The sequence below is a fragment of the Cyprinus carpio genome, unplaced genomic scaffold (genome assembly GCF_018340385.1).
Source record: "Cyprinus carpio isolate SPL01 unplaced genomic scaffold, ASM1834038v1 S000006638, whole genome shotgun sequence".
Lineage (NCBI taxonomy): Eukaryota > Metazoa > Chordata > Actinopteri > Cypriniformes > Cyprinidae > Cyprinus > Cyprinus carpio.
Genome location: NW_024879267.1, coordinates 42,093 through 103,799, shown reverse-complemented (window position 1 = coordinate 103,799; position 61,707 = coordinate 42,093). Strand labels below are relative to the sequence as shown.

The following is a 61,707-nucleotide window of genomic DNA, read 5'->3' as shown; positions in this document are numbered from 1 at the left end:
CTAATGTGCTTTCATTATTAATTTCTAATGTGAATTCATTATTAATTTCTAAATGTGCATTCATTATTAATTTCTAATGTGCAGTGTCATTATTATTTTCTAATGTGCATTCATTATTATTTTCTAATATGTGCATTTATTATTAATTTCTAATGTGCATTCATTATTAATTCTTTAATAGCGAAGAAAGCACACAAGCAGTTTCACATTCACATGTAGGTTTTGAACGGAAGCTTTCTTGTTTAAAGTGCAAAAGCAACAATTATCTGTCCATTGCATCCAGATCTTATAGGTGAATTATGACGCAGATACTGTCCTTTCATTCACCTGATAAACAGTATTTATATGGAAGGCAAGGAAACCTAAAGTGGCACATAATAAAAACAACAGCCCTCATATCCGACTGAACAAGTGTCTACAGTACAACTCGCACTATTGTCAAAAACAAAACCCACTAAAAATAGTCTTAAGTACACTGACAGGATGTTTCCAGCTCGTGCAGATATGTGCACTTGACAGTAAAGATTTGACCCGTGACGTTTCTAAGAAGTGTGCAAACTTATAACCTTAAAAAATTAACAGAGTCATAACCAGAGCTTTGACGTTCATGTTAACTATTAATCTTATAAAACGGGTTTGTCTTTGATAATGGCTTCATAGGAATATTAGCAGGGGACTGAAATAGACCGTTCTGAGAATTCAGATTGATATTATAGTTTAATAAAAACTGAATTCTTAGAATAAAGTCACCTATTCTAATCAAATGACAGCAAACACACAACCTGAGGCCTCCGTACGCTCAGACTAACACGTGATGGAGCACTAGCTGTGATATTTGTTCTGCTATTAAAGAAGTGTTGACCACATCTGGCACATTTTAAGTGTGAAATAGCTTGAATTTAGTGTACTCTTTATCATCAAAACAAGACTAGCAACTGTCTGGGACCCAAAGTTGTCTGAAGGTCATAACCACCAACCTGCTTAAGTTATATAATATCCTCAAGCAGTAGCTGCCCTCAGTTAATTTGTTCTCATGCAGAGATTTTTAAGAATCTGTCTCTAGTTCGCAGACGTTTGTGGGGTCAGACATGCAAATGAAGTTCTTGGAATGGAGAAAATCTGTTATAAATCTCTATAAAATCTACTGTATCATGTTTGATAGGCTTTTAAATGATCAACATGTTGCTGCATCTGCTACACTGATAGTTTAGACCTTTTAGTTATTTGCATACACATGCTATACATAAATGTTCAGACACAGAGTCACACGACCGAGGCGACGTCTGCCCTTCACTGTGTGATTGTGATGCTGCTGTCCATTGAGGGCTCTTGCCTCATCTTTACACTTCACTGGCAGCACTTTGTGTTTCATTTTTACGGTCATGACACACTGAACACTTCCAGACTCTTCAAAAGCAAAACAAGTGAACAGAAAGTTCAAGCACACAAGGATCTCATAAAGCTTCCATGCCTATTATTGTTTCTATTGTGCAATCTGAATATGAATTTATGATGTTCTTTATCGCAGTAAAAATGTACACATGTAATTTAAACTTGTGAATGAAAAAAAACACTACCGTGCACACGTTTTGGACTTTTCTTTTTTTTTTTCTTGTCAAGGATGCATTAAATTGATTAAAAGTGACACTAAAGACATTTATTATGTTACAGATTTCTATTTCAAATAAATGCTGATATTTTGAACTTTCTATTCATCAATGAATCCTGAAAAACAAAATGTATCACGCTTTCCACAAAATATTTGTTTTTCAACACTGATAACAATCAGAAATGTTTCTTGAACAGTAAATCAGCATATTAGAATGATTTCTGAAGATCATGTGACACTGAAGGCTGCTGAAAAGTCTGCTTTGATCACAGGAATAAATTACATTTGACAATATATTCACATAGAAAAGGGTTGTTTAAATTTAAATAATATTTCATATTTGTACTGTTGTTTACTGTATTTTTAATCAAATAAATGCAGACTTGGTGTGCAAAAGACTCTTCTATCGAAAACATTTAAAAAAATCCTATTGACCACAAACTTTCTAACTATTTGTATAGTATATAATTGTGAGAATTTAGCTTTTTTGTACGTTTTATTATTGAAAAAAATCTTGAATTTTGTTTAGTAAAACAGATCTGTGATATCAGGTAACTCAACAAAAGCCTGTATCCAGCATTTCTTAAACTGCACTTTTCTCCTGTTTTTATTGACAAGAGAATCTCGTTCAGAATCTCAGCAGTATCTTTATCGACAGGTTCTTGATCCAGTGTCCTCTTACTGAGAGACAAACAGTGACTGTGAAGCCGTTAATTGCACGTAAAATCTGAGACAGTGCATTCTGTTTTCACCCGTCAATCTGACCTCCAGATAAAGTTTATCGGCCGCGTTTCAGTGGATCAGCCATCAGAACGTAATCAGACCGAGATCCTAACAAACACATGACCTTGTGTCTGTACTGTGGTTAATATACACCTTTAATAGCTCCTGCACCAGAGATCGGGTCTTTGAGATTGAATGTATGGAGTCTTTATGAATGGGCCGTTTATCTTCATGTACAGGAGGAATTTGTACGTGGACATAAAAACCAATGAAATGGTTCAGACCTGGGCCTTATCATTATATACTGTAAACGTACTGCAATCCATTGAACCAGAAAGCTGATTTCTCAATATTACCTGAAAAACAACCCATTATGGACCCCATATACTTGAATAATTATACTTCATTATTATACTTTTTGGGTCATTTGTAGAGGAACAAAATATTTGTGCATTTACTTAATTATTTTCTAAAGGGAAAATTATATTTAGACCTTAAAATACTTGAAATAAAATAAATTTTAATACATTTCCTAAAACGTTAAATCAATTGTAAAATGGAAACAGAAAAGATAAAAATAAAAACAAATTCAAAATGTTAGTCAAAAATATAGTAATGATACTAAAATAACACAGCTTCAGTCTCACCACAACATAAAAACCATATACAAATTGTAACTTTATTAATATAAATAAATGTGGACACTTTTTTAATTTTACTCAAGTGCAACTTAGACATTGTGTCCACACCCAAGATACACTGTAAGAAAATGAAAAATGTTTTAAATAAAACAAGATAAGTGATACGATTTACAGGAAAATACTTTTTTCTACTTCCAAATAGTTTTCTACTACTTCAAGATTTCACTTTTAAATGTCATTAATTTGTGAAATTTACTAGCAATTTGTGATGAAATAGTTACTAAATCACACCAAATTGTTTTTAGTGTAAGAAGAAAACCTAGAGATACTGAAAATGTGGCAACCTTTATTTGCTGTTTCATGCATGCACTGAAGGTCTTGAATTAATGAAATATCACAGGTTGTCATTTTCACAGTTGTCTTTCTCTGCACCGAACATCCCTGCTGGATGAAATCAGAGCTCTATCCCGACTCCCAAAGCCTGCGTCTCTCCCCTTCCATGTGTTTAGTGATCCCTAATGTGTGACTCGGCTAAAATTAGTTTTTAGAGAGCACTGGAGTCAAATTCAATCATAAGGCCATGTTGCATACAGTACATGAGTGCACTGCTTCTCTCCAGCTGCACTGGGTTGTGTTACAAAGCTGCTGATGCATAAGAAATGTCCTATTTTGGGAACTGTAATACTCACACCGAAGTTCACTAATTACTTCATCATATGACACTGTACTCTTTTGGCAGGGCAGTTATACATGAACATAATTTGTATTGACGAATGAAAAGATCTCTGAATTCCTTTTAATTTGCTGAAAATGTACTAATCTCCAGGTCATCTAAGATATAAATGAGTTTGTTTCTTCATCAGGTTTGGAGAAATGTAACATTGCATCAGTGTCTCAGCAATTGATGCTCTGCAGTGAATGGGTGAACCCGTCAGAATGAGAGTCCAAACAGCTGATAAAAACATCAGAATAATCCACACCACTCAAGTCTTATCAGTTGACATCTTGAGAAATGAAAAAGCTACGTGTTTTATGAAGAAACAAATCCATCATTAAGACATTCAAACCATTGCTTCTGGTCAAAATATGAGTCCATAATCCATAATGATGCTTCCCAAAAAGCCTTCTTGTCTAAATCAGGAGAGAAAAACTGCACAGATTGAGCACCATTTACGAGCCAAAACAGCTCTAAACATATATGTGGCTGGAGGTTTTCACTGAAGGAAGCGTTATTATGGACTCATATATTTTAGTTTAATCCAGTCGACTGGGTTGCTTAGTTAAAAATGCCTCAATAATGGATTTGTTTTTTACAGACATGCAGCTTTTGGTTTCACAATATGTTAGCTGATGAACTGGAGTGCTGTGGATTATTGTGACGTTTTTATCAGCTGTTTGGACTCTCATTCTGACGGCACCCATTCACTGCAGAGCATCCATTGCTGAGACACTGATGCAGTGCTACATTTCTCCAAATCTGATGAAGAAACAAACTCATCTACATCCAATATAGTGTGAGCACATATTCATCAGACATTCATTGTTGTATGAACTAGTCTGGGCTTTTCCCTCGCTGCGTGTGAATCATGTCCAGTATTCAGGCTACAGATGGTGAAGGTTGGTGTCCCCCTCTGCACAGATACCATATAAATCTCTCTGGAGTTAGTCTTGGCACGGACGCTTAACTTCCACCAGACTCTGACGTAATATTGCAACCGGAGCAGACGGCTTTGCTGCAGGATTATGCCACACAAAGTTCAGCGTCGCCGTTTATATTTGGGCCTAACATTAATTGCTGCTGCTAACCAAGAAAATGCCCCTCACTGACCTGCTGATATCTTTACCTCCAAATAGTAATATTTAGGCTTCAAGCTTCAGTGTTATTTAAAATATTTAACCTATCACAGAAAAGTTTTCCATATGCATTGGGGTTAATTCCTATAATCACAATAAACATATTCATATTAAAGCAGAGTAGTGAAGACATCTCATGAAAGTAAGTGTAGTTATTGTTTTCATTTTATTTGATTTTGACATTTTATAGCCTATTATCCTTTCGTATGCAACCACATAGACTTTTTTTGTTCACTTTTAAGTAAATTACCATTAGAAATAATAGCTGCACTAAAATACACTGAGAAGTCAGGTACAATTGCACAAAAATAAGTTTAAACTCAGCAATGAAAAACAATTCAAAATGTGTTATTTTACTAATCACTGATATACAATTATATTTCTATTAATATTTTGAATTAGTTTTTATATTTTGGGCGTTCATTTAAAATTTTAGTTAGCCTAAATATTTATCATTTTTTTTTGTTTATGGTTTTATTTATATTTATTTAAGTTTTAGTTTTATTATTTTAATACATATATTAAACTAAAGGAAAATATGACATGGTGCCTTGGAAACTAGCTGAAATAAAGTTAGTTATATGTGTGTGTGTGTGTGTGTGTGTTGTATATATATATTATTTCAAGTACAAAAAAGTTTTATGACCTTTGGTTTTACCTAATTTTGTTTAACCTGCCCTTGAGGCATGTTAACTAGCTTTAGGTAGACCAATAACTTTTTTTAATGAATCTGTATTTTTAGTTTTCAGTACACAAACATGTTGCTGTAGGTCTGTACCGGTTTCTGTGTTGTGAGAGGAGTTACCCTTGAGAAAATGTGAAATTCTATGAGTCATTTATTGGAAATTTCACAGCGTGTCACATGTCTGTTCTGGCCGCCCCGGAGTGTTGTAAAAAGAGGCAGGTCTCATTTATATACGGCCGCAATGGATTTCACCTCTGATTGGACGATTAGCCTCTGACGTGCAATGACGCCGTACAAATGTACAAATGCGTAAAAGCGCGCTGACCAATCAGAGTCCGCCGCCCTCACTCAGTGGGCGTGTCCAAGGAGATTTCTCGAAGTGATCACGCGCTTTACCGGCATTTCAGCGCTTAACCGTCAGCGGGCGAGAGTGTCCTCGCGTTATTTATTTATTTATTGTCGAAGGCTTTTATTATTTCCAAGATGCTGTGCCTGTGCCTTTATGTGCCTGTCCATAATTCAGATCAAGTCGAGGTGGAATATTTTGAATCTAACGGATTACCGTCCGAGCTGAAGTCGCTGAAGTCTCTCAGTGTGCTTCTACCTTCGCAGGAGTTCTCCACATACCGAAAATGGAGGAAGGTAAGACTATATACAGATCTGTATATCATTCATTGTGATGTAAAGTCGTTAAACCGATTAAACTAAACAGCAGTTTACTTATTTATTTCATTTTTTTAACGAAACTACACATTTTTGAAGCATGACGTTTCCGGTGCTCGTTCATGTTTCCTGCGCGCGCGCGCTTCCGTTCAGGTGACCATATATGGAGTTTCCCAGAACTAAACATAAAAGCGCTCGTTTTTATTGCTGTCGACTAATTAAAGTGCGTCAGTAATGTGTATTATTGTTTAATCACATCAATACCATGGTACTGTAACTCATGCATTATACTTATAAGTCGCTGTCTTTGAACTGAAGCCTATATGGCGCCCCTAGCGGTGCAGTTTCACTGAGACAATACACACTATTGGAATTGACAGGTTTGATAATTTATCGATTATTATTATGTGTCTGAGCTGCTGCAATCATCTGGATGAGTGTCCAAGTATGATTATAATCTCATAAACAGATGTTTTAGTGAATGCATTCAGTAATTACAGTCAAAGTTATTAGTCAATGTTCTTATCAGTGTCAGTGATTAATAATAATATGTGAAGTTTGTTTTTAATTGTAATCATATTGACTCCCGTAGCTCATCTGATCTGCACGGTTTCTCTCGTTCTGTCTGTTCTAGTTTGCACACATTCACTTTTACTGATTGTGCAATCATTTACAGCTGCAGTGCATTGGATATTCTCACACATTTGCATGCATCTTTCTTTTCTCCTCACAGAAAACCATGAAAACTGAAGAGAAAGAGCATGACGGACAGCTGGACTTTGAAGAGTTTGTTCACTACCTCCAAGACCACGAGAAAGACCTGAAGCTGGTCTTTAAGAGCCTGGATAGAAAGATTGCTGGTATTATACCTTAATGCAATGCTTTACTTACACATTTGCAGCTTGGTGATTTTAAAATCGCTGACCTTTGATTATTTGTTCCGTATCAGGTCAAGTGAACCCCAATGACGTTATGAACTCACTGCGAGATCTTGGCGTGCATATTTCCCTCCAGCAAGCGGAGAGAGTCCTTCAAAGGTGAAATATTGTTTGAGAATGCTGCAATGATGTTTTCTGGTGGTTTACAGGCTCTGAATGATCTTCTTTCTGTCCCGTTTCCCATTTTCTTAACGCAGCATGGACAAAAACGGCACGATGACTATTGACTGGAACGAATGGAAGAAGTATCCCTCATTACAGCCTGCCGAAAACATTCCCGAAATCATCCTGTACTGGAAGCACTCGACTGTAAGCACTTCCTCTCACACAAACCCTGAACTCAGTCCAAATTCTTAAAAACAACCGACGAAGCTTCGTTAGTAAAAGCTGCTTTATTCACGTGGCATTACTATATGATCTGATTAACATGTGTACTTGGAATGATTCGGATTCCTTAAAATGTGCATTAATTAGGCTGGTTTGGGTTTTGGGATGGGTTCAGAGCGTAGGCATGGTATGTGGTTGATGACAGTCCTAATGTGACTTCCTAAAATATCTCCAGTCCCACTGGAACACCGTGATCTAGGACGGGATCCAATTTAATGGGTATAGCCTTGCAGCTACTAAATCTCAACTAGTCTGTCTCCAGAGCATCCTTCTATTAATACAGCCGCAAGAGTTTGTGCATAAATCCATCCATTAAACATGCAAATCAAATGTCAGAGCACTCAGATTAAACCAGGACTGATAGTGCAACACCTTATGCAACAATTCTTGTTGACACTTTGCAATCAGATGATTTTGAGACTTTCATGTAGTTCAATATTAGTGGCCTACTTTAGATTCTTATTGTACTGCGGTTTAAACCGGACTGCAGCCTTTGTTCTCGTGAGGCAGAGTTCAGCCCACAGCGACACAGACTTTGAAATCTGATGCAATGTGCACAAGTTTGCAATCAGTTTTGCAGAGTTGTAGAGTCCACAATGGAGTTTTTTTGGATGAAATGGCACAATAGTGCCCTAGAAAACACGCAGACTTGTTCCAGGTTTTTGGCAGCGTCACTGATCGGATCAGACGACTCTGACGCACACACCGTTGCAGCCAAGGCCATTGCACTTTAGTTCTCTTGCAGCTGACGGTTGAACTTCTGCGAAATACTACACTGCAAAAAAGAAATGGTGTAGAAATTTAGATCCAGAAATTGCTAGTAAATTTCACAAATGATTACAAAGACATGGCAAGTAACATACTGAAGTAAAAGTGAAATTTTGAAGTAAAGGAAATAATTAGTTTTTGGACAAATGTGCTTATTTTTATTTATTTATTTATTTTCATTTAGAAATATTTTTTATGTTTTCACTCAATTTTTTTGAAACTTTCACAACTAATTACGATGACACGGCAAATAACACATTGAATTAAATGTCAAATTAGACCGAATTAATATTTTCTTGTAAAACTCACACCGATAATCTTTTTATTTTTTACTTTTCTACACTTTTAAAATGAGTTTAGTTCAGAAATTGCTAGTAAGTTTCACAACTAATTAAAAAGAAAAGGCAAGTCACACAATGAATTAAATGTAGAATTTGTAAATAGAAAAAAATAAAAAACATTTTTTTTTTTTTTGGTAGAACATACTCCAATAATATTATTTACTTAACTTAATAATAAATAAATAAAAATAATAACTTTTTTTTTATTTGAAATTGAATTAAACTTCCACTAGTAAATTTCACAAATTACAATAAAGTAGTTCATTGGGGTTTTTTATTATTCATTTAAAGGTGAAATTAGACTGAAAGACTGACATTGTATTTCTTGTCCAAAAAGAGATTATTGGAGTATGTTCTATAACTTATAAGAGTGTAGCTGTCGTTTACTGAAGCAGTGCTTGAGCGATATCTTTATATGGGATAGTTATGTCCTGTGTTTATGTTCAGTGGTCTTTAAAAGAGATTATTGGAGTATGTTATATTCATTTTAATGTCCTGTGTTTATGTTCAGTGGTCTTTAACCATGTTGTTGATCTGATGTTTGCAGATCTTCGATGTGGGAGAGAACATGATGGTCCCAGATGAGTTTACGTTGGATGGTAGGGGAGCTGGAGCCGTTTCCCGAACCTGCACTGCTCCGCTCGACCGACTCAAAGTCCTCATGCAGGTACGGTGGCGCACACACCTCAGAATTACCTGCACAACACCAAAATCATGGCTCAAAGTCCCTGCAGGGTGAATAGAACTACATTAATGTGACATCGTGTGTGTTTTTTTTTGCTATATTAAAATAATAAAGCCATCTTTTTCTTAAGGTTTTTGTTTTTTTTTGAATGTTTTTAAGTTGAATGAAGGTTTTATTTGGGTTTTATTTTTTCAATTTTTTCCCTTTAATCGAAGTCCAACTGGTTTCATAACCATATGGCTGCTCGGGTTAAATCTGAACAATTGGTTTTGTCACCCAAGAGTCATGATACAGTTAATCAGTATCATAAATGTATGTTCCAGTGAAAGGATCTGGACTCTGTGAATAGTTATACAGTCCAGCCAGGCGACCAATCAGAATGTGAGGAGTCAAGCACGCCCTCCTGATTGGTCAGATACGAGATAGCGTTTGACGTGGTCACGGTCGAGCGATAGTGAAGCTCTGTGTCATGTTTACGTCAGCTCTTATTCTGACGGACTTTGAAAGTTCAGGTCAAAACCTTTTACCTACATTTTCCTGAAATCACCAACTTTGCTCTAGTTCTAATTTAAGTCAAGTCTGAAATCATGAAAGTGTGATATCATCTGTTAATATTGACACACTCTTCTAATAAACCTGTTTTGTTTTAGGTGCATGGATCTCACGGAAACAACATGTGCATCATGAGTGGTCTCGCCCAGATGATCAAGGAAGGAGGGATGCGTTCATTATGGAGGGGCAACGGCGTCAATGTCATCAAAATCGCACCCGAGTCGGCCCTCAAATTCATGGCTTATGAGCAGGTAAGAGACCAGAGCGCATGTGCTTGTTTTGTCAGGGATATGAGTTTCTGACCTGAGAAGCATAATGAAGAAAAACTGCTGCGTGTTCAATGCATTTACATAATTACGCTTTATATATGTTTGAAAAAAAGAAACTGGTTTATTATTATCAACTAAAACCTAAAAACTATTTTCATTGCCTAAAATAAAATAAATAACTGCAAACTGAATAATTTAAATAAAAAAAAAAAATATATATATATATATATAGACATATATATATATATATATTTTTTTTTTTTTTTTCTCCAAAGTTTAAATACTAAAATAATTAAAAAAAACTAAAACCTATTAAAAAATTAAAAAATATTTTTTTTTTTTACTAAAAATGATAACTAAATAATTTAGAAATGCAAACAAATCTAATTAAAAAATCTAAAAATAAAATCTAATTCAAAATATTAACGAAAATTATAATTGTTTATCAATAATACTTAAATAGCATGGCAAGGAATGTGTCATAAATATTAGTAATTTACTGTATTGTAAATTATTATACTCTGTATTATTGTTATAATACAGTATCATTGCAGTTGTAACATTAATTTTTTTATAGATTATCATTATTATCACTTATATTATTATTCTATTTCTAGTCAAATTGAATGGAGAAAACCTGTTCTGTTCTTAGCTGATCACATGCTTGTTTTGTGTATGAATGCCTTCGATTAAATCAATGCACTTTCTTCTTTGTCAGATCAAACGTCTGATGGGAAGCAGTCAGGAAACTCTGGGCATCACCGAGCGCTTTCTAGCAGGTTCCCTGGCAGGAGTCATCGCCCAGAGCGCCATCTACCCCATGGAGGTGCGTTTATCACCGTTTTAGTGTTATAACAACAACCTTAAACTGGAAAAATGGGTTTATTTGGTTGCTATTTCCTTTGCTATCTCAGACATGGTTTTTGTCATGGAAATTAAAAATCGAACCTCTCAATGCTCTTCCGTTCAGGTTCTCAAAACCCGTCTGGCGCTGAGAAAGACGGGCCAGTACAAGGGCATCTCAGACTGTGCCAAACAGATCCTGAAGGGCGAGGGAGCGTCCGCGTTCTACAAAGGCTACGTCCCCAACATGCTGGGCATCATCCCGTACGCCGGCATCGACCTGGCCGTGTATGAGGTGAGCAGAGGAACACAAACTAAAGCCATCGCTGCTGCTGCTGCTGCAGTCACTCACCAACAGAAAGAGCTCATTTTATTTCCTCCTTTGCTCTCGATAGACGTTAAAGAACACTTGGCTCCAGCGCTATGGGACGGAGAATGCGGATCCGGGTGTGTTTGTGCTGCTAGCCTGCGGTACGGTTTCCAGTACGTGCGGCCAACTCGCAAGCTACCCACTAGCTCTCGTACGAACACGCATGCAGGCGCAAGGTCAGTTTCATGCTTCAGAAAAGCTGTAAATAATATATCATCTTATTTATTACTTTTATATACATTTTTATTTATATATTTAATGCATTTAATTTAATGTATATTGTATTTAATATACATTTTATTCTATTATTTAATATAACTTTAATACATTTATTTACTATGTATATTTGTATCATATTTAACAGAAATTGTATTTAATTCCTTGTATATTAATACACTATATTTAATGCATTTTTTTAAACATTTTATTTAATATACATTTTATTCTATTATTTAATATAACATTAATACATTTATTTAATATGTATATTTATATAATATTTAACAGAAATTGTATTTAATTCCTTGTATATTAATACACTATATTAATGCATTTTTTAAACATTTTATTTAATATACTTTTTAATATTAATGCAGCTTATACATTTGTTTATTTATATAATGTACATTTTACTCATTTAATACATTTATTAATGCATATGTGTAATTTAATATGTATATTTATATATTTAATGTTCGTTTTATTTATATTATTTAATGCATATTTTATTTAATACATTTTGAATGTATTTTAATTTATCAGTTTAATAATATTTGAAGTTCAAGAAAGTCGAGTTTAAAAAAAAAAAAAAAAAATTTCAATTCAATTAATTCACGACTTTTCCAAAGTTGATGAAAAATCACGTCCTTGATATTGACCAAAATAATTACGGTTTTACTATAATCAAGCAGCCCTAGTTTATAGTGCATTTTAATGCATGCATTTACTGAATATTGTTTGTATTTCTGCAGCTGCGGTTGAAGGTGCGTCTCAGGTCTCGATGACGGGACTCTTCAAGCAGATCCTGAAGACAGAGGGTCCCACGGGTCTCTATCGGGGCCTGACCCCAAACTTCCTGAAGGTCATCCCGACCGTCAGCATCAGCTACGTGGTGTACGAGCACATCAATACGACGTTAGGCGTGCAATCAAGATGAGGCTGTGAATCTCGAGGTGTGGAGGCCATCTCATTCTGTGAATGATGCCAACCAACATCTCATTATTTATTTAGTGTTCTAGAACGATAAAAAAAGAAGTTCGGAAGCTGAAATCAGGGACCAATGCTTTTTTGATTTCATGTGACCAGTGTGTGTCTGTGTGTGTGTGTGTTTCATCATGTACATGTAAGAGTCGAGTTCTGTTATGGCAATGCAATTCAATCAACTCTACAAACTACTGTCAAATGCATTATTTCATGCTGATTGAAGTTGCATTGCCTGTATCTTACTAAAGCTGCTTTATGTTGACTAAAGTAATATATTTATACATCTTTATAACCAGATACTTATTTATGTAAGTTGTGGCATCTGAGAGTTTAATGAATGTGTTGCACCAGTGTTCTTGTGTTTTTCAGTAGTTCAGCTGCTGTCTGATTTAATCTTAATCGTGGTTATTTTAAATCAGCACATTGTTGTTCTTCGCTTTGCCTTAATATAATATCTGGTTGATTTGAAGACGAATGCACTTTAATGCTTTAGTCAGATGTAATGCAATGCAATGAGTGTAAACGTTGTCAGAGGGTGTGTGTGAGTGTTTTGTTACGGGGACCATATGTTTAAGTAATAAATGCACATGATATGCTTACTGGAGGTTTTGAATACACTAATTTCAACATATAAATGCACCGATCTGTGTTTGTATCTGAAGGAAGCTGCTTACAGATGGATGTTCTTGGGAATGAATGATTCAAGTATGTCTGAGATTTATGTTTCAGAGTGGCTCTAATTTTAGTTTGGTTTTAGATCATTTAAAAAAAAAAAAAGAAATCCTAAATGTAATTTATTTTTTCAATAAAAACTTAATATTCATAGTATATCGTCTCTGGTGGTTTTGCTTTTTAGAAATGCATCCAAATTCTGTATCATTTACAAATATGTGTCACTAAAGTGGTTTCTATTTAATATTAAAAATTACTCCGTTAATGTTTATACATGTGTATACTACAAGCATTTTGAAAAACATTCCAATTTTTAATATTTTTAATAATTAAAAAAAAAGTTTTATTCTGGAAATTGCACATAATATATAAAGCTATAAAAACTACTATATATATATAATATACTATATATATATATATATGTGTATGTATGTATGTATATATATATTATATATATATATATATATATATATAGTACTCACACACACACACACACACACACACACACACACACAGAAGATTAGGGGTTCAGTGCTTGTAAGATTTGACCTGCTCTCAGTTCCAACAGTTATGGATCATATCTCTGTAACTAAATTAATCTTCAGTGTGTACAGTATTTGATCAGTGATTGAACACTGCCATCTGCTGCTCAAATCACTGCATGTATCCCCATCTTTCTCCAACTTTGAACACGACACTGGCGTTTTTCTTTTTAAATTTAAATGTAAATTTACAGATTTCTAAAAGAATCGTATTTTGAAATCGGACTAGGAGCGTGACTTTTATTTTGAGTTACTTTTTTTTTTGAAGTGGCAATTTTAAATAACCAGGATATGGGGATAACAGAGTAAGAGAGAACGAACAGGGAGTTAATCTTAGAAGATGGTTTTTCTTTGGTTTAATTTTTAAATGTTTTTTTTTATAAGAGTACACACTGAATAGTAATTGCATATTTAATAATGTAGCTAGATAGAAACTAACAAAAAGTAATGTAATTAAAATGCATTGATTCAGAAACTACTTAAAATAAATAGAATGTCTGCCAAACCAAAGGCCCGAGGTAATTAAAATAAATAACCAAATAAATATAATTAAAATAATAAAATTTGATAAACCAAATGTGATTAAAAATAAATACATTAAAAAATCATAAAAAATTAAATTATTTAAATTTTTATTATAATTATTACAAATAAATTAATAAAATATTATTTAACTAAATAAATGTGATAAAAATATTTTTTAAATAATAAATAAATACATTTGATTAAAATTAATACAATTTGACTTTAAAAATCCATTATTTAAATACATCAATAATAAAAAAGGATAAATTAGAAGTTGTTTAGATTAAATTAAATAAAGTTGTTATTCGTGTATATATATAGTTTTTTTTTTATAACTAATACATTTTGATTAATTAAATTTAAAATTTTAATTAATTGTTATTGTGATTAGAAAATAAGGATTTAAGTTTATATTTTTTTAGCTTATTTTAATTATTTATTCATGCATTTAACAGTCTTATAGTGTGTAGAAAAAACTCAGAATGTTAAGCAACAGAAACAAAATACCGTAAAATTTTTCCCATATTTACACTATTAATGTTTCACAGTAGTAATTGACTCTTTATTCATGAAATATCTTTTATTTTCAAGTTTAAAATGGGGGTCCGTCTCACGAGGATGATGGTATCTGGGAGTCTGTGGCATCTAAACTATTGAAAACCTCTGCTGTATATACTGTAACACATACAGTAAGCAATGCCTTAGCTTTATTGATCCCACAGGAGCAATTCATTAAGCTGATCTGCACTTTCCCCTCATTACACGCTCGACTATGTGCTTTTTATATAGTTTGTCATACATTTAGCATTACACCCTACAGATGCTGTGAACCCAAAAACTGCTTTTTGCACAGTCCAGCTGGGTTCAGAATATAGAGTTTTATAATGCATCAGATGCACTGTGAGTTAACCAATGAAGCGTGCACCGTGTCATTATTAGGATATTAAGTAAAGATCATGTTCCGTTAAGATATTAAGTAAATTTCCTACTGTAAATATATCAAGACTTAATTTCTGATTAGTAATATGCATTGCTAAGAACTTCATTTGAACAACTTTAAAGATGATTTTCTCAATATTTAGATTTTTGCACCCTCAGATTCCAGATTTTCAAATAGTTAAAAAGCTTAAGTTTATTAATTCATCTTTTCAATGAGGCATAAAATTAAATATGATTTTCTCAATATCAAAAACTGACCCGTGTGTACTTGGTTTTATAGTATGTGTAAACCTGCAGGGATCATGTCATAAGTATTCGTTCGGAATTCGGCCATTAATCATCCTGTGCCACAATAATTGGGGGTCTGGTATTAGAGAAGGATGTTTGTGGTCTGTTTTCTACTCATTTGTTTCATATCTGTTCACATAACGAGAGACGGTTTGTATAGTTCACAAGAGTCTCAGTTAACCCTTGCTAGTCAATTTTATATGTGACTAAAAAAACTCCGTCTTGGAAAACCTGGATATATGAGGTATCCTAATTTTAAAAATATGATATGGGGAGAACATTTTAATTAATAAATAAATATATATATAAAAAAATTATCCAGTTTAAAAATTAGCCAAAAATGCATCGTTTGTTGTTTGGTTATTGAGTGAGTTAAAAACGTTCAGACCTTTAGAAGCGTTTTTAAAAAGTTTACCTTTTAAACCTGAACGCCACGTTTTTATAATGTTTTTCGCGCGCGAGACGCGAGCGCTACGCTCAAAGACGTCATTCTCGTGCACTTTCATTGGAAAACAATAAACAAAGGAATACAAAACGCGTTATTTGTCCGCATTCTGTTTTAAGGATTAGTTTCACCCCAAAATTAAAATTCTGTCATTAATTACTCCCCCGCATTTCTCTCAGATTATATCATAAATATCTTAATTTGTGTTCCAAAGATAAACAAAGGTGTTACGGGTTTGGAATGACATGAAGGTGAGTAATTAATGACAGAACTTTCATTCTGGGGTGAACTAACCCTTTAAGCACTACTGATTAAACACAGTCTTGTGTGTTTACTAGCAGAACCATTTTCTCTACATCCAGGTGACATGTTGTGAGAGCTTCGTTGAAATCCCGCCCTTTCTCTAGCGGTTCCAAGCCCCGCCCCGCCTCCACCGGCGCGGGCCAATCAGAGCGCGGGTTCGCAGACAGACGTCGCGCTCGGCGGGTTGTTCTGGAAGGGGCGGAGCTCATTTTTCGAGCTCGTGCGGGGCGCGTTCTGTCCGAAAGAGCGCGTGAGAATCTGCGTTCGTTCCCTCGCGGTAAGTTTGTGTGCGGAGCAGCGCTCGTTTCTCTTCTTGTCCAAGTACAAGTCTCCAGAAACCGAGCTCAAGGAGGACGAGCTTCTACCTCAACGAGTTTAAAACCCACAGCGCTTGGTTCTCGCTGAAAACTCCTCTCGTCGTGATCAGTGAAATCATGTCTGCCTCAGCGGCTAAAGTCAGTAAAAAGGAACTGAACTCGAACCACGACGGAGGGGACGAGACCTCGGGTAAGCGAGAACGATCGGCGGCCATTTTCACTTTCTCTTTTCTCTCAAGCGGGGTTTTAATCGCTGTTATCGCTAGTTAGTTAGCAGCGACTCGAATGTGACTGGTTTCTGTAGACTGTGGCGAGGTGCAGGGCTTGTGATTGGCCGCGGGTCTGCTTGTATGTTCTCGGAGGAACGGCGGCAGCCGGCGGAGGAGGAGGCCATGTTTGATTCCTGGCCGTGCGCGAGCTGAGCGCGCCACAAAGCCCTGTTAGGACTCACATGAAAACCGTTGCATTTCAAAAATGAAAGCGCGGGAGTTTTTTTTTTTTTTTTTTTACTTTGAACCGCTAACTGTTTTTTCGAAGGAGCGCGTGCAGTTAAAGAGCGTGAAACATGCGGAGCGGAAGCGTCCGCTCGCTGCTTTGTTGTTGTGCTTTAGCTTTAGCCTAGCCACGTCTCCGCCATGATGTAGCACGGGCTAATGCTTGTTTGTGCGCTTTAACGGGTGAATTATGGTGGAAATTAACGCTGAAGCGACTTTAAACGCGCATCAACCGTTCACGGTGGTTAAGCGTTCGCGGCGGAAGCAGGTGCAACGCGATTCCGTTCACATTTAAACCACGCGGCATAAGCGCGGCTCCCTGAGCGTTCAATACATCAAGGCTTTTACGTCACAGGAAATTTTATAGTTAATATAACACTGATTACTTAAAAGAATTATGCATAGAATGTACTGTTAAAAATCTTTAAATTCTACCCTAATCGCATAAATTGTGAATAAAAGTATATTAGCGTCTGTTGCGCTAGTTTGTTATTGTTTGGCTAGAGAGAAGCCATCGAGTATTTGCAGTTATTGTACTTTAACGCTGTTTTATTGTTTAGAAAAAGAGCAGCAAGAAGCCATCGAGCACATCGATGAGGTACAGAATGAAATCGACAGGTATGTTGAAGTTTATTGAATGTATTCATGCTTTAACAGAATTGCTGTGATGCTTGTGAATAGATATGATGATGGATGATGATGATGTTGTTGACAGACTGAACGAGCAGGCGAGTGAGGAAATCCTCAAAGTCGAGTTGTTGACAGACTGAACCAAACTCCGCCAGCCGTTCTCCCAGAAGAGAGGGTCAGAACAAACTCATAGCAATAAAATTTCCCCAACTTTTGGGTCACAACATTCGTCAACCACCCACAAGGTGAGATCCTTTGAGAACTGTTATTGCACTATTTAATCATAATGCTCAATGAATGTTGTATTCAATATCATTCGATGATGTAGTCTCAGCTCTTCTCGGAGAGGAGGACGAGGAAGCGCTTCACTATCTGACCAGAGTAGAGGTGACCGAGTTCGAAGACATCAAATCTGGCTACAGAATAGATTTCGTAAGTGATAAAAATCTAATTTTAAAGACTTATAGCTTGCTTGTGTCCTCCATAAACTCCACCCGTTCTTTTCCATTGGCCTTTTAGTATTTTGGATGAAAAACACTGGTATGGGGTATTTTGGGAGAAACAAAGTCCTCTCCAAAGAAATCCACCTGAACGAAAGCGGGGGGGAGACCCCACCTCAAAGTCGACAGAGGATCAAATGGAAACGGGGAAAAAAAAAAATGGGAAAAGTATGTATGATGTTGTGTATTCTAGTTTTGTGTGTTTTGTCAAATTGTCAAGTTTTTGGACTTCTTCTGGTGTTTTGTTGTTTTTCGGGGGATCTCAGGTAGGGTTTGTATGATTTTTTTTATTTGGTTGAAAGAGCGGCAAGAAGACGGGGCAACACGAAGAACCCGAGAGCTTCTTCAACCTGTTTACTGGGATCACAGCGATTCAGGGGGCAGACGGGGGGGAGTTGGCCTGGTTTACTGATCACAGCGATTCAGGCGCAGACGAGTTGGGCGATGTCTTGTGAGATTGCGTTTGGCCGTATGGTATAATAAGTGCTTAGTGGTGGGATTGGTTTTGTTTAGGGATTAAGCTCGTGTAGACTTGGGTCGTAGCGGTAGGTTTGCATTATTTGGTCTCTGGAAGTTTCCGTTCCCGTCATTTAAATGATGCGGTCGAGCAGTTCTTCCGGTTTATCCTGCGGAATGGAAATTGACTCGTTCGTTTGCATTTCCAACCCCGACAGGTTCCAGACATGGAGGACGAGGAAGGAGAGGGTGAGGACGAGGAGGAAGACGAGGAAGGTCTGGATGATATTGACGAAGAGGGAGAAGATGATGGAGAGGAAGAGGAGGATGATGATGGAGAGGTATGTCATTCATTTAAGGCCGTCATGCATTAACTGTAATGCGAAGAATTGATCTTTTTCTCATTTGAGGGAGTGCAAAGAATTGCTTTTCTTTTGTAATACCGTTTGTGACAAGTTTGTTGTCCATCCCCTTTTCCAACGAGTTCTTGGAATTCTAGTATTGTTCCTCAAACTAGTTAATCAAAAAGTGCTTCTAAATTGAAAAATCACCCATTGATTGTCTTTTTTGTTTATTATTGCAGGATGATGATGGCGAGGATGACTGAAGCTGAAATAGAGGAATATTATCCACTTTTCCCCAGTCCTGTTTCCAAATTGCTTCTTTGGCTTTTTTGTTGTTGTTTTTTTTTTTGTATTATTGGAGAGCAAGATGCTTCTTTTTCCTGTTTTTTTTTTTTTTCTTTTTGGTTTTGAGCTCCATCTTTCCTCTATCCTGAACTTGCCGTGTTGAAGTCCCCCGAACAGACTCACAAATAAACTGACTGCGAAATCTTGCCGACATGGCATCTACCATCTCAATTTCCAAATGCATTTCAAGGTAAAAAGCAAAACACTGTAGTTATCGGCCGCACGTCGTCTGGAGTAGATTTGCGAATAGTGTTTTCTGTTTGTTTTTTTATTATTATAAATATATAATGTACAAATATGTATGATTTCTTCCTGTTAGAGTGTTGTGTGGTTAATTGAGCGGAAGCCATGGTGCGCAGTGATCTGCTAGCTCTAGCGTTCTCCACCGTTGTTGGCGGTGTTTAAACCCTTCATGGTTTAATCAGCAGATAGTTAACAGTAGTGAATCCCTGTTACCTCTTGTAACTGTGTCTGTTCAGGAGGGCTGAGGAAAGAGGGTTTGTGGGCACCATCATCGAGTCTTTGATTTTTATCCTGTCTTGTTTTACAGACGTTCACCAGATTTGAAATGGATTACATTTTTGATAAAATAAAATATTAAAAAGAGTCAAATCACGCTTGTAAGTTTTTCCCTCACAGCCCCAACGAACTTGGAGCGGTACACTTAAAACTGTTCAGTTGGTTTCGTTTAAATAAAAAAAAAACGCCATGTTTTTGGATTCATCCAGTTGCAAAGAAAATGCAATAAAGGTTAAAACTGTTTTAACGTCGATGGGAAGCCGTGTTTTACCCTTGGGTCGGGTCAAGAACAAAGCCAGGCATTCGAGACACGTTTAATGTTCCCCATAAAAATAGCTTTATTAAACGGCATTAAGTGTGGTTTGGCTAATCGTCAACTTCTGAAAGCTTTGGGTGTCATCAGCAGTGTGGATGCAAAGTGTTCCTGCAGAAGTCTGTCCATTATGAGCGCCACGAATGTCTGGTCCGAACCTTCGAACTCTTCTCGGGTCACTGTCCTGGGCCAATCACTGGGCTGAAACGCCCAACCTAGATCAAAGAGAAGTGAAAAATTGTATACTACTTAAACTGACATTTCAGGTTAAAGGAATAGTTCACACTGGAAGGAAAAATAAGGCCTCAAGCGGTCCAAGATGTAGAAGCTCTTCATCACGTTTGGAGAAATGCAGCACTGCATCAGTGTCTCAGCAATGGATGCTCTGCAGTGAATGGGTGCCGTCAGAATGAGAGTCCAAACAGCTGATAAAAACATCACAATAATCCACACCACTCCAGTCCATCATCTGAAGCCAAAAGCTGCGTGTTTGTAAGAAACTCATCCGTCATTAAGATGTTTTTAACTTGAAATAGTTGCTTCTGGCTATAATACAAGTCCTCTATTCATAATACTGCTTTCTCCAATGAAAAAGTCATCTGAATCAGGAGACAAATCTGCACAGATCACACGTCTTTTACACACCAGCTCAGTTTTATTGATGGACTGGAGTGGTGTGGATTATTGTTTTGTTTTTATCAGCTGTTTGGACGCTCATTCTGACGGCACCCATTCACTGCAGAGCATCCATTGCTGAGACACTGATGCAATGCTACATTTCTCCAAACCTGTTGAAGAAACAAACTCATCTAGATCTTGGATGACCTGATGAGGAGGACATTTTAATAATCTATATGTCCAAAATTTTAATTCTTAACACAAAAACTAAATTTAACATCTTGTTAATTTAAATATATATTTAGATTGAATACATCTGGTGAAAATCCCATGTTATAAAAGATAAAGTGCCAAGCAGGCTGATTAGATAGCAATGCTGACCTAAAATGCAAAATGTTTGCCCTCTGTTCACATAAAATATTACTGTTTTTAAACAGTAAAGCGTTCCAGAACACCGCCATGCGTGCTCTACTACTGTTTTTGGAGTTTTGTATTACTTACTGTACTTTTAAATGCTTGTTTATACCATGTATACACAGTCAGTGTCACGCATTTCATCATATGAGTGAACACCCACCTAGGTGTGTTTTGCACCGCGGGCAGGTGGCGACGGTCCACGCGTGACCCGGATACCAGGTGAAGTGAGCGTCCGCCGGCCAGTGCTTCAGCACATCTGCGCGCTTAAAAGTCACGACTTCGAACTGGAAGCCCTGCGGATTCTCGAAGAGCTGAACGGAGACACGCTTCCCTCCGATCGCCGTGTAGTTCCGGTGCGACAGCGCCAGGCGGCTGGGAACGAACCTCAGGTCCGCGTCCTCCGCCACCTCGTGCCCGCAGGAGCGGCACAGCAGCAGCCCGCAACAGCCCCGAGCGAACCGAACCCAGCCGCACCACAACACCACGACACACAGCGCCGCGGGGAACTTCATCAGAAGCATCCCGAGAGAAAACAAAACCACACGCGATTCCCACCACTGACAGATGAAGCTGCGTGTAACGAGCGCAGCACGAAAGAACACGTGCTTCAAGTTTAAAACTCGCTCCGATAGAATGTGGAATCACAAAACGGTTGTTTAAAATCGAATTCGGCGCAATAAGCGAACTACATTTCTAAGTGCCTACAGCTGAAGCAGGACACAAAGCGCCACTGCGCAATCACTAAACGACAGCGCCACCTAAAGGCGGGAAGAATTAGTTCATTAAATACGGATGTGACCACAAAACCAGTCCATTTTGTTTCATTTGTGATTTATGTCATCTGTAAACTGGAAAATAATCTTTCTATTGATGTGTGGTTTGTTAGAATAGGATGATATTCGGCTGAGATACAACTTTTTTAAAATCGAATCCAAGGGTGCAAAAAAAAAAAAAAAAAAAAATCTAAATATTGAGAAAATTATCTGTAAAGTTGTCCAAATGAAGTTCTTAGCAATGCATATTAGTAAACAAAAACTAAGTTTTGATATATTTACAGTAGAAAATGTACAAAATTTCTTCATGGAACATGATCTTTACTTAATATCCTAATAATTTTTGGCTATTGCTACAAATATATAGGCTATATGTGAGATTTTTGGGTTGTTTCTTTTTAGACGACCGCATTATTTTAGTATCATTGAGATCAACTATTATAGTTTTTTGTTAATTTTTGAATTTAATCATCTCCGCCTGCCTTACTATTGGAACAGTTTTTGTAATTGCCTCTTTGTAATTGCCTTGTAATTTTTATTGGTAATTTTACTTTTTAAATATCTGAATATTATTTTATTAGTTTATTTCAGTTTTAGATTTAGTCGCATCCAGCTGAATATTTTTTATTTTAGTTTAGTACATCCAGTTACAATAAATGAAAATTATAAATGTTGCAATGGATATTTATATAGAGGTTTTGAGAGAGAGATTATTGACATTTATTTTAAGTAACGAAAATGTTTTTTTAGGGTTATAATTTTAGTTAACCACAACAACGTTTTAAAACTTAGTAACCACAACTTTTTAAATACTTTCAAAATGAAAATGAGAAATGCAAACTAGCTAAAATAAAACATTTTTTTATATTTTATCATTAACATGTTATTTAATTTCAAGTAACAAACCTATTGTTTATAGTTTATAGTTAACTCCGTGGATAAACCCTGTTTAATGTCCCAATCATATCCTGAAATACTGGATAAAATATAATTTTTTTTTTTTTTTTTTTTGTAGTGTAGTTTAAATTGAGTGTTATGTCTATTTGAAATGATTTCTTTCTTTGGTTTGGGTTGCTTTTAATAGATGTTGTTATTGTCATGATATTTAATTTTGTAAGAAACTGAGCTGAAATGGACACTGATTAAATTCTGTGATGTGTTTTGTGGTATTAGTTTGTCACTAAAAACACCCAAATATTAGTTATAAATAATGGATAAAGTTAATGATCTTAGCTAATTTTTAAAAGTCTGCTAATCCCATTTCTAAAATACTTCCTTTAATAACAAAATATAATACATTCCTCTTTTATCTCGTGGTTCTGTACTAATGTGAAACCAAAAGAAAGACACTTTCTGCTTCTTCAGATTTAAAAACACACATAGAAAGAATAAAAATACTCTTGTTATACTTGGTTTAATCCTTACGTCATATAAAATCATAAATATCTGCATCAATATACAGTACATTTCATCTATGTGTCGATCACTTCCCGTCATCACACTGAAAATAAGGCTTTTGTTTGGCGCGTAAAAAAACCGATTCCTGTTAACACTCATTCGTCTACAAGAAAAACAGACAGTCTAAAACAGATAATAAACTTTGGTTGGAGAATAATTTTCGTATGTTTGAGATCGGATGGATAGATTGTATTTAAAACAAATTTAAAAAGTTCTTACATGCTCAAATTAGAGAAGACAAACTTGAAGATGGCATGATGCTCGATTAAATAAAGCCTACAGATGAGAAAAATGCATCAACACTCATGCGTCCAGTAAACAGTATTGGCTTCTACTACTACTACATCTCAGTCTAGGACTTCATGTGTGTCTAGTACATTCAGGTGTTTTTAGCTAGGATGAGGAGTTGTAGAAGTTGGGGACGGGATTGTGCTTAGTTATTGGAGTCGTCTAGATAAGAGAAAGAACAGATGCAGTGACTTCTAGCGATTAAAAATCAGGAAAATATAATATTAGGTGCTTGAAACCAGACACTTACCTCTAGAAACTGTTTATGTATGGTTTGATTTAAGTTTTGTTAGGTGGTGGATGTGAGCTTTGATGGTGAGGGCTTCGATCCTGGTTTAATAAGCCATAAGGGCTGTTTTGCACCATTTTTGTTTTTGGTGATTTAATCACTGAGGGACATTTATGTTTACACCTGATAATAAAGGATTAGTTCACCTAGTAGTTAACATTTAATGTGAAAATTTATTGAAATCTTGCTTTTCATGATGTATTTGAGTTTGTTTATTAGTTTGTTTTTTAGTCAGATTTGTAGAAATCACTTTAGTTCACCTAAAAATGACCATTTACTGAGTCCAAACAGCTGGATGAAAAACCATCATATAATCCCCGTCCGACTCCAGCGCTCAGGTCTGTTCCAAAGCATCTGATGAAGAAATGTGGAAATCTACGCATTTGCACAGTCTCAGTGTCTCTAGCAATGGTGGATGCCGCTGCAGTTGAATGGTTGGCCGTCAGATAAGAGAAGCCAAACCGCTGAATAAAAACAGATGTCTTTTCTCCAGATGTTAACTGATGGACTGGAGTGGCTGTGAATTATTGTGATGTTTTTATCAGCTGTTTTGGACTCTCATTCTGACGGCACCCATTCACCTGCACAGAGCATCCATTGCTGAGACACTGATGCGATGCTACATTTCTACAAACCTGATGAAGAAACAAACTCATATTCATCCTGGATGGCCTGAGGTTGAGTAAGTTTTCGGCAAATGGTCATTTTTGGGTGAACTATTCCTTTAAAACAGCAAGAAAAAGTGCATCAGAAGGCATTAGAATCTACACTAATCTAAACTAACAAACAGAAGGACGATCTGGATGCTAATTTCATTGCTTTTCGAATGCAATAAATACAATACATTTACGGAATTTATAATTTTTTAATTAATTATGTCTTCGAAGTAAATAAGCAATATCAGTTTCCAAAACTGCCCTCGATATAGTTTCATCAAGGCATTTCCACAGACCTAAGAGACAGACGTGCCGAAAAATACACTGTCATAAAGCAATAATCAAAAACAAATCATTTGCAAAAGGAAGATGATGTCACCTCCAGGAAGTCAAAGAGAATAGTTGCTGTGATGTCGGCGAGCGGCTCCATGTTGAGGATCTGTGCGAGCCAGCGCCAGCCGTGATTCAAGCCGTGAGGATGAGGCTGATGAAGAGACGCGCTCGTGTTAGATATGCAGCTTCGTACAGACGTTCATGCATGTTGTAGTAAAGGAATATCACACACCCCTTGTTTGCCGGTTTCAGGGTAATGTCATCTGGTTTGTATTATAGTAGAGTAGAATCATTCCTGACATTCTCTTCAGAAAGCTGTCCTGCCCTTCCACTTTGGAGTCATCCACAACGGTATCCCGAATCCTGATGGGAAAGACACACTCATAACTTCTGGACTCTGATCAGATGACACGCTCGAGGTTTAGCTGCCAAAAGAGTAACCTAATAATAATAGCCAGAAAATAACAGGTCTACATTAACTGGAAATGCCAAATACTCTTAATAATGACAATATTTATTGATTTTGACAATATCTCTGGCTATAGTCCTTACATGCTGGACCTCTTTTAACACACTCTCCATCGTCTCAAAATATCGCCTTATATATTTTTTTTTACACGCAAAGTAATGTTGTCCAGTAACTGTGTCTCGTTTCCATTATTTTAAGCATTATGTGTTATTTATTTGTAAGGCTGCTTTAATGTTTGATTTATGTTGAAGTGTTTAAGCCTCGCTGCTATGGCCTTTTAAACAGGGTCTCAAAAATTATGTAAAAATGTGGATTTAGATTTATCGGCTCCAACATATCGGTTATCGGCTTTCATATTTAAAGAATTATCATTATTGGTATCTGGCCAAAAATGTTCATAATCGGTGCACCCTACATAAAATAAATCTTTCTTGGAAAAAGGAGTGCCATCTGTATTTACTATATATAGTATAACAGTAATAATACCAAACGTTGATCTCTTGAATCGGCATTTTATAAAACTACAATCACAGTGTTTCTTTATTTCCATAAAACTGATATTTACACAGCAGTCATAAGTGAGTTAGGAATTTAAAGGGTCTGTCTGTATGCATTTAGATTACATTAAAACTAAAAACATTTTTCGTTACATAACTAAAACTAAAACGAATGAATAAAAATGCATAAAATCAATGAATAGGAAAATATTTAAATTAAATAAAACTAAATTATTAAAAATATAAAATTACTAAAACTTAACTAAACTAAAGTTAAACTAAAAACAGAAATATTAATAAAATATTATCAATGATACTAAAATAACACTAAGCCGTGCCTGTGTGCGTAGACAAATGACTAAAACACATTCTGTGTGAACGGCTCCTCCAGCCGAGTGAAGTAACACACTTACTTCTGGTAATCCTCCACAGACGTGCCCCGCTCCATGGGGGGATAGTGCGGCACAGCGTATGGACACTTCTTGTGGAGGTGGGCGAGTATAAGCTCTCCAATTTTAGGATGCAGTTCCCAGATGCCCGACGCCACAGCGGCGATGGGGAACGCTGCCGAATGATTGGACGCCACCTCCTCTTCTCCTTGTTTCTGTGAATGAGTTATCAAAGGGGTCATCGGATGCAAAATTCACTTTTGCATGTTGTTTGAACTTAAATGTGTGACAGAAGTGTGTGTATGCAACCACCTTACAATGATAAAAATCCACCAAGTGTTTTTTTTTTTTTTTTTTTTAAATCCCCCAAAATAATAACTCCAAGCCGTTCTCAGCTGTATGACATCACACAGACCCAGGCCCCTCCCACAATTGTTGATTGACACTGGTGTTTTAATCACAGCTCCGCCCTGAGTGAGCTGATATCAGTCACACCGGAGCAGAAGTAGATGTTATAATGAACATAGCAGTCATCATTTACTCACGACATCTGAGCCGCTGAAGACACAGGTGTTGTTCTTTAAGGGATTGCGCCACCCGATCTACACAAATGCATTTAAGTGTGTCTAATGTGTCTAACTTCATGCAACACCTCCAGAAGAAGTGAGTATCAGGGGGGGGGTGGGTGGGTTTTTAAGAATCTTTGCAAAGCGGCTTTCCTTATGAATGTGCTGTTTTGCAAGATTCGACTTGCGACTAAAGTAAACCGTCTCATGAGAAACTGCATGGAAGAGAGGGGCGGGGTTATCAGAGCTCATTAGCATTTAAAGGGACACTGCACCGAAACCGGAGTTAGTTTGACAGGGTAAAAACAGTGTTGCTTTACACTACCATTGAGAAATCTTAACCAAAGTATGTTGTTATAGAGTTCATTAAGGCCCAAAAGAATCATATCAACTTGTGGAAAACGTGCATCTGATGACCCCTTTATCTGCCCTCCAAAAATCTCCTTATGTATGTAAAAATCTGCCTTACCACAAACTTTTCTGCCAGTTTATAACTGAACAAACTCCAGCCCCTGAGGATGCTGGGACGCAGAGACTGTCTTTCCAGCGGACGTCACTGGACGGCTGGACAACAGTTTGTCGATCTTCTCAAAGGCCTCCTTCAGCGGCGCACCTACGTGCACGAGGTCAACTTTATATTAGTGATGCACTGAAGTTTCTATTTGAATGAATTTCCATTTTGATGAACTGTCAAAATCAATGCGTTTTTCAGTTGATGTGTCAACAAAACGTCACTAAACTTATTTGTAACAAACTCGTGCTTCGTTGCTTTTGATATGAAACAAAGTCTGAATGTTCAAATTATGTAAATTGTATAACAAAATTCAATCAATTAAATGCCATTTTGGCACATTTTAATATGGCGTGTCAGATACAAAGCTCGATAATTAGCCAAAAATAACCTTAGAAGGGAGCATTTTGCTAAATGTATGGAATATATAACATATTTATTATATTTTTACATCACTGTTAGTGATGTTTTCATTATTTTAATGTATTTTTGAAGAAATCTGTTTATGCTGTTATGAAAACAAGTTTTTATTACAGCCACTGTTTAAATGTTTAAATTATACTAATGAATTAGAGTAGAAACATCTTCTAAATGTAAACTCAGCTTTTATTTAACCGTCAGTTATTAAATGCATTTCATTAATTAACTGATTATTAAAAAATATATTCGTTACTTGATATAAAACGAATGTGAAATGAAATCAAATAAAAACTTATAATTAATTTCTTTTCAATTTAATTTCTCATTTTTGGTTTAGTTTATTTAGCTTTAAATTGAAATATAACTAAAACTAAAATTAACTGAAAAATAAAAACTATATATACCGTATTTTTCGGACTATAAGTCGCACCAGTCCAAAAATACGTCATGACGAGGAAATAAACAAATGGAGTCGCACTGGACTATAAGTTGCATTTATTTAGAACCAAGAACCAAGAGAAAACATTACCGTCTACAGCCGCGAGAGGGCGCTCTATGCTGCTCAGTGCTCCTGTAACCGATCAGATCGGCTGCATATTTTACCATATTTTACAGTTTGTATTCTGCAGAATAGGATTTTCTTTTTGGGGGGCATTTTGTTTGCATTCAGTCTTTCTCAGTTGTCTTTAAGTTAATATTTCAGTTAACACTTTTCAGTTGTTTTCAGTTAATGTTTTCAGGGGTATGCTACAGGAACACTGAGCAGCATAGAGCGCCCTCTCGCGGCTGTAGACGGTAATGTTTTCTCTTGGTTCATGTCAAATTAATTTTGATAAATAAGTCGCACCCGACTATAAGTCGCAGGACCAGCCAAACTATGAAAAAAAGTATGACTTATAGTCCGGAAAATACGGTAATATGTATATACACATGTATGTAAACTGTATACGCTCCCTAAGGTCACAAAACGCTGGACTTTTGATAGTACCTAGGATAGCAAAGTCCACTAAAGGAGGTAGAGCTTTTTCGCATTTGGCTCCCAAACTCTGGAATAGCCTTCCTGATAATGTTCTGGGTTCAGAACACACTTTCTCTGTTTTAAATCTAGATTAAAAACACACCTCTTTGGCCAAGCATTCAAATAATGCATCTCATAATTTTGGACTGCAGTTATAATCTGATCAAATGTGCATTATTATTCTTTAACTTGGGTTAAACCTAATTAATTTTACTTGGCTGGAACAGCAGCTACGCTAATTATGTCTCTATTTGTTTCTCTGCTTTGCCACGGGATTTACATCCGTGGTAACTAGGATTTACACAAGCTCCAGTCTGGATCCAGAACACCTGAGAAAGAGATGATGCCAGCCCCTCAGAGGCACCTCAGATGATGCTAACCCAGAGACAACATACAGAACTACCACATTTTGCTATAAGTTTGATTGCATAATTGCTGTTAATAGTGTTAATCGTCTGTTTGTTTACGTCTTTTAATGATTTTTCTGAACATTTCTGCTATATGCACATGAACTGACAGTCATCACTGATAAGCTACTACTAAATATTGTAGAAACTTAATTTTCTGTAAAGTTGCTTTGTAATGATTTGTATCGTAAAAAGCGCTATACAAATAAACTTGAATTGAATTGAAGTATAGACAAAAAAAAAACTAAAAATGACAACATAAGTATTAAAACTAACCTAATTACAATTAATAAAAGAATAGGAAATATGCAAATAAAATCTAAATATAAATGAAAACTATAATAGTGTATCAATAATAATACTAAAATTACACAAAGACTTAAATGTGTGCATAGACGATGACTAAAAAAAAATAAAAACAGTTAGTTTGGATGGTTGCTTTTTTTTTTTTTTAGAAATGTGAAAGTTTTTTTTACTTTGGGTGTTTCTGTCAGAAATCATGTCAGTTCTTCATTACTCTCTGTTGTTGTTTTTCTCGTTTTTCTCACCTGAGATGTTTGCGATCTGGCTCACGGGTGTGGTTGCGGGCCTTTTGCAGCTCCCATTTTTAATTTTTTCGTCTGCAACATAAGTGCAAGATAATTATCGTCACCATACAGCATCCAATAGATGTTACACCGAGCTGACGGGCGTCTAACCTGCGTGTCTTTTAGCTCTGCTGAGCTCATCACACGCCTGAGCGCACTGATTGGCCGCATCCTGCAGCGCGCTGTACCACTTTAAAGTGCTCTCATCTGCTCCGGTCTGAAGACCTGCATATGATATTAAAATTTGTTTTATTTCATTAGTGATGTTTACATTACACATTGCTTCCTTTAGAGCTTGACGCATGTTCTTCAGCTCCCTCACCCTCTTTCTTGGCTTTCGCCTCTTTAGCGGATCGTGCTGCGGTTTTCTTTTGCTCCTCATTGCTGGGCTTTCAACTCCTCGTGTCTCTTCTTCTTCTCCCTCCTCTCTTCGTCCTGCTCCTCCTCCTCTTCCTCTCGGCAGCCTGTGCCCTCCTCGCCCTGCAGGTTTCTGACTAGTGATCTCATTTCCTGTAGCGCTCTTCGCTCCGCCACGGTCAAATCCTCCACGCTGGGAAACTGACCCTGCAAAATTTATTTACATTCATGCATTTCACAGATGCTTTTATCCAAAGCGACTTACACTGCATTTAAGTTACAGGAGCATATCATGCATCATTATAATAAAGTATATGTATTCAAATTAACATGCATGCACTGCCTGCCATAAGTTAGGAATATATACATTGCAAGAATCTCTTCTGCTCACCAAGGCTGCATTTATTTGATCAAAAATACAGTAGAAATGTGAAATAATATTACAATTTAAGAGCTGTTTTTTTATGTGAATATACTGTAAACTGTAATTTATTCCTGAGCATCATATTAGATTGATTTCTGACACTGAAAACTGGAGTAATGATGCTGAAAATTCACAGGAATAAATTACATTTTCCAAATATATCTCTATAGAAAATAGTTTGTTTAAATTGTAATGAGATTTCACTATATATTTGATCAAAATAAATGCAGCCTTGGACAGCAGAAGTCCTTATATAATCGTAAGATGAGGTGGATGTGGACTCACGTCTGCAGAGGCCGGCACCCACATCTGACACCTGCGAGCAGAGCTGGTTGCCGCGGGTGATGTATGGGGGTGTGTGGTCGAGGGCGGGGTCTGTTTGTGTGGAGGGGCGTGGCTGTAGGAGCTGGTTGAGCTGAAGCACCTCCTCCTGTATGGCATTGATAGCTCTGTGCCGCTCTCTGCCCTCCACCTGCCGCTGACGCTCAAGCTCCGCCTCCCGCAGACGCTGCTGCTCCGCCTCCCGCAGACGCAGGTTCAGGATCTGCAACACACAAAACTAGGCTTTTACCCAACATAGCTCTGGTATTCCAGGTATTGCCATTTATTTAGTTATTAATAAACCAAGCTTTTTTGTGGTATTACTGTCTAACCTGCAGACCAAACCTAACCGACGTAAAATGTCACAGAGATCACAGACAAAATTAAATGAATGTACAGTAAAATATAAGATATGTAGATTATAGCTACATTCTAAGCAGTGTTATTTTAGTATCACTGAGTTTTTATTTATAAATTGAATTAGTTTTAATATACATGTATTTACATATTTATATATACACACATACATTCCATTTTAATTTTTAAATTTAATTAAAAAGTAAACTTTTGTGTGCTTTTGTAATTTTCTATTTTTTTTTTTTAATACGTCTCTACAGTTTTTTATTTTAATTTAATTTTTTCAGTATTTAGTACATAATAAATGTTGCTTTGGCAACTTGCTGAAATATAATACAATAATTGTAAGTTTAGTTCTTTATATTATAAAAAAAAACGTATTATATTTTTATATATATCCTAAAAAAAAAAAAACAATAAACAAAAAGTTATATTAAAACGCTCTGGAATCCAGAACTGGTTTTTTAAAGCATTTCTTGTTTATTTAAACAAGTCCAAATGATTCCTGTGTTAATGGACATTATGTCACAGATGCTGCTGATAGAGCTTAACTTTTTAAAAATATCAGATTTCTAAAATATCAGATCCTAACGATCCTTCAGACTCACTTTCATTCGGTGTCCTGTGGTTCCTCTCGCAGCTTCTCCTGCCGGCCGAGACTCTCTCCTGTGTCCTTTAAACACAAAACACTGCTTTAACAAACTCATGATTCAAACATCATCTCAACTCGTAGATGAGAATGAAGAGTTCAGAAATGCCATACTCTTTCTCCATCATGTCCCTCATGCTCTGGTACTGCCCTGTCTCTGTTTGAGCTCCATCAGCTCCTCGTAGCGTTTGAGCTGCTCAGACTCACAGCTGGAGACTGTGGCCACCAGCCGCTCCTGCTGCTCCAGTCTGAGACTCAGCTCCACCTGAGAGAGAACACACACGTGCATTACATGCATCAATGATAGAAGTCTCTACTGCTCCTCACCAAGGCTGCATTTAATCGATCAAAAATACAGTAAAAATGGTAAAATATTTTACAATTTAAACTAACTGTTTTATATTGGGATAAACTGAACAATAGAATTTATTTCTGTGATGTGCAGCTGAATTTTCAGCATCATTACTCCAGTCTTCACTGTCACATGATCAGAAATCATTCTAATATGATGCTCAAGAAACATTTTCTGATTATTATCAAATGTTGAAAACAGTTGTGCTGCACAATATTTTTGTGGAAACTATGATATGTTTTATTTTTTTAGGATTCTTTGATGAATAGAAGGTTCAAAAGAACCAGAATTAGTTTGAAATAAAAATCTTTTGGTCACTTTTGATCAATTTAAATGCATCTTTGCTGAATAACAGTGTTCTTTGAAAAAAAACTAAATTAGTGTACGAAAACATCTTCATTCCAGATGTGGCACCTTTGCTTTGGCCTTGTGTTTCCGCTCACACATGCGGATGCAGCCGGCCATCTGTGTGGCTCTGGGAGACAGGACGGAAATCGCTGGAGGTGGGCTTGCTACAGGACTCACAACAGATTCCTCCTGTATTTCTCCTGCTTTCTGAGATCAAAAATGAATGAAAACAGGAAAAATCAGCATTGCACTCCAATGCCAACACAAACCAAACAATGGAAGTTGTATGAAAACAGGAAAAATCAGCATTGCAGAGTATATCAGCTTATCGAAAAAAAATAAATGCTTTTATGCATCCAAGCTGTTTATTGGATGTTGGATGACCAAGTCTTTTAATCAAACAAGCATGTGACTAATTATTACAATTCAACTTAAAACCGCAAATTATCTTGCAGTTCCCAATTAAGTTGTCTGAAGCTGTTATGTAAGTGCTCGGTGAAATTTGCACATCTCTGTTCAAGCTCATGCTTTCGTGAGCGATTCTGGAACTTTGTTTTGCAAACACTCTTCAGTTACAGTCTCTTCAGAATGAATGAGTGTCTGCCTACTGAATGAATGAATGAATGTAAATGCACAAGATCAAGCTTTAAGCGTTAGTTCACCCAAAAATGAAAATTATTGTCATTAATGACTCACCCTCCATGTCGTTCTGAACCCGTGAGACCTCCGTTCATCTCGGAACACAGTTTAAGATATTTTAGATTTAGTCCGAGAGCTTTCTGTCCCCTCCATTGAGGGATGTATGTACGGTATACTGTCCACGTCCAGAAAGGTAATAAAAACATCTTCAAAGTAGTCCATGTGACATCAGAGGGTCCGTTAGAATTTGTTGAGCATCGAATATACATTTTGCTCCAAAAATAAAAAAAATTACGACTTTATTCAGCATTGTCTTCTCTTCCGGGTCTGATGTGAGCGCGTTCACGACGCTGCTGACGTGTTTTCTGGTGCGCCCAATAACAAAGAAAACACGTCAGCAGCGTCGTACGTCAACAGTCACAGCAGTCGCGTTCACATCAGACCCGGAAGAGAAGAAAATTATGAATAAAGTCATAATTTTTTGTTATTTTTGGAGCAAAGTGTATTTTCAATGCTTCAATAAATTCTAACTGACCCTCTGATGTCACATGGACTACTTTGAAGATGTTTTTATTACCTTTCTGGACGTGGACAGTAATACCGTACATACATTTTCAATGGAGGGACAGAAAGCTCTCGGACTAAATCTAAAATATCTTAAACTGTGTTCCGAAGATGAACGGAGGTCTCACGGGTTTGGAACGACATGAGGGTTGTTTTTGGCTGAACCAACTCTTTAAAAAGCAAGGACGTCACCTGCTCATCGTCCTCGGCGTGAAGGGAGACCGGAGGCGGAGAGGAGATCTGTCTGGGACTGATGGGAACTGAAGCTCCAGCAGAAAGACCTTCTGAAACCTCGGGACTCGTATCACGAACGCCATGAGGACAGAGAGCGGGTCTTGAGCAGCGGACGGGGACTCAGTCTCTTCAGAATCTGTCCTGAGAGAGGAGACAGACTGGACACCTCCACACAGCCCGCCAGAATATCCTGAAAAACAGATCAGAAGAGATAAGGATTGTGGGACAAAACTCCAAATCGATTTAAATGTCCAACAAATATCACCAAGAATGAAGCACATTTACTGACAATGTTTTTAATCCTTTGTAAAATGCTTTAATACCTATGTGAAGTGTCTTATTTATTATTATATCAACATAATTATTATTATACACTATATTTATGGCTCTAGCAGAGTAAGTCCTATAACTTTGTACTGTGGCTTTACATAATAATAATACCATGGTACTCTGATATAAACATGTAGCCTAGTTATATTCTTATACCCTTGGTATTATAATAATCATATATGAATACATGTCTAAAAGCAGCACGGTACGTTTAATTAGTAATAAAGGTGATTAAACTTCATAATGATCAAATGTGTGCAGATTGTCGGCGTGTTTACCTCCCTTTTTTCCCAGCCAGTCTGGACTGTAGTTGAGTTTCCCCTTCGGAGAGTTTTTCAGGGCTTCTAAAGTCTCAAATCGTAGACTTTCAGAGGGCATTTTGGAGGCATTAAAGTGTTTTTTACCTCACACCGATTTACTTTAAGCTAGCTACTAGACACCGCTGTAGCCTAAACAAGCCGCCGGTGCTCACTCACTTCCGCTTCCGCTTACAAAATAAAAGTCTTGATGACGCGTATCGTCATTCATTCACACTACATTATTAAGCATTGACATATATAACGCAAACGCGTAAATCGAATGTGAACAGGGTTAAATTTAAATATATTAAATTTCTGTTAAATCTATATTGAAATAGTAATTTATTTGACATTGCCAGTAGATGGCAGTGAAGGACTAAAACATTGACGCGACGCGCTGGAGCTCAGCAGAGAAGAGCGCGCGCAGTATGGCAGGGTCACACTCAAACTGGAGGGTCAGTCTAAGTATTTTATCTCTGTAATTCTCATTACATGCTGATTAATTAACTCGTTTTGCGGTTGCGTTGTAAATATAGGGTTAAATCACGTTTTTAAAAGTGCATCGTACTTGTGTAGTGTCAGTGTGCTCAGGATTTCATGCTCAACTGAAACAAACACTAACAAAAATGCAATGGTTTTACCATGTTTTTGCCGAATTACTTTGGTAAAACATTGGTATTCTTTGTTTCATAAATATTATACACTTACAAAAAAAAGGCAATACCATTGTACAGTAATAGGAGTTTTTGCAAGTGTAATATTTCAGGACTACAGTATGCATTAAAATATCACATCATCCAAGATGAGTATGAGTTTGTTTCTTCATCAGATTTGGAGAAATGTAGCCTTGGCATCAGTGTCTCAACAATGGATGCTCTGCAGTGAATGGGTGCCGTCAGAATGAGAGTCCAAACAGCTGATTAAAAACATCATGACAATCCAGTAATCACTCCAGTCCATCAGTTAATGTCTTGTGAAGACTAACGCTGCGTGCTTGTAAGAAACAAATCCATCAAGATGTTTGAACTTCAAACTGTGGCTTCGGGCTGAAATATGAGTCTATGATCCATATTAAAACTTCCTCCACTGAGTAAAGATGACTTTTTCGCTGGATGAAGTGTTTTTATGGATTATGGACTCATATTTCAGCTGGTTGAAGTTAAAAAAAGGTCTTTGGTTCTCACAAATACACAGCTTCTGTCTTCTCCAGATGTGAAAAACTGATGGACTGGAGTGCTGTGGATTATTGTGATGTTTTTATCAGCTGTTTGGACTCTCATTCTGACGGCACCCATTCACTGCAGAGCATCCATTGCTGAGACACTGATGCAATGCTACATTTCTACAAACCTGATGAAGAAACAAACTCATATTCATCTTGGACGGCCCGAACGTGAGTCATTTTAACTTTTGGATGCACTGTTCCTTCAAAGAATATATTTTTATTTTTTCATCCACACAGCCACCACGTTCAATGTGACGTCTACTGGTGTGAATTCAAGCACTGCAAGAGTTTATTCAACAGATTCCATGAATACTACACCTACGGCAGAGCGCCGGACTGCCAGCAGTGGAAGAAGACTACTACACCTGCAAAGAGTGGGAGAAAAACCCACAGCACACACGCCAAGGTGAGTCTAGTCTGGTCAGGTTTAGCTCCGGGCCACACTGCTGTTTACTTTTTCACCACTAATCACTTCGTTTGCCTTCTACTCATCTACCATCTCATGTGCACCGTTAGGAATCCCTCCAGGAGAGCGAGAGGAAGCGGGTCGCTGAGCAGAGGAAGTTCACTCCGGTCTGGGAGCTCCGACAGACCCCTCCGGCTGATTGGCACGTGCCGCTAAACCAGGGCGGACCACACGACTCATAAATACTATGTATTTATGACACAAGAGAGTGCTTGAGTTGCATGACGTCTGCTGGAATCTCCTCACACTACCTCTCCTGGACTGATGCACTTCTCTTCTGTTCTAGATCTGGTTTTCCTCGAAAATCGGAAATCTTGATCAACCTGAATATGGAATTAATAAAGCGAACACTGAAGCATTTGACGACCCTAGTGAAAAACAAATATACTAAAATGCATTTGAGATGCTTTTATTCATGCTTAGTATACTACAAATACATTAAGATATTTATGTGCTTAATAAAATACAGTGCAATTGTACTTTTAGTGCACTTAAAGTCTGCTAAACTAGAACGCACTTTAATTGTAGTGCTGAAGTCCAACTAAAGATATACTGAAGTATATTTGATTGTTTTAAAGTGGAAGCATGCTTTAAATATCATCCCGATATTATTCAAAGGAGCATGCAATCATCAGTAGACACACACGTTAACACAAATTTTTGGGTTTTTTTATATTAAGAAACGTACTTCAATAAAGCTGAATTATGATTTTTTTTTTTTAAGTCTCAAGCGCTAAATATGTTAATAGATTTTAAACTTATACTAAGTGTGAAATAAAAGCATTTCAGATATATTACTTTTTTATTAGGGGAGAAAGTCGGTCTAGCACAGAACAGTAATATTATTCTGCTTATTTTCCATTTAAAATATCGCGAAGCCACATCTGGTGTTAATCAAAAGGTATTTCTGTATCTCTGTACACGTGTTAATGAATGAAAACATGCAATGATAAAAGTTTTAACAAGATGTTTTAGGCAAGAGTTTGGCCTTTATTGTTTCACTGGAGACCACAGAAATGATAGTTAATAGATAATTGTGAATTTATTTGTAATTATCTGAATTACTTCCTTCCAAAAGTCATTGAAATCACTGGCCTGAAGCTAGAAACTATAATAAAGGTATGGTAACACACTTATTTTAAGGTGTACTTACTATTATAATAACAATTAATTATGCATAATTACATGCAAGTAACCATTAGAGTAAGTACATGCAGTTAATTAATACTACTCAGTGCTTTAATGACACCTTAAAATAAGTAACCGAGGGATAAAAAGGAAAACAATGATTAAAGACCACATCAAGAATTGCAAAAAATGTATAATTTTTCTGTATTCCAGGTACACAACGGGTGTTGACAAATATTCATTTGCATCATGATTTAATGATGACTAACAGACGATGAACAAGTTAATTTTGGTTCGTTCTTCTCTGATGTTTCTGCTCTTGCTCAGCCCTGAACGCAATTGTTTCATGCTCAAGCTCCGCTCACTGTGGTGTACACTCGAGTGATGGTCGTTGTATTTGCCCTCTGGAGCCTCATAGTTTGTCACGGGGGGTGTGTAGCTGGGCCCCTCGTGCTGGAAAGGGAATAAGTCTGTGTCTGGGCTGAGCGCTGCTTTATAAAGCTCCTCTGACTCCAGCTTCAGCTCGTCCAGCGCTTGTCTCTGAGCCCTCCAGAGCCTCGTTGATGGTGTCCATCTCCGTCTGGTGCTGGCTGTACTTGTATCTGGACCACTCCTTCAGCAGAAGGGGCTCTGCGCTCGCTCTCCTCGAAAAGAGAGTTTAGGAGCGTCACGGATCCTGGAGAGTACATTAGAGTCAATTTAGTTAAAAAATAACCTAATCATAATAATGAGAGGTGTCACACTTGCTTATTTTTCATTGTTCGTTTTCCCCTTAAAATTGAATTTTTGTTGTGTCTACTCTACTAGGCACATTCTAAAGTTTCGAATAATTTAAAGGGATACTCCACCCCGAAATTGAAAATTTTGTCATTATCACTTACCCTCATGTCGTTCCAAACCCGTAAAAGCTTTTGTTTGTCTTCGTAAGCACAATTTAAGATATTTTGGTATGAAAAACGGGAGGCTTGTGACGGTCCCATAGACTGCCAAGTAAATAGCAGTGTCAAGGTCCAGGAAAATTATGGAAAGTCGTCGTCAGAATACTCCATCTGCCATCAGAACGTGCAATCTGGGTTATATGAAGCAAATGCAAACACTTTTTGTAAGCAAGAAAACAAAAATAACGACTTTATTCCAACAATTCCTTTGTCTCCTCTGTGTCTCTTCATAGCTGTGTATGCTCTTCTGTGTCATCCGCGCCACAAGGATGCGCTGTTTCGACGTGTATTTAGCTTTGATTGAAAGAAAACAGTGCATCCTTTTGGCACGGATGACACCAGAAGAGCCTACAACAGCATACGGTGATATGGAGAGACAGAGACACAGAGGAGACTGTTGACAAAGGCATTGTTGAATAAAATTGTTATTTTTGTTTTTCTTCGCTTACAAAAAGTTTTCCCGTTGCTTCATATAACCCAGAGTTGCACGTCTGATGGCAGATGGATTATTCTGACGACGACTTTCATACCTTTCCCTAGACCTTGACACTGTTATTTATTTGGCAGTCCTATGGGAGAGCAACAAGCCTCCCGGTTTTCATTCCAAAATATCTTAAATTGTGTTCCGAAGACGACAGAGCTTTTACGGGTTTGGAAAGACATGAGGGTAAGTGATTAATGACAACATTTACATTCTGGGGTGGGGGGTGTGTTTAATATGTTTTGGATGTGTTTTTATTATGTTTATTATGGTTGCATTTATTTGCACAAAAATACACTAAAAGCAGATAATATTATGAAATATTTTTAGAATTTAAAATAAGTGTTTTCTACATGAATATATAGTAAACTGTAATTTATTTCTGTGACGCGCAGCTGTATTTTCAGCATCATTACTCCAGTCTTCAGTGTCACATGATCTTCAGAAATCATTCTAATATGATGATCTGCTGCTTGATTATTATTGGTGCTCAGTTATTAGTAATTGGTAGTAGTAATTCTTATTATTAATATTGATAACAGTTTTTACTGCACCAATATTTTAATCACATTTTAACATATTCAAATTTAAAACTGTTCTAAATCTACTTTTACAACTGTTTTCAAACATTGATAACAATCAGAAAATGTGTTCCTCGAGCAGCAAATCAGCATATTAGAAAATGATTTCTGAAGATCATGTGACACTGAAGACTGAAAATTACAGATATTCACATAGTTATAATAACAATATTTCCGTTTACTGCGGTTTTTGTGATCAAAATAAGCGCAGTCTGGTGAGCAGAAAACATACTTCCGAAAAAAAAAAAAAAACAATTATTCCAAACTTTTCAACCTGTAGTAAACATAATCCCAATACATCCATACACTATACAAGCACTCTAAAATGTATGAAATAGTACAGAATAAAGTAGTGTGGTATGTTATGGATGTATTATTTTCACCTGGTCTCATCAAAACACTTGGCCGGGGTAATCAAGTCCTTCAATGGGGATCAGTTCCGGTGCAACTTTCTCCAGCCTTTTTTTGAGCTTCTTCTTCATGCGCTCCTTCATCATTATCTCTCGCCGAGGATCCACCTTCTTCCTCTTCTTCTTGGGTTCTGCTCTGTGGAGCATTAAAAACATTGTTATCCATTTTATTACAGTGAAAACACCATTGCAAATACTATGCTGATTTTATGTAAAGGATTAGTATGTTTTTCTGCACTGACCTCAATGGCAAAGAGGTTTTCAGGGAAAGCATTGATGTGAACCAGTGACTGTTTCTGACTGCAACCACAGAGCTGCTACTGTAAAAGAGTCATTCTTCATCATCATCATCATAATGACCTCTAAGAGGAGATATACTGATGTTATTAAAGCCAATTACGTAACCTTACCAGATACTTGACTCGATATAACTCGGCTTGCAGTACGGCACACAATCCCCGCCATAATTTACAGAAACATCCACTTTACACGCATTAATGTTGAAGAATTATAAAGAGTTTAACACCTTCCGGCGGACCAGCGTGGATCTGTGTAAAAAAAAAACACGTGCGCTTTTTACAGACGCACTTTTCCGGCATTAATGTATTTTGACCGAGCGATGTCAAGCATAAATATATATATATCGTAATTATTACATAGGTATTTTAAAGTGTACGTTTACGTGACAAGTGACAGATTATTTTACATAATGTAGTATTTGAGTGGTTTGTTTGACGAATGTTGTGAGGTGAATGTGAAGCGCGGGATTGTGAATCTCAAACGGCTTTGAAATAATGCGTTATATCGAACCTGTCGAATGATTTGTTTGTTTTATATCTGGTTTTTCTGCACTTCAATGTCACTTTTATTAATATAACGTATTTCGTATTTGAATTTATTGAGTTCGTTTTTTTCCCACTTAACTTATTAGTAAAACAACTCTTAAATATTAATAGGTGCATAGTTAGTGTTACTCGTTGTTAAAATGTTATATTTATTGAGCACGTTATTGATTCAAAGCTTTAGTTTAAAAATCAAATCATGTATATATTTATGTATATACATGCATATACATTACAAAAACTGCGATAACTACTCTACTGTATGATTGCAGTCTGATCTTCCGTTTCTAAATCATATTTATTGCTTCAATTTATTTTCTAAAACATACAAATTGAGCTCCCAGTTTCATAAAAGAACTTTACAATAACATTTCAAAGGAGGAATAACAATGACTCCACCGAAGCGCCTGCGCCTTTAAGACGAACACATGACGGAAGAAGAACCCCGAGCGTCATACGTCACGACTATATATACGCCAAAGCCCCGGATGTCGGTCTTTTTTCTTTTTTTCTAGCTGAAGGTAAACTGTGGCTTTCGTGTCTGCTTTCTCCAAACACAATCTGCGTGAATCCGTTTCATCCGATCTTAAAACCTCACTCCGGCTCACGTTTGAATGCTTTAAGACCCCGATATAGCGTCAGTAAATGTGAATATTTGTGAGTGTAGCGTGTGCGTTTGACGTACGTTATGAGCGTTCGGCGCGTCTCGGAGGCCCGACACCGAGTCCGCGTGAACCGATTTCTGTCTTTATCTTCACATTAAAGATCGTCAAGTAGTACGCGGCGGGTAGTCATGTGGTATATACCCTCGAATATGTTATATAATATATTTGTCAGTCTATGTAGGTGTGTACGTAATGTGCTTTAGCCTGCTAGCAATGCTACATCAGGTCACGTTTGAGTTACTGCAGCCCCACGCTGAAGAGTCATATTTATTTTTTTATTTATATATATATATATATATATATGTGTGTATATGTATGTATGTTCATTTAAGTGTTGCACAATTAACATCACTTATATGCAACGTGTTCAGATATGAATTTGCATGTGAATAAACTGTCTAATTAAGGGTTTCTCATTGATTTGAGTGTAATTAGTAGAATAGTTGTGGTTAGTGTTGAAAGGCACTGTTGAGGAGGTCAAGGTCTCTAATTCATATTGTATAGTATTTTCAGCTCGTGAGTGATGTTTGGTGTGCATGCATGTGTTAATAACTCCTGTGTTTTCTCAGATGGCAGAGGGTGATAAGAAGAAGAGGGCGATCAGAAGAAGAAGGAGGGCGATCAGAAGAAGAAGGGGCCCGTAAGCATGGCAGCCGTAACCCTGTCCTGGTGCGGGGCATCGCCGATATTCCCGCGCGGCCATGTACGCCCGCCGGGCCATGTACAGGAAAGAAAGACTAAAAAGCTCCCGTGACGAAGGTCAGCGCTTGCGTCTTCAATACGGGGGGACAGCTCAGCTCAAACCGGGTGTTTTCTGACTCTTTGTCTTGATGTTTCAGGTTGAGAAGAAAATCAAGGAAAAGGCTTCCTCCACGGTCACCAAAACTGTCGGCGGAGACAAGAATGGAGGCACTCGTGTGGTCAAACTGCGCAAACTGGTGAGCAGAAGACGCCTGTGACCAAATCACTGGATATTTGTTGGGAGCAGAAATGAAGAATCGTGAACTTCTTTTGCATTCGTCCGTTTCGACCCTGTTTTTTTTTTTTTTTTTTTTTTTTTGATGATTTTTTATGATTGTTTTGTTTTATTATTCAAATACTTTTGTGAGATGTCTTCAGCCTTTTATATTCTCTCTCACTTCTGCAACTGAATTTTGTTGATGAACCGTTGCAGAATGAAAAAGTTTAAACTCTTCAGGGTAATATTTACAATGTTTTGTTTGAAATTGAATTTGTAGGTTTGTGTGCATCCTAAGTCAAGTTATAAAAAAAATCTAAAAATAAAGATTTCAAAGGATTTGATTATTGTTAGTGCTCATAGACATTAAAAAAAGCAAATAATGAATAATAAAAAAGTTAATATGGAATTAAGTTGAATCCATCCATTGATTTCAAAGGAGCCGATTCTGGAAATCTTCAGATTATATGGTATAAATATCATAATGCTGGTCAAATAATGCTTCTAATGAATATTGAGAAATGTGATGCAAGGACGTATAAAGAATTAAGGAATTATAAAAAATAATTAACAAATTGAACTGAATTCAAAGGAGCTAAAACTGGCAGTTCTTGGATTCCTTTTTTTTTTTTTTTTTTTTTTTTTTTTTCGTTTTTTTAAAGATTATGATGTCCAAATAAAATGAATGTTGAGAATTGTTCACTTCAAATTTTTTAAGTGGGCAAATGCTGTAATGGTATAACACCTTAACTTCTTTTTGTGCATTAATTAATCGAAGTTATTGATCAGATAAAGGTACAAGTATTAAGTTACAATGTTTTCTAAACTTCGTTTACAAAGAACTGCAGATGTGAAGGGTTTGGCTGATTTCACTCGCAGATTGTCACATTAACTGCATTCATGTTGATGTGTGTGTGTGTGTGTGTGGTGTTGTGTGTCCAGCCCCGGTACTACCCCACAGAGGACGTGCCCCGTAAGCTGCGGAGTCACGGCATCAAGCCCATCTCTCTCAGCACCGCAGGAAACTCGCGCAAGTCCATCACCCCCGGACGGTCCTGATTCCTGTCTGACCGGACGCCACCGCGGAAGGTACAAACGCACATCTCCATCTATAGTATCCCAGCATGCTGGTTTTCAAATCACGGCGTTCAGTACAATGTAGTCATTTAGCAGACGCTTTTATCCAAAGAGACTTACAAGTGAGAACAATGGAAGCAATAGCCTAAAACAGTACAGTAGCAAGGTGTGTGTATGAAACTGTTACGTGCCGTTGAAGCGGCTTGCATGCATTAATGCATTAACACCGACTCGAACGAATGGTGCAGCTCCTACATGCTCTCCTCCCACTACAAACACTATCTGCTCGGATGGCTTAAGCTGCAATTGATTGAATTGCAGCAGAGGGTCGTGTGAGGACTAACGGTGAATGTGTATTCCTCTGCAGCGCGTGGTCTTCCTCAAGCAGCTGGGCACTGGTCTTCTCCTCGTCACTGGTATGTGATCGGCGTCGTCTGCTGCTGAAGCGTTGGAGGGTTTTGTTGCGGTGTATAATTGAACATCATCTCATGTCTCTCTCAGGTCCTCTGGGCTCTGAACCGAGTGCCTCTGCGCAGAGCTTCACCAGAAGTTTCTGCATCGCCACAACCACCAAAGGGGACATCTCTAGCGTGAAGATCCCCAAAACGCTGACCGACACCTACTTCAAGAAGAGAAGCTGAGGAGACCCAAGCACCAGAGGGAGAGATCTTCGACACAGAGAAGAGGTGAGAGGGTTTCCAGCGTTAGATCAGTCCCGGTGCTTTAGCAGGACTAGATCCGCGTGGAGAGTCTGAGTCGAGAACCTGATTGTTTGTGTCGTGTGCTTCTGCAGAAGTACCAGTTGACGGAGCAGCGGAAGGCCGACCAGAAAGCGGTGGATTTCTCAGCTGCTTCCTCTGATCAAGAAGGGTTTCCTCAGCTCAAGGATACCTGCGCTCCACGTTCTGCCTGTCTAACGGAGTCTATCCACACAAACTGGTTTTCTAAAAATGCAAATAAAATCTCTCAACCCAGATCATTTCCTCAGCTTTTGTTTCCTTGCAGTTTGTTTGTTTTCAGAAGGAGGTCTAGAAGAGTGTTAAAATAAATGGCAATAAAGGATTTAATCATAAGAGTTATTTAATTAATAAATGTTTTACTAATGAATCTATAAGGTTCTAGAGGTGCAACCAAAAGTCAAAAAGCCAGCCCTCGCTCTGAGAAACAATCCAACTTGTTTTCGGTTAAAATACATGCATGTTTCGGCCAATATCCAGGTCTTCATCAGATATTAAGAACATTGCTTTCTACATCCTTGCAATTGAGAAAACGGGGTTACTCTGGCAAATTAGAGGAGTGGCTTCCAAAACTCATTTAGGGGGGAAAAAAACTGCAGGCTTTGTGAGAAGTGTGTGAAGCATTGTTTGGTTCTGCTGTTCTTGATGTCTAATGGAAGTGTCTGGGTTATTAGCAGAGACAACAAATGCAATTAACCAATCAAGTTGTTTTCAAAGTGAAAAAATGCCTAAATAGTTGAATTTCAAAGTTTTTAAGTGTCATTTGACACAGGCCAACATTCTGTTAATTTATTTTGCATTAATGAACTGGTCATTACGTTTTCCCATCTTTTGGTCTCGTACCAACATAATCATTCTGCATTTTAGTTTGTTAAAAAGCAATTTAAAATGTTCTCTAAGAATTTAAAAAAAAAAAAAAAAAAACAAAACGATCTGTTCTGTGATGTAGCTTTCTAAAACACCCGCTTTGCACATGTCTCGTCTGCTCTTAAATTAACTAGTAAGTAGTTTTTTTTTTATTCTAAATGGGTCTGCATATTGCAACTTCATCTTCGGTGGGTATTTTTAGGCTTAATGAGGCAAGTGTGTTTACACCTCGGTTCTGTTGTGCAGCGTCGTGATCATTCTTTATATTAAGGGCATAATTAGTCAGGCTGAAAGTTTTCTTGCACCCCAGTTTCCCTTCAACACTCATACGATATCTGCTGTATTAATCTTTTTATTTCACGTTCAATAAGATGCACACCTTTGGTAAACTGACTACTCAGGACTTGAGGAAATCCACAGCAAACTGTAAACGCTACAAAGCCGAGGACAAGAATGAAGGCTGCTAGTAAGAGGATTATTAAAATTAACAAATTATTTAATCTATACTGTAAACCACTATTAGTTTGTGAAAATAATCAAATTATTAAAATGGTGTTCATATTAGAATTTCAGTGTTTTTTAGCCTTTTATGTGTAGATCATTGTAGTTATAGTAATAATTGTAAATTGTTTAAAAATATATTATTAATAACTCCCAGGTTTATTAGAAATTTTTACCTTAATTAACTGCTAAAAATATATATATGTGTTTTGTTTTGTGTAATTTAATTTTTTTGTAATTTAATAATATTCACACACACACACACATAACCATGAATCTTTATTATCATCATATATTCTTCTTTGTCCCTCCTTAATAACATTTGGTTTCCAGTTTGAGAAAACTGAAATTGTGATGTACAATGGAGGTTTTTAGGACGTCTGACTCCTTCATCCTGAAGACAAGAAACTCCAGGCGAACAGCAAACAATTTTGCTTTAATAAAAAAAAACGCCAGTTGACATAAAACGCCTCAAACTGTGTTATAGAAAACAAAAATCAATACAAAGCTGTTTCGTTAGGGCATTTCCCTCTCACACTGGCTCTTTTCTTAACAATAATCAGGAGGAGGAAAGGGAGAAGACAGACGAGAGCAGGCGGCAGGTCCCAGTGCAGGAATGGTTCGCCTCGTCAGTACCGTCATTTCATAATGATCAGGGTGCCGCGCTCAGCCCGCTTTGAAGAAGAGCAGGCTGGCCACCTGACCCAGGTAGGAAGTAGATGAGAAAGTTTGCGTCTCGTGGGTTCACGTAGCTGCCGAAGTTCCTCCCCACGCTGCACTGCCATTGCCGCGGTGGGGTTGTACCTTTTTGTCGAACTCCTGCAAGGAAGCAAAACATTTCAAGGTCAATGTCAAATCGACGTGAAAGGGAAGACTTATTTTATTATATATATTTTTTAGTTTGGCACTTAGGTTGAAGTATTTTGTCTTCCACATTTCAAACTTTTAAGGTTGAAGCCAAAACAGTTACTCGGAAAAAAATTAAAAGTGTTGTCATCATGTCAAACTGATTGCCATTAAATGAAGAGCTAGCATAGTAATGCGTCATGTAACCATATAGGGGGGGGTGGAGGAGGCTTATTCCAAATTAATATATGATTATAATATTTATCAATATTATTTATAAATTAAAAATGCTAAAAATAAAAACTATATATTTTGATGTATTTCTTTCACTGTTTAATTCAGGGGTCAATTTCAATGTATTAAAGTAGTCTATGTACATATATATTTATATCTATAAAACAATAAAAAACTTAACATGCCTAAAAAAAATAACATCAACGAAATTAATAATAAATTAAATTTGGTTTTCAATTAAATTAAATGTAACATTAAAACTCTCATAAAATAACTAATTAAATTACTAAAAAATATTTTTTGTTTTAGCTTTTTAATTCAGGTTCTATTAAGATTCTTCATCATTAATTTAAATCAATTCACACTTACTTAATAAATGCCATAAAATACAGCAAATCACAATGGTATTAATAAAACAACAATAAGATTTTAACCAAATAAATTAACTGCTTGTGTATTACTATTTATTAAAAATTAATAATCTTTTGGTTTGGTTGTTGTCCTACTGGTAAGTTGACTTAGGGATTAAATTGCGTTTTGCTATTGTAAATATATTTTTTTGTTTCAGATATTTTAATAATTTTGGCTATTTTAATTAATTACGTTTAATAAAGAAATGCCCATATATATTTTAAATAACTCCTATTTTGTGGCATGGTAAGTGTTCCGCCCACTAACGCGGCGTTCACCTTCTTGATGTAGGCGGTCGTGTCTTCTCGATGTTGTACTTCTCGAGCGCCTGCGTTGCACACTCCACAGCGTCCTGCTGCATCTCCTCAGACATGTCCGCGTTCTTGATCACGGCCTTTCTGTCCGACATGCTGGATCTGGAAAGACAGACACTTTTAATGCTGAATGAAGGAGTTAACCAGGGCTGAGTCTGAGCAGCACCCTGTGACGCACCCTAACTAGTGCTCATCCTGCTCTCTGCCCCAAACCCACAGTCCTCAGCCGAGCGGATGGGTGTTATATAACACCAACACATGAGATGCTCCACAGCCTTTATTCCATCTTTATTGCATAACGTCACGTGGCATTATTCGCCAGGTTACTGCTTGCCGGTTCACCTGCGCTTAAGCCTATACTCAGCACCACAGATTAATATAACAACAAACTTATGATACATATTATGCTTATATGACTATTAATGAATTACAGTTAACTAAATAAAATAGTTTTAACTTACTGAATCAAATCGTGCCTTTTAAGATGCTTGTTTTTTATTAGTAAACGACAAATTAATGGTGCGATGGTTATTTTTAGACACAAGAAACGATTTACATCACCTTTTTAAATGATAAATGAAAGAATTACGTATCTTTTTGTTTATATTCCTATAAATCTTATCGTTAATAATTGATTTGATTTATATTTAAGACATGTTTAACATGGGTGTGCGCACGGGCAACTAACGTTACGTTACTCTGAGCGAAAGAGATATTTTGTTCTACAGACTGATATGCATTTTAAACTGCAAAAAGAAGAGATGAAAGTACAAGTTTTACCTTATTTCTGTGCAGATTTCTTGAGACGGAGAGTAAATCGACTGTGATGCGCGCGCTGAGTGAGTGCTTGACCAAAAGTAATGTAGGTGTGCAGCTGCCGTTGGCTCCCCCCGCCCTCGCTTCCCATTGGCTGTCGCTGCCATACCCGGCTCTGCGATTGGTCGGCTCTGCAAAAGTCTCGCTGCAATGTATCTCTGCGTTTTATTTCAGACCGGCATGCCTTGCGCCTAAGACGCTTCGCTGGTCTCAATAGCAACAGAGAGAGAAGCTTCCGGGAGACAGGGAGGGTGGAGATGCTTATCATAACTAAAAGTAGAATTATATGTTATTAAATATGAAAGGATGTTAAAAAGACAACCAACGTTAAGGTGGAAAGCCACTGTCCTTTACAGCAGACAAATGAAACTGTTTTTAAGTCTTTTTATTTATAAGTCTATGAAACCAATGCTATCACAGACAGGCATAAGGTGCCATTTAATATTTAATATACAAGGACAATCAGTAAATAGATCAACGTAGAAAGCAAATAATCCTACAGAGAACGATGTGTTCATAAAAAGTTTATTCAAACAACCATAGTACTAACTTACAGACTGTCAAATTTCCTAACAGAAGACCCACACGGTAAAATTAGAGAAAAGAGGGGACACTAATCTAAAATCCCAATATTTCCTACCATATTACCCTCGACACTTAATGTCGCATTGTCGTTGTCATCTTTGTCAATCATACTCAGCCATAATCACTCAATGTCTGATCGTTCCCTGCTGCATCTCATTCACTCCATCGTTGCATTCTTGGGCACACTCATATGAATTTTTTCGACAATGGTCCCCGCCCTGTGTAGCCGACAACCCGAATCAATCTGGATATTATGGTTTCACTGTTCCCAAGCGTGGAGGACTGGCTTGCTGCCATTTATAACCAGGGAATTGTTGACCCATAATGCTGTTATCAGGAGAAAAACCAAACTAATCTACAGTACAGGTCAAAAGTTTGGAAACATTACTATTTTTAATGGTTTTGAAAGAAGTTTCTTCTGCTCACCAAGCCTGCATTTATTTGATCAAAAATACAGAAAAAAAATGTAATATTGTGATATATTATTACAATTTAAAATAATTGTTTTTAAATTTATTATATCTTTAATTATCATTTATTTCTGTGATGCAAAGCGAATTTTTAGGATCATTATCACATGATCCTTTAGAAATCATTCTAATATGATGATTCATTATCAAAGTTGGAACAGTAGTTCTGCTGCTTAATATTTTTTCAGAACATGTGATCTTTTTTAGGATACTTTGATGAATAAAAAGTAAAAAAAAAAAAAAGAAGAAGCTATGTTTTTAAAATATAAATATTTTTTGTAATAACAATATACACTACTGGTCAGTAATTTGGGGGTCAGTAATTTTTTTCTTTCTTTTTTTTTTTAAATAAAAATCACTACTTTTATTCAGCAAGGATGTGTTAAATTGATAAAAAGTGATAGTAAAGAAAATATATTATTAGAATATATATTATTACATTTTTTTTTATTTTGAATAAATGCAGTTCTTTTTAACCTTTTATTCATCAAATATATTAGACAGCAGAACTGTTTCCAACACTCATAATAAATCAGAATATTAGAATGATTTCTAAATGATCATGTGATAGACTGGATGTTACATGTGACACTGAAGGCTGGAGTAATGATGCTGAAAATTCAGCTTTGCATCACAGGAATATTTTTTTTTTTTTTTTAAGTATATTCAAATAGAAAACTATTATTTTAAGTTTGTTTTATATTGTAATAATATATATCACATTTTTGCATTTTTGATCAAATAAATGCAGGCTTGATGAGCAGAAGAGACTTCTTTCAAAAACATTAAAAATAGTAATGTTTCCAAACTTTTGACCTGTACTGTATATGAAATATACTTAAATATACTTTTACTTTGTCTTACCTTGTTTATATGTTGATTGCACAGACAGTGTCTGTGACGTTCCAGCTGTTAAAAACCAAAAGTAATGTAACGTGTAACTGGCTCCACCAGTTCTTATACATCAGGATCCATCCTCCCTCTCACTCTTATCTGACAGCATTCCTTCGTTTGAAATACCCTGCAACATGCTTAACATTGAAGTGATGATCATTTCTGCGTTATTTCATGGTTGCTAAACATCCACGAACACAAACAAAACAAATGGCATGTGGCACATTTACTAAGATCTGAGTTTTGTATTCATTGTGTAGCATGTCTGGACTGGACACCCTCACACACAAGGACCACACGACCATCAAAGATGAGATCCAGTGCTTTTCTTTAACCCTTTTTTAAAGTTTACTTAATCTGAGCAGAACAAGACTTGGCTACTTTTCCTAATTTTGCCACCTGAACACAAAAAAAAAAAGAAAAAAAGAATGGACTCGGTTCAACAAAGTTAAGTGGTTGAAGAAAAAACACCTTAATTTAAACCTCCTTAAACTCGTAGCATTTTTTATTTGTCCAATAAAACTAAATAAATCCAACACAATGCAGATTAAATATACAGGTGCATCTCAATTAATTAGAATGTTGTGGAAAAGTTCATTTATTTCAGTAATTCAACTCAAATTGTGAAACTCGTGTATTAAATAAATTCAGTGCACACAGACTGAAGTAGTTTAAGTCTTTGGTTCTTTAATTGTGATGATTTTGGCTCACATTTAACAAAAACCCACCAATTCACTACCTCACTTCTCACTCAATTTCACTATTCACCTCTCACTAAATGTCTCTTCTACTATTAAAATACACTAATATGAGCTTAATGAAAAGCACACACTCAGTCTGAGGTTGAATTCCCTGCCAGTATTTCACTCGCTGCGCTCCTTTGGTTCTCTGTATTTCCTCTGGAAGTAGTCAAAGATGTCCTTCTCACTCTCCACCAGCAGAACAATACAACCAGAAGCTTCATTCTACAGACAGTAAGAATGATTGTGAATTCTATCATTTAGATTTGAAAATATGAAATCTTGAAAGTTTTTCAATTTTTTACCTGTTTCATAGACATAATACAACTTGTATTGCATAAATGTGCTATAATTTGTTACTACAAGGGATAATTGATAATAATTATCTGAATTCAGATTGCTCAATAACCTCTTCTGTAGATGATACTGGGTGTACTCTAAAATATGATACAATTTTGATAGTTTTAATGTAAATCAATGAGACCTAGAAATGATATAAATATGAGTCATCACTCTCTTATAATATGCCTTAGTAAGATGATATTTAAATGCTTATTTGATGATGACAAACAGAAAGCAATGATTTAGAAATTTGCCCAGCAAATATGGGATTCAACGAACCAGTCACTACGTGATTAGTCACATTAAATAAACCCACAGTGAATTATAGTCATTAAAATGTTTATTTAGACAACCATAGCAGAAATCTATGCAACATAAAAATGCCACCATAAAACAGCAAGTCCTGATTTTCTTATACTGTACTCCAGCATCTTAACCAGATGTGTTTGAACTGTTGCTCAGTCAGTCTTGAAAAGCAGGATATGTCTATCACCAACATCAAAGGAGACTCCACCTGTTCTCACTTCACAACATTCCTTCATCTGAAAAACCCTGCAACATCTACACTGAAGCATATCGAATCTGCATCATCGATTGTCCCTAAATATACACAAACAGAACAAAAGCATGCTGGGCCATTTATTAAGAATGGTGTTTTGTAGGATTTATTGCATATATAAATGATACAATGATAAATGTATCATTGTAAAAATGATTCAGTTTTCAAAGCAAAAAAGAAGGTGGACATTTGTACAATTACACTAAAAGACTACTTGTACTTACTGATTGAATGCCTAAAATATCAATCAGACGACAGAAGGCATGTAATAGATTGTGCAACAGGTTTTTCAACAAAGATTTGATCTTGTTTAGAGTCTTTAAATTATGATACAGGTTAATATTTAATATTTAATAATCCCACAGCAAATGATAAAGTTTAATTAAACTACCAGACCTATGCCACAAAATCATGCCACCACAAAATAGCAGACCCTGAGTCTCTTACACCCCAGCATCTTTTCATAAAATATGTTTTAACTGTTACTGTCACTCAGGGTGCCTTGAAAAGCACAATATGTTTTTTGCCAACTGTGAAGTTTATATAACAGTTGCTGTTGTGCGACACACTGTAACCAGTGCTCCCCACAATGCATTGCCAGGATGCCTGATGCTTTCTGTCAAATTCCTGTAAGGAAAGACACAATATTAAGATTTCTCTGAACTTACATTAACAAAAACACTCATTCTCCACCATCAGTTCCTGACAGAAACCACAGCACACTTTCACACTTCATGAATCATCAAGACATTCCATTCAGTAAATCAAGAAACTCTAGTATTAACCTTCTTGATGTAGTTAGCAATGTTGATCCCTTTTTATACATATTCACAGCCAGAAGAGCGCACTGAAGAGCGTCCCGCTGCATCTCATCACTCATGATTCCTTTTTTTATATTAATTGGTGTTTTTCGCCATGGTTATTCTGCAGTCATAAACACAGATTGTATATAAAATGAGCAAGTATGAAATTAATTAACAGGACCAAATCTGGAGATTACCTAACAACTGAAATAACCTCAGATATTATTCAGCACGGGAGAATAACCTGCTGCCATATGACCAGAAAATGTTGGCCAAAATGCAGCAACCAAACTTTACCAAGTAGTCAAACAGGAAATCGGTGTTTAGTTTTTTGGCCTTTTCTGCTCATTATGGTTGTATTTATCTGGTTAAAAAAAAATACAGTAACAGTAATATTGTGAAATATTATTTCAATTTAAAATAACTGTTTTCTATTTGAATACATAGTAAAATGTATTTGATTGCTGTGATAATTTCTCATTATGTTGAAACCCCAATATTTTTATGGAAACTGTGATAGATTTTATTTTTTTTGTAACATCAACAATGTCTTTGCTGTCACTTTTGATAAATTAAATGTATCCCTGTTGAATAAAAAATGATTGACGTTCACATCGCAGTATTGTGTCTGTATATATATATATATATATATATATATATATATATATATATATATATATATACTTTATATATGGAAACTTCTTATATTTCTTACCTTATTCAGTCTCTGAACAGAATGATGAAGTGATGATTCACTCAGTGTCTGCTGTGTTTGAAAGTACAGTAAATGTGTGACTGACTGCTTGTTCTTACCTACATCACAAGCCAACTCCTTCCAAACTCTCAATTGACAACATTTCTGCATACAGAAACTAAAAGGACAAGTAGGACTAGTTTTTGAACCCTCACATTGACACCTGTGGTGAATGCTAAGATCTCAAACAACAGGAACGAGACAGATCACTGAAAATATGCTGTCAGTGTAAATGCAGTGCAGCTTCAGGGAATCTGTGCTTTTAATCATCTCACGACAAAGTACATTTTGTGTTTTGATTGACTATTAAGATTCAGTGTTTGTTTAATCTTTCCAATCACCAAATAAAAAAAAATGATTGAAAAATATAATTCTTTAATCCAATGGACACTAATTAGGAAAAAAATAAATAAATAATGAAAATACAAATTGTTCTAAAACTTCAAGCATTTTAACAAAAAAGTCATGGCTTTTGAGTGACAGTGTTTCATGTTCCACTTTTCCTGGAACTTTATGGTTGCCAACCATATTATCCCAAACAAAGACATTAAATAACAATCATAAACGTCACCATCCCAAACATTTTTTTTCAGTTTACTTCCTCACAAACATGTAACATCTATTGTCACACTGCGTGCCTGTGACACTCATTTCTCACTTATGCATGGCTATTATTAGTGGGTGCTTGCTGAAGGCAAAGTATCATCATTATTATCTATCACACTTCTTCTTCTTTCTCTTCTTCTTCTTCTTCTTCTTCTAGATCCGTACAAATTTCGGCGGACCCGCAAAAGAGGCGCCAAATCGTGCGCCCTATTAGGGAATGGTGTGCTATGACTTTTATAAGCGATCGGGCGTACGATGTTCGCACACCGGGCGAAATATCGCCCGAAAAAAATCGCATAGACAATGCATTGCGGCCAACTTTGACAGATCATAGCTCCGAGACAGCAGAAAACAATGTGAATTCAACCCCACAAAATGTGGAGAGGGCTATAGGCTGGTGCGAGATAAAAAACATAACCCCGCAGTGGGGTATACGTTGTACCCCTGGGCGGCCAAGAGCCCCCCAAAAGTTGCCCCTAGACTCTTATGGGAGGGATCTCCGCCCATGAAACAGGCGTGTTTTTTCCTACTATGGTAAGTTTTGCATAAACATAACTCGGACCAGTCATAGAGACATGGGGGTGTGCTCATAAAACATCAGGAGATCAGGGCCCATACTCTCACTGCATCCTGGGGAGGTTTCTCGCTGTCACTCTGTCTGGCTGGATTTCATTGTGACAGCATTCATCAAGAAGCACTCAAGAGCCACGCGCCTAGCAACCTTTTAGGCAACTTGTAGTAACAAAACACGCTCACGCCAGAGACTTTTCAGTTGAAAAAGCATCAAAATAATAGCTCTTGGATGAAGGTCAATAGACAAAACTGAGGGGTGGTCTCGTTTGACGTGGGGCAGCAACACGACCAATAACGAATCACCTCAAGACTTTCATACAACGCCCTAGCAAACTCAAGTCGGAGCCCCCAAACCAGCCAAAATCATAGAGGGAATCACCTTCAGACTTTCATAGCCAACCAGGGGCCGAATCCACCATCCACCAAGCAGACTTTGGATAGCCAGCATCCAGGATGGAGCAGGAGAAGGAAAGAAAGATCCGGAGCCAAGAGACAGGGGCTAGGGTGGCAACATAAAGCTATTTACATTAGCAAGAGCAGCCCAGTGTAAGCCAGGCCCTACAAGCACCATTTAGAGCAACCCTAGCAACACCACACAAGCAACACAATAGCAAAACAAAACCCGAAAGCACAGAGGGATAATCTATCTGCACAAAATCTGAAAATATCCTAAAGGCAATGGGGTTGGTTTTATATTCGCATTCAGCCCTTGGAAGGCACCAATCATTCCCGCCCATCTGCTTCCACGCCACTCCCCTTAGCAACCAAACATAGTAACCAGCAATAGCAAAAACCGTTGTTGCAAGACCTATCTCTCTGCATCAAAAACATCGTAGAGACATGGGGGTGGCTTATATTGTCAGCATCCTTTGGAGTTCATCATGGGAGCTGCACGGGCAACTCCCTAGCAACCCAAACAGAGTACCCTAGCAACCATTTTGCAAGAACTATATCTCTGCATCAGAACAAATGTACAGACATGGGGTTTCGTTTATACTGACAAGCAGCCTTTGGAGTATTATCATTGGCAGCTGTCAGGCCACTCCCTATCAACCAAACAGAGTACCCTAGCAACCGTTGTGCAAGACACATATCTATGCATCAGAACATCATACAGACATGGCGGTTGGCTCTTTTGGCTCATGCTAACAAATAGTATTTAAATATCACCCCATAAACTATATAGCCACACCATAGCAAACCATTTAGAGCACCCTAGCAACCATTTAGCCCCTTATAAAGTGCTTATATCTCTGCTTTCCACAACATAACACAGACATCATGGGTGGCTACGGTACAGTGCCGCAAGCACCACTCACATTTTGCCAGGAAACTGCAAGCAATTCACTCACTGTTAAGCACCAACAGCTACTATTATGTAGCTGCTTTGCGGCACCCCAAACACAAACACGTCTCTCCCCAAATGTCTCTTCTCTACTGCTACTAAAATACATTAATAATGGTGCGTAGCACACACTCAGTTTGAGGCTGAATTGGTCTCCTTTCCGGCCAAGCTCCCTTTGGTTCCTCTCTGCATTTCTCCTGGATGTAGTCAAAGATGTCCTTCTCACTCTCCACCGGCTTGACAATACAGCTGGCGGGTTTCCATTCTACAGGCATAGCAAGAATGATTGTAGATTCTCTATCATTTAGATTTAAAATATGAAATCTTGAAGCCTTTCAAAATTTTTACCTACTCATAGGACTGAGAGGTCCAGCAGTATACCAATATACACTCCTAGCCCGCTGCAGAATATTATCAAATTACATTACTTATGCAATACAACTTGTATTGCATAAATGTGCTTAAGTAATTTGTTACTACAAGGGATAATTGATAATACCACTTGGAACTGGGATTGATCAATAACCTCTTCTGTAGATGATACCTTTGTACTCAGGATCCACCAGATGTCAAAAAATATGATACAATTTTGATAGCTTTTAATGTAAATCAATGAGACCTAGAAATGATATAAATAATGTTCCGTCACTCTCTTATAATATGCCTTTAGTAAGATGATATTTAAAATGCTTATTTGATGATGAAAAACAGAAAAGCAATGATTTAGAAATTTGCCTAGTCAAATATGATTCTACAGCGAACCAGTCACTACGTGATTAGTCACATTAAATAAAAAACCACAGTGAATTATAGTCATTAAAATGTTTATTTAGACAACCATAGCAGAAATCTATGCAACATATGAAAATGCCACCATAAAAATAGCAAAACCCTGATTTTCTTATACTGCACTACCAGCACCTTAACCAGATGTGTTTGAACTAAGTTATTGCTCAGCCAGTCTTGAAAAACATGATATAATCTATCACCAACATCAAAGGAGACTCCATCTGTTCTCACTTCACAACATTCCATCATGCGAGGAAAACCCTGCCCATATCTTACACTGGAAGCATATCAATCTGCATCATCGATTGTCCCTTTAAATATACACAAACAGAACAAAGAAAAGCATCACGGGACATTTATTAAGAATGGTGTTTTGTGGGTATTTATTGCATATATAAATGATATAGAATGATAAATGTATCAGTGTAAAAAATGATATAGGCTTTCAAAAAAAGAAGTGAAAAAGACATGTAAAAGGCACAAGCTGAAGGTAGACATTTATTACAATTACATTAAAGACTGCTTGTACTTGATAAAAAAGCCTAAAATATCAATCAGACGACAGAAGGCATGTAATAGACTGTGCAACAGGTTTTTCAACAAAGATTTGATCTTGTTTAGAGGCCTATCAATTATGATACAGGTTAATATTTAATGCCCGACAACAGTCAGTTAGAAGCCTGCTTTGACTTAAAAAGCAAATAATCCCACAGCGAATGATAAAGTTTAATTAAACTACCAGATCTATGCCACAAAATCATGCCACCACAAAAAAGCAGACCCTGAGTCTCTTACACCCCAGCATCTTTTCATAAAAAATGTTTTAACTGTTACTGTCACCAGGGTGCCTTGAAAAGCAGAAAGAGAATATTTCTGCTGCCAACTTTGAAGTGTATATAACAGTTGTCTGTGTGTATGTTACAAGGCAACCAAAGTTCCCCACAATGCACCTGCCAGGAGGCCTGATGCTTTCTGTCAAATTCCTGTAAGGAAAGACACAATATTAAGATTTCTCTGAACTTGTATCAATAAAAACACTAATTCTCTACCATCAAGTCCCTGACAGAAACCACAGCACACTTTCACACTTCATGAATCATCAAGACATTCACTCATATGGCAGTCATAGTAAGTCAAGGAACTCTAGTATTAACCGCCTTGATAGGTAGCTTATGTTGATTCCCCTTTTATACATATTCACAGCCAGAAGAGCTTAGCACTGAAGAGCCGCCCCCGCTGCATCTCATCACTCATGATTGCTTTATTGATCTGAATTGATGTATTTGGCATGGTGATTCTGCAGTCATAAACACAGATTTTATTTTAATGCACCTCCAGAAGTTTGCGCTCGCTCTGCAAGTGAACGACACTTGTGTTGCCATCCCAAAGTGGTTCAAAATCACTCTCACGGACTTTTTCCTGACTGCGCCCAGCTGGTGGAATGACCTCCTGATTCAATTCGAACAGCTGAGTTTTTACTCATTTTCAAAAAAACATCTAAAGACTCATCTTTTCGCCTTGCACTTAACCAACTAATACTAGTACTTCTTACCTTTTTTTTTTTCTCTATCCCTTTCTATCATATAACCAAAAAAAAAAACCTCCTGGCTACGCAGCTCTGTACTAGACTAACTGAGACTTGTCATAGCACTTGTATAACGCGTTGTTGTTCTCCTGATCTGATTGTTTCTACTGTTCTCATTTGTAGAAGTCGCTTTGGATAAAAGCGCCTGCTAAATGATTAAATGTAAATGTAAATGTAAATGTAATGAGCAAGTATGAAATTAATTAAACAGGACCAAATCTGGAGATTAACACATTTTTGTAATGATCTAACAACTGAAATAGCCTCAGATATTATTCAGCTTTGAGAATAACCTGCTGCCATATGACCAGGAGCTGTCGGCCACAATGCAGTTATAGCAGCAACCAAACTTTACCAAGTAATCAAACAGGAAATCAGTGTTTAGTTTTTGAGCCTTTTCTGCTCACCAATGTTGAATTGAATTATCTGTTAATATATATATATATATATATATATATATATATATATATATATATATATATATATATATATACTAACAACTATAATATTGTGAAATATTAAAATTACTGTTTTCTATTTTAATATATAGTAAAATGTATTTGATTGCTGTGATAATTTCTGATTATTATAAATGTTGAAAATTTTTGGTGGAAACCATGATATATTTTATTTTCAAATGTATTTTTAAAGTTCAAAAAGAACAGCATTTATTTGGAATAGAAATCTTCTGTAACATCATAAATGTCTTTGCTGTCACTTTTTGGTCAATTAAATGTATCCTTGTTGAATAAAGAATTAAGTTCATATATATATATATATATATATATATATATATATATATATATATAAAGATACATTTTTTATATAGTCTTACCTTATTCAGTCTCTGAACAGGGTGATTCACTCAAGAGTGTCTGCTGTGTGAAAGTACAGTAAATGTGTGACTGACTGCCTGTTCTTACCTACATCACAAACCAACCTCCTTCCCACCTCTCACTTGACAACATTTCTACATTTGGAATATCCAGCAATATTAAGACTGAATTGTATCATTTCTACATTATTAACATCACAAATTCATAAACATACAGAAACACAAACAACACAAGGGGTGTGTGGGACATTTACTGTGAACAGGGTTGTGTAGTATTCGATCTATTAAATAAAAATTGAGGTAATACTGTCACCTCAGCAGATATATGACGAGCAAAATTATTATAGATCGGTAAATCAAAACTGATATTTTACTGAAGTTCTACATATGTAAAAATTAGCAACACAATATAATGAATGTCTTGGACAGAAACTAAAACCATTTTTGTGATTTGTTCACTTGACAACATTTCTGCATACAGAAACTAAATTGACACCTGGTGAATGCTAAGATCGCAAACACACAGGAACGAGACAGATCACTTCTGAAAATATGCTTTTAACCACCTCAGACACACAACAAAGTACATTTTGTGTTTTGACTGATTCAGGGTTTGTTTAATCTTTCATCACCAAATAGAAAAGTAATGATTTGCACAATGTAATTCCTTCAAAACACATTAATCCAATGCACATTAAATTTTAGAGGAAAATAAAAACAAAAAAAACCCTGAAAATACAAATTGTTCTAAAACTTCAAGCATCTTCACAAAAATGTCATGGCTTTTGAGTGACAGTGTTTCAGTTCACTTTTCCTGTAACTTTATGGTTGCCACCATATTATCCCAAACAAAGACATTAAATAACAATCATAAAAGCTTACTTCCTCACAAACAAGTGTCACACGAACAATCTCAATGTAACATCTATGGCCACACTGACATCATTTCTCACTTATGCATGGCTATTATTATTATTACTATTAAAAAGCACCAACAGCTACTATTATGTAGCTGCTTTAAAACTTTAAACACATACACATCTCTCCCTAAATGTCTCTTCTACTACTAAAATACACTAATACGAGCAGCACACACTCAGTTTGAGGCTGAATTGGTTTCACTCGCTGCGCTCCTTTGGTTCTCTGTATTTCCACTGGATGTAGTCGAAGATGTCCTTCTCACTGTCCACCAGCAGAGGCTCTCCAGCCACACCTGCATCAAACACAGTCATCACACATCAGCTAGAAAACCAGCAGCAAGTAAAACTAGACTCTTGCATGGACAGAAATTCAAAGTTTAGAAGGGATACAGCTAAAACCCCAACCCTAAACCTACCCCCTTACAATAATGCAAAACAGTAATTATTGTTGTACAGTGTAGTATGCCCTCTAGCCTTAAACACAGATGTCCAGCACTTCTTCTATGCTGTGGTGTATAATCGTGAGTCTCACCAGTGACGCCGAGTGGACCCGGATGGTGTATTCGTTGAGCGTGAAGCCCTTTCTCCAGCGCGCGAGTCCTCATGTTCTTGTTGAATATGTCACTGCCGGTGAAGTACAGCACACCGCAGTAATACTGATCCTTCGGGATAAGCCTGCAGATCCAGAGAGAGAGAGAAACACATGAAGAAATATGCTGGAAATACTCTCAAAATACATTTTCCATCAAATATGATAAAACAGGATGTTTTCTACTATAGACAGCGGGAATGATTTTGGATTATTGTTCTGTTATATTGTGACATTAGTAATTTGCATATTTTTACATCTTGGTCCATTTTAAAATTTAGTCTAAATGAAATCGTTGATCTATTTAGTACAGGTGTTTTATTATAACAGCAAAATAATATTTCATATTACTCTCAGAATAGGGTGACCAGACTCTTTTTTTTTTTTTTTTTTTTTTATTAGGCTGCTGTCACTTTAAGACCTAACAAATCAAATAAATAACAAAGAAAAAAAAAACAAAAAAATATAAAAAAAAACAAATATCACAAAACACTACCACAATAAAAAAGATAATACCAAATAAAATCGTGGAACAAAATAAAAAATAAAAAATAAAAAACAAAAAAAATAAAATAAATAAATAAAAAACATAAACAGACTTAAACCAATGTTAAAAGAAAAATAAAAAAAAAATATACAAAAGAAATAAAAAAAAGAAAACAGAAACAAAAATAAAAAAAAACAAACAAAAAAAAAACAAAGCAAAATAAGAAAAAAAAAAAAATTACAAAAAAATCAAAAAAAAAAACATAAAAAACATACTAATTAATAAAAAAATAATATGTCATATAAACACAGAAAAAACACACATATAAAACAAACACACAACAAGACCTAAATAAAACAATTATAAATATATACTACATCACAAAATTACAATACTCTACAACTAACCCAGAAAAGAAATTCACACATATAATAAATAATAAAAAGAATTTAAACAATAAAATACCTATGAAAACTATATTCAAACGAAAAAAAATACGTATAAAAAAAATAAAACAAAGATAATAGAAAATCAAAAAATAAAAACAAACTAAAAATCCTAGCAAGTCTAAAAAAACACAATATAATTACGTAAATATATT

At 36.4% G+C, this 61,707-nt stretch overlaps 2 protein-coding genes, 1 long non-coding RNA gene and 7 pseudogenes across 3 annotated transcripts; 4 read left to right on the top strand and 6 right to left on the bottom strand.

The window, feature by feature from the left end:
* The first annotated feature begins 5,882 nt into the window (after nt 1–5,882).
* LOC109051105 (calcium-binding mitochondrial carrier protein SCaMC-2-A) lies at nt 5,883–13,359 on the top strand. Its single transcript, XM_042755102.1, has 10 exons — nt 5,883–6,154; nt 6,909–7,035; nt 7,125–7,212; nt 7,311–7,422; nt 9,157–9,276; nt 9,945–10,097; nt 10,834–10,941; nt 11,086–11,253; nt 11,354–11,504; nt 12,300–13,359. The coding sequence occupies exons 1-10, from the start codon at nt 5,996–5,998 to the stop codon at nt 12,482–12,484; spliced, it is 1,371 nt and encodes a 456-aa protein (XP_042611036.1). The 5' UTR covers nt 5,883–5,995; the 3' UTR covers nt 12,485–13,359.
* Nucleotides 13,360–16,417: 3,058 nt separating this feature from the next.
* LOC109103985 lies at nt 16,418–19,943 on the top strand (annotated as a pseudogene).
* A 220-nt stretch (nt 19,944–20,163) lies between these two features.
* Nucleotides 20,164–21,954, bottom strand: si:ch211-51h9.7 (uncharacterized protein LOC558400 homolog). Its single transcript, XM_019101196.2, has 2 exons — nt 21,359–21,954; nt 20,164–20,378 (listed from the first exon to the last, which is right to left on the bottom strand). Exons 1-2 carry the CDS (start codon nt 21,717–21,719, stop codon nt 20,224–20,226), a joined length of 516 nt encoding a protein of 171 aa, XP_018956741.2. The 5' UTR covers nt 21,720–21,954; the 3' UTR covers nt 20,164–20,223.
* A 2,917-nt stretch (nt 21,955–24,871) lies between these two features.
* On the bottom strand, nt 24,872–34,901 carry LOC109099947 (annotated as a pseudogene).
* A 65-nt stretch (nt 34,902–34,966) lies between these two features.
* Nucleotides 34,967–36,641, top strand: LOC122144310 (annotated as a pseudogene).
* A 1,246-nt stretch (nt 36,642–37,887) lies between these two features.
* On the bottom strand, nt 37,888–40,427 carry LOC122144314 (annotated as a pseudogene).
* An 805-nt stretch (nt 40,428–41,232) lies between these two features.
* Nucleotides 41,233–43,497, top strand: LOC122144313 (annotated as a pseudogene).
* Nucleotides 43,498–46,275: 2,778 nt separating this feature from the next.
* Nucleotides 46,276–48,404, bottom strand: LOC122144305 (annotated as a pseudogene).
* A 3,655-nt stretch (nt 48,405–52,059) lies between these two features.
* Nucleotides 52,060–53,429, bottom strand: LOC122144307. Its single transcript, XR_006159646.1, has 3 exons — nt 53,339–53,429; nt 52,606–52,744; nt 52,060–52,447 (listed from the first exon to the last, which is right to left on the bottom strand). It is a non-coding gene; the product is annotated as an uncharacterized LOC122144307 (long non-coding RNA).
* Nucleotides 53,430–60,022: 6,593 nt separating this feature from the next.
* Nucleotides 60,023–61,707, bottom strand: part of LOC122144312 — a 5,797-nt pseudogene continuing 4,112 nt past the window's right edge.

What these genes read in the sequence shown, in the direction of transcription:
- LOC109051105 (XM_042755102.1), top strand. Translation starts at nt 5,996, where the DNA reads ATGCTGTGCCTGTGCCTTTATGTGCCTGTCCATAATTCAGATCAAGTC. An exon ending in CATACCGAAAATGGAGGAAG is followed by an intron (nt 6,155 to 6,908) that starts GTAAGACTATAT and finishes TTCTCCTCACAG; the next exon opens with AAAACCATGAAAACTGAAGA. An exon ending in AATTCATGGCTTATGAGCAG is followed by an intron (nt 10,098 to 10,833) that starts GTAAGAGACCAG and finishes CTTCTTTGTCAG; the next exon opens with ATCAAACGTCTGATGGGAAG.
- si:ch211-51h9.7 (XM_019101196.2), bottom strand. Translation starts at nt 21,719, where the DNA reads ATGCTTCTGATGAAGTTCCCCGCGGCGCTGTGTGTCGTGGTGTTGTGG. An exon ending in GCGGTGCAAAACACACCTAG is followed by an intron (nt 20,379 to 21,358) that starts GTGGGTGTTCAC and finishes TCTTTGATCTAG; the next exon opens with GTTGGGCGTTTCAGCCCAGT.